Source organism: Gorilla gorilla, chromosome 7, assembly GCF_029281585.2.
Source record: "Gorilla gorilla gorilla isolate KB3781 chromosome 7, NHGRI_mGorGor1-v2.1_pri, whole genome shotgun sequence".
Classification (NCBI taxonomy): domain Eukaryota; kingdom Metazoa; phylum Chordata; class Mammalia; order Primates; family Hominidae; genus Gorilla; species Gorilla gorilla.
The window spans coordinates 46,326,730-46,387,677 of record NC_073231.2 but is presented as its reverse complement, the minus strand read 5'-3'; the positions used below and the strand labels follow the sequence as shown (position 1 = coordinate 46,387,677).

At 42.2% G+C, this 60,948-nt stretch overlaps 1 protein-coding gene and 1 non-coding gene across 4 annotated transcripts; both read left to right on the top strand.

The window, feature by feature from the left end:
* The first annotated feature begins 1,658 nt into the window (after positions 1 to 1,658).
* Positions 1,659 to 42,949, top strand: LY96 (lymphocyte antigen 96). Of its 3 annotated transcripts, XR_010134829.1 has the most exons (6): positions 1,659 to 1,844; positions 15,091 to 15,180; positions 20,291 to 20,419; positions 37,056 to 37,108; positions 39,232 to 41,032; positions 42,600 to 42,949. XR_010134829.1 is itself a non-coding variant. In NM_001279747.1 (5 exon segments), coding segments are annotated over 5 exon segments (483 nt in total).
* Positions 42,950 to 58,991: 16,042 nt separating this feature from the next.
* LOC115935657 (U6 spliceosomal RNA) lies at positions 58,992 to 59,099 on the top strand. Its single transcript, XR_004071281.1, has one exon. It is a non-coding gene; the product is annotated as a U6 spliceosomal RNA (small nuclear RNA).
* The last annotated feature ends 1,849 nt before the right edge of the window (positions 59,100 to 60,948 follow it).

Below are 60,948 nucleotides of genomic sequence, written 5' to 3'. Positions count from 1 at the left end.
GAGACTGTTTACTTCAGATCTATAGGTGCAGCTCTCTGGGCCATGATAATTTGATTTGTTGTTGTTATTGTTGTTTTTTGAGATGGAGTCTCGCTCTGTCTCCCAGGCTGGAGTGCAGTGACATCATCTTGGCTCACTGCAACCTCCACCTCCTCGGTTCAAGCAATTATCTTGCCTCAGCCTCCTGAGTAGCTGGGACTACAGGCACTTGCCACCATGCCTAGCTAATTTTTGTATTTTTAGTAGAGACAGGTTTCACTATGTCGGCCAAGCTGGTTTCAAACTCCTGACCTCAGGTGATCCGCCCACCTTAGCCTCCCAAAGTGCTGGGATTTACAGAGGTGAGCCACTGCACCTGGCCTGTTTGTTCGTTTTTGAGACCGAGTCTCACTCTGTTGCCCAGGCTGGAGTGTAGTGGCCCAATCTTGGCTCACTGCAACCTCTGCCTCCTGGGTTCAAGCGATTATCCTGCCTCAGCCTCCCGAGTAGCTGGGATTACAGGTGTGTGCCACCATGCCTGGCTAATTTTTATATTTTTAGTAGAGACGGAATTTCACCATGTTGGCCAGGCTGGTCTTGAACTCCTGACCTCAAGTGATCCACCCACCTTGGTATCCCAAAATGCTGGGATGACAGGCATGAGCCACCATGCCCAGCTGAGAATTTGTTTTATAAAGCAGGAGGCCCCATCCTCTGGGGGCTGTGGACTAGTACCAGTCCATGGCCTGTTAGGAATCTGGTTGTGGCTTGTTAGGAAGTGGGCTGCACAGCTGGAGGTTAACAGCAGGTGAGCGAGCATTACCACCTGAGCTCCAGCTCCTGTCAGACCAGCAGCAGCATTAGATTCCCATGGGAGCAGGAACCTTGTTATGAAGTATACAAGCGAGGGATCTAGGTTGCGTGCTCCCTATAAGAATCTAATGCCTGATGTTCTGAGGTGGAACAGTTTCACCCTGAAACCATCCCTCCCCATCCCCTCAGTCCGTGGAAAAATTGTCTTCCATGAAACTGATCCCTGAGGCCAAAAATGTTGGGGACTGCTGTTATACAGAGCTGTAGGAGAGAAGAACAATGCAGAGGGAAAAGGAGTGCCTGTCTGTTGAGACTTTCAGGGGGACCTAGGGACTGGTTTTGTTACAGTTGACTGGGAATTGTCTTGTTTATTTTATTTTATTTTTCATTTAAAAATTTTTTTTGAAATGGAGTCTTGCTCTGTTGCCCAGGCTGGAGAGCAGTGGTGCCATCTTGGCTCACTGCAACCTCTGCCTCCAAGATAAAGTGATTCTCCTGCCTCAGCCTCCTGAGTAGCTGGGATTACAGGCATGCACCACCACACCTGGCTAATTTTTGTATTTTTAGTAGAGATGTGTTTCATCATGTCAGCCAGGCTGATCTTGAACCCCTGACCTCAAGTGATCCACCTGCCTCGGCCTCCCAAAATACTGAGATTACAGGCATGAGCCACCGTGCCTGGCCAAAGTGTCTTGTTTTATTTTTAAGGCTTTGATCACTGTCATTTACAGTAAGTGTTTGAAGAGTACATTCTAAATCATTTTTCTCTCTTCCTTTATAGGAAGTGCTCAAATGTTAAGCACACACACACACAAAAAGAGGAAACAGTTGGATAGGAACTCAGAAATCATGTGACTGATGACTAAGTTAAATCTTTTCTGCTTACTGAAAAGGAAGAGTTGTCCTCTTTGCGTTTGTAAAGCTTTGGAGACATTGAATCATGTTACCATTTCTGTTTTTTTCCACCCTGTTTTCTTCCATATTTACTGAAGCTCAGAAGCAGTATTGGGTCTGCAACTCATCCGATGCAAGTATTTCATACACCTACTGTGGTAAGTAAAACCGCAAAACAAATAATTGTAGCATCAACTATTTTGAGGGTAAGTTTTCACGAGAACCGTACACTGTTGTGGCTGGAACACACGAAACATCAGTGTGTTCCAGCTGCTGTGGCGGACGCTGCCAGCAGGAAAAGCAATAGCTGGCAGCTGCCCCATGAGAATGTTCTCGACCACTCACAGAGCTTGTGAGTCTCTAAACTGTGTTGTGCTTGACCTCCAAGTGCTTCTGTTCCCTGCGTCATCTTTCTCTACCCTGAGCCCAGTTTTGGGTTCTGCCCATTTTTAATAAAACCATCTGCTTCTGAGCTTTCACCTCAGCCTTGACACTTAATAGTTCTTCTTCGAGATGGTAGAGCAGTCCCAGCTGCTTCCTGGAGTTGATTTCTGCTCTAAGCTGTGACTTTTGTGTGCTCTTGGAATCATCTCCGTAACTGGATGAAAGCCTGGTTCTGTCACTAGCTGTGTGACCTTAAGCAAAGTACTCCAGCCTTTTTAGCACTGAAGTGAAAGTGATTTTATAGTCTACTTGATAAGGGTGTTGCGAGGTGAAGTTTTTTAGCGTAGGGTCACATAGAGACAATACTCTTAATTTTTTTTTGGAGTCAGCCATACCCTAATACTATTCACTGGCTGTATCACTGTCCCCTGCCCCAGCTGCTCATTAGCAAGTGTCCTCGGATCTGAAGGCACAGTGTCAGGCCTGACAGCTGTTTTTGTTCGGTACTTTCCACCGTGCTGCTTACCATGGGTTGGCTGCCCTTTTCCACCTACTAGCAATATCTGGGAGGTTTAAAGTGGTGCTTCCCAAAATACCAGTTCTTTGAGATTCTTTTGGGAAAATAGGATCTATGACCTAATCATCTGGGAGAGATTTACAGATGTACTTTGGATTCTGAGAAGTTCTGCAATAAAGGCACCTGTTTAACCACATTTTCAATTTCATTTGTTGTTTGTTTGTTTGTTTGTGTTTTACTCTGGAGTGTATGTTAACTCTCTTGAGAAACATGCTCTGCCAAATGCTAATATAAAGTGACTTTCGGGAAATTGGGATAATTGCCACATGTGAGGAGGAGACTTAGGAGTGTGGCCAGTCACACACCGTGGCTCTTCTCCTGGTGGGTTGCACTGAATTCCCTCCAAACGTATCTCTAAAATCTCTCCATGCTACAAGATCCTTTTGCATTCCCCTCTTCCAGCAAGGCTCCTACTCTACTTGGCCCCCACTTCCCTCTCCTCCTTTGGCTCTTTTGTACCATGTGCGAATTATGCCACTCTTTGTGTGTGTGTGTGTGTGTGTGTGTGACAGAGTTTTGCTCTGTTGCCAGGCTGGAGTGCAGTGGTGCGATTTCGGCTCACTGCAACCTCTGCCTTGCAAGTTCAAACGATTTCCATGCCTCAGCCTCCTGAGTAGCTGGGACTACAGGTGTGCGCCACCACACCAGGCTAATTTTTTTTTTTTTTTGTATTTTAGTAGAGACAGGGTTTCATCATGTTGACCAGGATGGTCTCAATGTCCTGATCTTGTGATCTGCCCACCCCGGCCTCCCAAAGTGCTGGGATTACAGGCGTGTGCCACCTCGCCCGGCTTATGCCACTCTTTATATGGTTTTTATGGATATAACATTTTGTATTATTATTTAGCTTTCAATCTTTTCTTAACAATAACTCAAAGTCTTTTTAAAACATTTCACATTTTATCTTATTTTATCATTTATTTTTGAGACAGGGTTTTGCTCTGTTGTGCAGGCTGGAGTGAGTGGCACGATCTCCACTCACTGCAACCTCCACCTCCCTGGCTCAAGCCATCCTCCCAGCTCAGCCTTCCAAGTAGCTGGGACTACAGGCACATGCCACCACACTTGTCTAATTATTAATTAAATAATTTTTTTTTGAGTTTCACTCTTGTTGCCCAGGCTGGAGTGCAATGACATGATCTTGGCTCACTGCAACGACCACCTCCCGGGTTCAAGTGATTCTCCTGCCTCAGCCTCCCGAGTAGCTGGGATTATAGGTGCCCACCACCACACCCGGCTAATTTTTGTATTTTTAGTAGAGACAGGGTTTTGCCATGTTGACCAGGCTGGCCTCCAACTCCTGACCTCAGGTGATCTGCCCACCTTGGCCTCCCAAAGTGTTGGGATTACAGGCGTGAGCCACCGCAGCTGGCCTAATTATTAATTTTTTTGTAGAGATGGAGTCTTGCTATATTGCCCAGGCTGGTCTGGAACTCCTGGGCTCAAGTGATTCTCCCACCTTGGCCTCCCAAAGCGCTGGGATTACAGATAATGAGCCACTGCACCTGGCCTAAAATTTCACATTTTAATCATTTTTGAGTGTTTAGCTCAATTGTATTAAGTATATGCACGTTGCTGTGAAACCATCACTGTTGGTGTATCTTTTGATTTGACTTTCTAGTTTTTTTTTTTTTTTTACTTTGAGACAGTCTCATTCTGTCGTCTAGGCTGGAGTGCAGTGGTACGATCTCAGCTCACTGCAACCTCTGCCTCCTGGGTTCAAGTGATTCTTGTGCCTCAGCCTCCTAAATAGCTGAGATTACAGATGTGCACCACCATGCCTGGCTAATTTGATTTGACTTTATGAAGGAGGATCTTCCTTCCTTCTCTGTGAGAAACCCTGTGGTCCTTTCCTGCTGCCCCACTGACAAAGGGACTGTGGGCAAGCCACTGGAATACACATCTACAGCAAGATGCTGCTTGTTGCCATCCCCACTGCCATATGACTGCCTTCCCAGCCTGAGAGAATCCATCCTGCCCAGCCAAAAATGCATCACGTATGGGAAGCACTGATTCCTCTAGGTACTATTGTGAGGGTGTTGGTGACAACAACCTCTGATTCACTGTGACGATTTCCATGAAAAAGAAGAGATAGATTTCCATTTGGTCAAGCTGCTGGGCATCTAAGTGTATGTTTTTTTAAACACAGAGTCTTGCTCTGTCAGCCAGGCTGGAGTGCAATGGTGGAATCATGGCTCACTGCAGCCTCAAACTCTGAGGTTCAAGTGATTTTCCCGCTTCAGCCTCCCAAGTAGCTGGGACTACAGGCGTGCACCACCATGTCTGGCTAATTTTTAAGTTTTTTGTAGTGATGGGGTTTTGCCATGTTGTCCATGCTGGTTTTGAACTCCTGGACTCAAGCAATCTTCCTGCCTCAGCTTCCCAAAGTGCTGGGATTACAGGCCTGAGCCACTGATTCCGGGCTACAGTGTCTTAATTAGTTCAGGTGCCATAACAAAATACCACAGACTGGATGGCTCAAACAACAAAAACCTATTTTTTCACAGTTCTGGAGGCTAGAAGTCCAAGATCAAGGTGTCTGCATAATTGGGTTCTCCTGAGGCCTCTCTCCTTGGCTTACTGCTGTGTTTTGAATTTTGTGCCCTTGCAAACTCATGTTGAAATTTAATTGCCATTGTGATGGTATTAAGAGGTGGGACTTTTAAGAGGTGATTAAGCCATGAAGGCTCTTCTCTCGTGAATAAATTAACGTCATTATTGAGGGAGTGAGTTTCTCATAAAAAGACAAGTTTAGCCCCCTTATGTCTCCTGCTTTTGCCCCCTCTTGCCCTTCTGCTCTTCCACCATGGGATGAGACAGCAAGAACACCCTTGTCAGATACCAGCACCTTCACATGGAACTTACCAGCCTCCGGAACTGTGAGAAATAAATTTCTGTTCTTTATTAAGTACCCAGACACCAATAATCTGTTATAGCAGCACAAAGTGCACTAAGACACTCGCAGCTGGCTGCTTTCTCACTGTGTCCTCACATGGCCTTTCCTCTGTGTGTGCACATCCCTGGCGTTTCTTTGTGTGTCCAAATTTCCTCTTCTTATAAGGACACCAACAAGATTGGATTAGGGCCCATCCTAACAGCCTCATTTTAACTTAATTACCTCTTTAAAGGCACTGTCTCCAAATGCAGTCACATTCTGAGGTACTGGAGCCTCAACATGTGAATGGGGATGAGGGGAATGAGGACACATTTCTGTCAGTCCATAACATACAAAAATGGCACAAATTGACTGATTTATTCTCCCAGTTTTGGAAAAGGCAAAAAATGTGGGTGTGTGAGTTGGTTCCCAGGACCTTAGGCACATGCTTTCCTATGATCCTGAGTCATTGGTCTCAGTTCTAATCTTTATTTATTTTTGCTACAGATGGTTAGAAAATCCACGGAATTAATAGATTATTTAATGAAACCAATATTCTCTGAGCATTTAGCATGCACTTACTCTAGGAACTGAGGAGATAAGCGAATTAACAACAAAGACAAAAGTCCCTGCCCTTATGGATTCAGTAAAATATTCAGCATGTCAGATGGTGGTAATTGCTGTGAAAGAAAAATAAGGCTGGGGGATGCAGGGTAGAGAGTGCAAATATGCAAAAATGGAGAAGCTAGGGGGTTGCATTTTAAATCAGGATGGCCAGCCAGATGTGATGGCACTCACCAGTAGTATAGCCCAGCTACTCAGGAGGCTGAGGCAGGAGAATAGCTTGAGCCCAGGAGGTCAAGGCTGCAGTGAGCCATGTTTGTGCCACTGCACTCCAGTCTGGGCAACAGAGCAAGACTGAACCTGGCTAATTTTTAAATTTTTTGTAGGGACAGTGTCTTGCTGTGCTGCCCAGGCCAGTCCCAACCCCTGGGCTCAAGCAGTTCTCCTGCCTTGGCCTTCCAAAGTGCTGGAATTACATGCATGAGCCACCACGCTAGGCCTAAAACCTGTTTCTTTTCTTTCCTTCCTTCCTTCTTTCCTTCCTTCCTTCCTTCCTTCCTTCCTTCCTTCCTTTCTTTCTTTTTCTGAGACAGAGTCTTGCTGTGTCACTGAGGGTGGAGTGCAGCGCGATCTCAGCTCATTGCAACCTCCCAGGTTCAAGTGATTTTCGTGCCTCAGCCTCCCAAGTAGCTGGGACTACAGCCATGCATCATCATGCCTGGCTATTTTTTTCTGTTTTTAGTAGAGACGGGGTTTCACCATGTTGGCCAGGCTGGTCTTGAACTCCTGACCTCAAATGATCCACCCACCTTGGCCTCCTAAAGTGCTGGAATTACAGGCGTGAGCCACTGCGCCTGGTCCTGGCTAATTTTTGTATTTTTTTGGGGATGGGATTTATTTTTTTGAGATGGGGTCTTGCTCTGTTGCCTGGGCTGGAGTGCAGTGGCGCAATCTTGGCTCACAGCAGTCTCTGCCTCCTGGGTTGAAGTGATTCTCCTGCCTCAGCCTTCTGAGTAGCAGGGATTACAGGTGTGCGCCACCACACCCAGCTAATTTTTGTGTTTTTAGTAGAGATGGGGCTTCACCATGTTGGTCAGGCTGGTCTCGAACTTCTGACCTCAGACAGTCCACCCGCCTGGGCCTCCCAAAGTGCTGGGATTACAGGCATTAGCCACCATGCCTGATCTGTATTTTTTTAGTAGAGACCAGGCTGATCTTGAACTCCTGATTTTAGGCGATCAGCCTGCCTTGGCCTCCCAACGTGTCGGGATTACAGGCATGAGCCACCGTGTCCGGCCTTAAACCTGTTTCTGTCTAAGTCTTCTACATCTCATCATCCACCTAATTCCTTAGGCCCCAAACCAGAAGTATCCTTAAGTATCTCTTTCCCTTACCTATTACATTATTGTATTAGTCATTCCTGTTTTCATGATCTCCAGATTCTATTCTATATTCAAGTGCTTCTCACTGCTTTCTAACACTCATGCCACATTTGTCTCTCCTTGGCCTCTACAAAAACCTCTTAAATTGCCCTCCCTCTGCTTCAGTTCTTGCCACCATACAATCTATTCTTGACAGAGAGGCCAGAGAGATCTTTGCAAAATGAAAATAAGTTAGATAATGTGACCCCTCCTGCTGAAAATCCTCCAGTAGCTTTTCACTACAATTAGAGTGAAATCTCAACTTTATACCAAGACCTCCAAGACTACTCAGGATCTTGAAGCAATACTAAGACTACCTAGAGTTACAGTCAGATCCCAACCATTAGGGGGTCCTTCCCACAAGTTTTCCTCCCACATCAGATGCCATGTGCAAGCCCTAGGTTGACACCTGTTGTTCTCACTGGCTATAAATTGGAGGTTCCCCTTTCTTGGGTTTGATCATTGTTAGACTAACTCTCAGAACACAAGGAAACACTCATTTATGTTTACTGGTTTATTATAAAGGATATTATTAATACAAAGGATACAGACGAATAGCCAGATGAAAGAGATATATAAGGTAAGGTGCAGGATAAGGGGACCAGAGTGTCCATGTCCTCTCTGGGTGCACCATCCTCCTAGCATCTCCATGTGTTCATCAACCCAGAAGCTCTCCTAAACCTGTCGTTCTGAAATTTTTATGGGGTGTTCATCATGTAGGCATAATCGAATGTTAACTCTGTCTGTAGCCCCTCTCCCCTTCCTGCAGGATGGGAGGTGGGGCTAAAAGTTCCAAGCTTCTCATCATGGCTTAGTCTTTCTCGTAACTGGCCCTTATCCAGGAACCCACCAAAAGTTACCATTAGAAAAAAAGATGCTGCTATTGCCCAGGACAGTCTAAGGGACTGGAAGCTCTGGGCAAGAAATTGGGATCAAAAACCAAATGTTAGGACAAAAAATTCTCTTACTGCTCCCATTGTTCTGTAAACTACAAGGGTTTTAGGATCTCTGTGTCAGAAAGTGGGGCAGAGACAAAATATATATTTCTTATTATATCACAGTATCACAAATTCTGTATACATTTTATAGTTTTTTTTTTCTAGTTCTGTAAAAAATGTCACTGGTGCCAGGCATGGTGTCTCATGCCTATAATCCTAGTGCTTTGAGAGGCTGAAGTGAGAGGATCACTTGAGGCCAGGAGTTCAAGACCAGCCTAAGCAACATAGTGAGGCCCCATCTCTACAAAAAAATGAAAAAAAAAATTCACTGGGTGTGGTGGCATGCACCTGTAGTACTATCGACTCAGGAGACTGAGGTGGGAGGATCACTTGAGCCCAGGAGTTTGAGGTTGCCCTGAGCTATGATTGTGCCACTACACTTTATCCTGGGTGACAGAGTGAAATCCTGTCTCTTCTCTCTCTCAAAAAAAAAATGCCATTAGGATTTTGATAGAGATTGCTTCAAATCTGGATCTGTAGGACACTTTGAATGGTGTGAACATTTTAGCAACATTGTCTTCCAATCTATGAGCAAGGGATATCTTTCTGTTTCTTTTTGTCCTGTTAATGTCTTTGATCAATTTATTTTATTGTTTTTACTATACAAGTTTTTAACTTCCTTAGTGAAGTTTATTGTATTCCTCCTGGTACTATTGTAAATTTGATTGTTTTTCTAATTTCTTTTCCAGATAGCTTGTTATAATTTTTTTTTTTTGAGGCAGAGTCTTGCTCTGTTGCCCAGGCTGGAATGCAGTGGCGTGATCTCAGCTCACTGTAGCCTCCACCTCCTGGGCTCAAGCAATTCTCATGCTTCAGCCTCCTGAGTAGCTGGGATGACAGGCACCCGCCACCACACCCGGCAAATTTTTTATTTTTAGTAGAGATAGGGTTTCACCATGTTGGCCAGGCTGATCTCAAACTCCTGACCTCAGGTGATCCACCCTCCTCGGCCTCCCAAAGTGTTGGGATTACAGGTGTGAGCCACCACACCTGGCAATTTTAATTTTTTTGAAACAAGATCTCAATCTGTTGCCCAGGGTGGAGAGCAGTGGCACAATCTTGGCTCACTGCTGTCTTGACCTTCTGGGCTCAAGTGATCTTCCCGCCTCAGCCTCCTGAGTAGCTACAGGCATGTGCCATCACATCCAGTTAATTTTTGTATTTTTTGTAGAGACGGGGTTTTGCCATGTTGCCCAGGCAGGTCTTGAATTCCTGGACTCAAGCAATTCTGCTGTCTTGGCCTCCCAAAGTGCTGGGGTTACAGGTGTGAGCCACTGCACCAGGCCTGAAAGCTTGTTGACAGTATATAGTAACATTACTGATTTTTGTAGGTTCATTTTATATCCTGCAATTTTGCAGAATTCATTTATTATTTCTAACAACTTTTTTACATTTTTATTTTCTTTAAAATTTTTTAAAGTTTCTAATAGAGACAGGGTCTTGCTATGTTGCCCAGGCTAGTCTTGAACTCCTGGCCTTATGTGATCCTTCCACCTCTGCCTCCCAAGGTGCTGAGATTACAGGCGTGAGCCACCATGTCCAGCCAGCTGTAACAATTTTTAATGAAGTCTTTAGAGATTTCTATATATAAGACTATGTCATCTGCAAAAAGATAATTTTACTTCTTCCCTTCCAATTTGGATGCTTTTTTTTTTTCTTGACTAATTGCTTTGGCTAGGACTTCTAGTACTATGTTGACCAAGAGTGATGAGAATGGACATCACTGCCTTGTTCCTGATCTTAAAGTAAAACCTTTCAGTTTTTCACCATTGAGTATGATGTTGACTGTGGGTTTTTCACATATGACCTTGTCCTCAAACTCCTAGCCTATCTTAATGATCTATGAAATGCCTTTCAGGTCATTCTCCCATTGTCTTGATGTAGAAGAACACTTGGCTCCCTTCTATCCATACTAATTTCGTTATCGAATTTTACTATAAGTGGCCAAAAGAAGCCATGCAGCACCTTGAGCACTTTCCTGCTTATCTATTTCTTCTACCAGATAGTGTAGATCTTTGCTCTTAAGTTCCATTTTTCACACAGTTTTAGGGAACAGACACAAGTCCATCAAGTTCTTTGCAACTGTGTAGCAAGGATGGCCTTTACTGCAGTTTCCAATACCTTGTTTTTCATTTGTGTCTGAGGCCTCATCAGAATTGCCTTTACCTTCCACATTTCTACCAACATTCTGATTATGACCACTTAAGTAATCGCTAGGAATTTCCACACTTTCCCTACATTTCTTCCCTTCTTCTGAGCCCGCATCAGAATTGCCCTTAATGCTCTGTTCATGGCAATATGGACTTTTTTCTAGCCTGTTCCTCCAAACTCTTCCAGCCTCTGCCTATTATCCAGTTTCAAAGCTGCTTCCATATTTTTAGGTACCTGTTACAGCAACACCTCACCTCTCTGGCACCAATTTTCTATCTTCATCTGTTTTTTGCTGCTATAACAGAATACGTAAGACTGGGTAATTTATAATAAACAGAAATTTATTTGGCTTATGGTTCTGGTTGTTGAGAAATCCAACATTGAGGCATTGCATCTAGCAATGGTCTTCTTGCTGCATCATCCCATGGCAGAAGGGCAGAAGGCCGAAAGGGCACTTGTCAGGGGTGGGGAAGGAGGCTATACTCATCCTTTCATCAGGAATCCACACCCACAATAACCAATCCACTCCTGCAACAACAGCATTAATTCATTCACAAGGGCAGAGCCCTCATGAACTGATCACCTCTTGGAGGTTCCACCCCTCAACACTCTTGCACTGGGGATTAAATTTCCAATGCATGAACTTCAGGGAATGCATTCAAACCATAGCAACACCTTATAGTTATGACAGTCTGTTTTAAGCTAATGACAACTTAAATTGAATCACATATAACAACTCTACACTTTAGGATTTGGAGACCAGCCTGGGCAACAAAGAAAGCCTCTATCTCTAAAAAAAAATTTTTTTTTTTTTTTTTTTTGAGACAGTCTTGCTCTGTCATACATGCTGGAGTGCAGAGGTGTGATCTTAGCTCACTGCAACCTCCGCCTCCTGGGTTTGAGTGATTCTTGTGCCTCAGCCTCCCGAATAGCTGGGATGACAGGCACGTGCTGTGCTGACATGCCCAGATAATTTTTGTATTTTTTGCGGAGATGGGGTTTTGCTATGTTGGCCAGGCTGGTCTTGAACTCCTGACCTCAAACCATTGGTCCACCTTGGCCTCCCCAAAGTGCTGGGATTACCGGCATGAGCCAGCACACTTGGCCTCTACAAATTTTTTTTTAATTAAAAACAAAACAAAAAGCAGGCCACATGTGGTGACTTATGCCTGTAATGCCAGCACTTTGGGATGCTGAGGCAGGAAGATCACTTGAGTCCAGGAGTTCAAGACCAGCCTGGGCAACATAGTGAGACATCATCTCTACAAAAAAAAAAAAAAAAAAAAAATTAGCTGAGTGTGGTAGTATACACCTGTAGTCTCAGCTATTGGCAAGAGGATCACTTGAGCCCAGGAGTTAGAAGCTGCAATGAGCTATGATTGCGTCACTGCACTCCAGCTTGGATGACAGAGCAGACCCCCGTATTTAAAAACAAACCAACAAACAAAACTATTTCATTGGGCTTCTTGGATTTGTATTTCCATTATTTCCATTTTCTTCCCTAGATTTGGGAAGTTTTCAACCAACCTTCCTTCCTTCCTTCCTTCCTTCCTTCCTTCCTTCCTTCCTTCATTCCTTCCCTCCCTCCCTCCCTCCCTCCCTTTCTTTCTCTCTTTCTTTCTTTCTTTCTTTCTTTCTTTCTTTCTTTCTTTCTTTCTTTCTTTCTTCCTTTCTTTCTCTCTCTCTCTCTCTTTCTCTCTTTCTTTCTTTCTTTCTTTCTTTCTTTCTTTCTTTCTTTCTTTCTTTCTTTCTTTCTTTCTTTCTTTCTTTCTTTCTTTCTTTCTTTCTTTTTGAGACAGAGTCTTGCTCTTTCATCCAGGCTGGAGTGCAGTGGCGTGATCTCAGCTCACTGCAACCTCTGCTTCCCAGGCTCAACTGATTCTCATGCCTCAGCCTCCTGAGTAGCTGGGATTATAGCCATTATTTCTTTGAATAAACTTTCTGTAGTCTGTTCTTTTTTTCTTCCACTTCTGGAACTCTCATAATGCATATATGGTTCTGGTGTCTCACCATTACCTTAAGTTTTCTTCACTCTTTTAAATTATTTTTTCCTTTTGCTCCTCTGATTGAATTATTTTCCAGTGACCTCTCTCTGAGTTCACTGATCCTTTCTCTACTTGGTCTAGTCTGCTGCTGAACCCCTCCGGTGAACTTTTTAGTTCAGTTATTGTGTTCTTCAGCTCCATGATTTCTTTCTTTCTTTCTTTCTTTCTTTTTTTTTTTTTGAGACAGAGTCTTGTTCTGTCACCCAGGCTGGAGTGTAGTGGCACAATCTTGGCTCACTGCAACCTCTGCCTCCTGGATTCAAGTGATTCTCCAGCCTCAGCCTCCCAAGTAGCTAGGATTACAGGCACATGCTACCACGCCCAGCTAATTTTTGTATTTTTTTTCATAGAGATGGGGTTTCACCATGTTGGCCAGGCTGGTCTAGAACTCCTGACCTCAGGTGATCCACCCGCCTCGGCCTCCCAGAGTGCTGGGATTACAGGCATGAGTCACCATGCCCAGCCTTCAGCTCCATGATTTCTGTGTGGTCCTTTAAAATGTTTTCTTTCTTCTTGTTGAAATTCTCACTGCATTCATGTATTGTTCTCTTGACCTCAGTGAGCATCTTTATGTAGGTATTTAAAATTGTCTGTCAGGTAAATCATATAACTTCATTTCCTTAGCATAAATGAGGAAGATTTGTCTTGCTCCTTTGTTTGAAACATCTTTGCCTGATCTTTCATTTTCCTTGTCTCTCTGTTTGGCATCTACACATTACAAAGCAGACATCTTTTTCAGTCTTCACAGATTGGCCTCACAACAGGAACATACCCACACCTATTGTTGTGGGAATCAGGAGGACAAGAGAGACCTCGGGGGAAAGCAAGAGGATCTTTATTGAATGCACTCAGACCCAGCGGACTTAACATCCAAAAACTGGGCCCTGAACAAGGACAGCACTTGACTTTTATACACACTTCTAAAAGGGGGTGGGCTAGCTTGAAGCAGGCTTACAGTGGCACAAAAGCAAGGATATAGAGGCAGAACAATTAATCCAATTGTGACAGGTTCATAACTCAGGACTATACATGAACATTGCTATGCAACCCAGATGTCTGTTATCTAGGTTTTGCTCAAAAGAGCCTTGCACTGGTTTATCTCATAACCTTCACCATGGTGCCCAGACAGCTGTAGTTCAGGCCTGCTCAGGCTTCTCACGACCTTTGCTGTACTTCTTAGGTAAAACAGAATACTTGAAGTTCCTAGTTACAGAGAACAAGAATCTGTAAACTCATATCATAAAAGAAAGGAAAATTTGTTTTTCCTCTCCCTATGTTGAGGGAGTGCTGGGAGAGTCTCCAGAGCACATTTCTTTGTGTCGTATCTTCTCAGATAGTCTTTATCAAGACTTTTCCTGGGTCTAGGCCTTGCCTGCTACTGCCTTTGAGATGAGTCAGCCTAATACAGGAAAGCTTATTTCTTTCTGTTTTTAATTTTCTTTTTCTTTCTTTCTTTAATTTCCCACTTCACTATTAGCCTGGTTAGAGATTCTGGGGTCCTCTACCAACTCTTTCTCACTTCAGGGAGATGCAGGCAGCTGTGTTTTTTTGTCCACCTATTCCGTGCTGAGCCAGAGATGGGGTGGTGGAGGGAACTGTGGCATCTACCAGCCCAAGCTGCTGTCTCCATTCCCCTGCCAGGCAGCTAGACTATGCCAGACCTGTCAGAACTCTAGGACTGATGAGACAGATATAAGTTTTTTGGGGATCCCCAGAGAAATTGGGATGCTGGATGCATGGATTAACTCTTTCCCTCCCCAGGAGAAAGCTGAGAGCTAAGATTTTTCATCTTTTCACTCTGTGCTGAGCAGAGGGGAGGATTAATGATGCCTATCTGCCCAAGCCACTGCCTTTATTCTCCCCTGGGTGGTAGACTGTGCCAGACTCATCAGAGCTCCAAGACTGGCAAGACAGAAGCCAGTCCTCTGGGGAGCCCTCGTGAAAAAGCTGGGGTTCTGGACATGTGAAACGACTTCTCTCCTCCCATGGGTGGAGCTAGGAGCTGGTGTTGGGGGGTCTCTTCCTGATTGTATGACACCACACCAGGGTAATAATCTCTGATTAGAGAATGTCCCAAGTCTCCCTACTGGCTTTGTTGAATCTGGTTTTGTGTTCTCCTTGGGTGCAGGAGTCTTTCAATTAGTTTGATTTTTCATAAAGGGAATATTTCTGTAAATTGTTGTGTTAGTGGAGGCAAGAAGAGTTCAGGGCTTCTGATTCTGCCACATTGCTGATGTCATTCTTCTGGGGAGATATTTTCAATCATCATCAATTTTTCTTATTTTATAATTTTAATGCAAGATTCATCTTAAAAGGCTGATATTCAGAATACTATACTTAATGGAGATGATTTGTAGTAATTTATTGACATTATCTTTATTGCTTTTAGATAAAATGCAATACCCAATTTCAATTAATGTTAACCCCTGTATAGAATTGAAAGGATCCAAAGGATTATTGCACATTTTCTACATTCCAAGTAAGTTCAAATTTTTGCTTTTATAGACCAATCAAAGGAGTTAAGAAATATCAGTGATAAATGATTGTGTTTCAGATATACTTGTATTCATTATCTATTGCTACGTAACAAATTACCACGATCTTTGTGGCTTAACACAGCACACATTTATTATCTCATCATCTTTGTTGATCAGTGTTCTGGGCATAGCTTACCTGTGTCTGCTTCAAGGTCTCCCATAAGGCTACAATCAAGGTGTTTGCCAGGCTGGAGTCCCTTCTGAGGCTCAACTAGGAAATATATACTTCTAAGCTCACGTAGCTGTTGTCAGTATTCAGTTGTTAGTATTCAGTCCCTTGCTGGCTGTTGGCCACCCGTCAGTTCCTTACCACATGGGCATTTTCAGTATGGCTGCTTGCTTTTTCAAAGCCAGCAAGGGGGACAGTCAGCTAACTAGGCAAGTCACAATCTTACATAGCATAATCATGGAAGTAACACTCCATCATCTTTGCTGTGTTCTATTGGTTAGAAGCAAGTCACTAGGCTAGCCCATACTATTGGGAGAGGATTATACAAGAACATGTGGGTAGAAATGGGAATAACTTCAGCTGTCCAACAATCTTACAGGTATATCCTTCGTCAATCATTAGCTATAAGTAATATTGGGTTTCCATTAGTCAAAGATCTGTGTGTCAGCAAGCCAGGACTTTAATATTTTTTAAAGATGGTCTTTCTAGAGAAAAATACAGTAATAATGGGATGACAGAAGGCCATGTGTTTTGTTTTGCTTTGTGTTGTGTCTTGGTTTTCCTCTCTATGACTTTGCTTGTTATCAGCTTAGAAAAAACTAATGCAGGTGGGGTGATAGCATGGGGCTGTATCTCAGTCTCTGTGCAGACACAAAACTTTTTCCTCTCCTACCAGTTACCCAACATTGTTTATTGCCCGTAAGCTCTGGAATCCCAGAAAACTTTAGTTTTAATCTTTATCATCATCATTATCACATAATTTACATCCTAGTTTAGATTTGGAGCTTGTTTTAGATTAATACTTTACAGAGTAGTTTTACATAAATAAGCTTAAACATTTTCCCCCGATTTTAGTTCTCTGGCTTACCAGAAAAATGAAAAACAACAACAACAAAATCCCCAAAACTGAGAACCCAGGAATGATAGACAACAAACTTGTGTTTTAATTTTCATGATTCTAGTTGTTCAACCTGTTTTTTTGACACTCTGTATCTGCATTCATTTATTCACTAAAAAGATGCTTAGTAAATTGTAAGTATCATGCTAGGCACTGTGAATTCATTGATAAGATATTCTCTCTCTCTCTCTCTTTTTTTCTTTTGAGATGGAGTCTCTGTCTGTTGCCCAGGCTGGAGTACAGTGGCATGATCTCATCGGCTCACTGCAGCCTCTGCCTCCCGGGTTCAATCCATTCTCCTGCCTCAGCCTCCCGGGTAGCTGGGATTATAGGCGCCCACCACCATGCCTGGCTAATTTTTGTATTTTTAGTAGAGAAGGGGTTTCACCATGCTGACCAGGCTGGTCTTGAACTCCTAACCTCAAGTGATCCACCCGCCTAGGCCTCCCAAAGTGCTGGGATTACAGGCGCGAGCCACCGTGCCCAGCCAATAAGACATTCTCTTGATCTTCAGGAATCCATCAGTGCAATAGGAGAGACAGAACTGCAGATAGTATGGTATAAGTGAAGTGATAGCAACAGGGCTTAGTGACAGCACAGAGCAAAGGATGATTAACTCTATTTCCTCCACTTTCCTGGCCAAAGATAAAATAAATAATCTAAAGTTTTGCTTGGCTAAGGCTCTACAGTTTCTTCTTTTTTCCTAGGTTCTGTTTTCTGGTCTGTTGGCAGGTTTTACCCCTACACAATTGGCATAAAGGATGATTTACATAATGAATAATCTCACTTTCAAGTGAATCCCTTGCCCTTACTCGCAGGAAACAGGTTGTATCTTTCCAGGCCAAGATAATAAGACAGTACGAAATCATTTAGAGTTCTCTGAAAAGCAGACACTAAGAAGGAATTAGGCTAGAGATTTCTTGGAGGAAACGCTTGTGAACAGTAAAGGGGAGAGGAAGCCAGAGTAGGCTAGGAGAAAATTCAGATTGGGGTGCAGGTCTGATACCTTTGAAAAGAGAGTAGGGAGGAAGGAGAATTAAGTAGGATAATCCTCAGACCAGAATGCATCCCTGAGACACTCTTGGCATGGGCCAAATAGGAAGCCCCAGAGCAGAATGCCTGTCGTAAGAGACCCATGACAGGCGGGAGTAGCCTGGCTCTAGGGTCCTTGCAGTGCTGGATCATTATAGGAGCAGCCTAAGAGAGGGTGGCCTCTGGCTGAGTGCTGAGATAGATGTGAAGGTACGGCAGCTGCAGGCTGTCTGCCAGCTACTCTTCTCACAGCAGCTGCTTTTGAAGGGAAATTTGAGGGACATACCTCAATGGCCATCACAAGTGTTTTATAATTTCTCACTAAATATGACATTTATATAACAAATTATATTAATTCATTAACAAAATAATTATTCAGTCATATTTTTATAGCGCAATTATGTTTCCATAGAATATACTATAATGTTGGTATAAAGTGTGAGGCCACATTCATGGAAATCAACCTTATTTTTATGGCCTCATTTCTACTTGAATTCAGGAAGAGATACAAGTACAAACTTGAACCAAAAATAGGTTGCGAATGGAAATGATACCTTTTGAGATGTCATAGCCTTGCTAGTAAATTATTTGTATATTATTAACTGATTGACAAATAAAACTGGAGCATAAGCTTCCTTCAAGGTTATTTCTGGAAGTTCCTGGAATTGTCTTTGGTAAGCTAAAAAATAGTCCTCTTTTATACCACATGACAGCCACCATGTTTCTTTTCTTTTTTTGAGATGGAGTCTCACTCTGTCACCCAGGCTGGAGTGCAGTGGCGTGATCTCGGCTCACTGCAGCCTTTGCCTCCTGGGTTCCAACGATTCTCCTGCCTCAGCACCCCTGGTAGCTGGGATTACAGGCACCTGCCACTGCACCCAGCTAATTTTTGTATTTTTAGCAGAGACAGGGTTTCGCCATGTTGGCCAGGATGGTCTCGAACTCCTGACCTCAGGTGATCTGCCCGCCTCAGCCTCTCAAAGTGCTAGGATTACAGGCGTGAGCCACCGCTCCCAGCCCATGTTTCTTGTCTCTCACTCCAACACCCATATTGACATCCCCGGCCTGCTGAGCCACAAAAGTGGTGTCTCATTGTTGCCATTGTTCATGTTCTTAACGTGACCACAGTGGTGTCCAAGGACAAGGAGTTTCTCACAACTTAAACTATTGAGTTGTCAAAGCAGGACTTCCTTTCCTGGAGTTATTGAAGACTGGAATCATGCTGTATTTCACGAAGAAATGGAAGAAGGTCCTTTGCCCTGCATTGTCACTGGACACCACAGTGGTGCTGTCTTGTGCTTCTGTGTCTCCAGGAATTCCTTGTGAAAATGGTCTTTCAACTTCTACACACAGCACTGCTTTTGGAGAAGTTCAAGCCCAAGTCCATGGAGTAGGCCATGGGATCACTGTTTGAAACAGACGCCATGATATTCTTCTCCACACCCTACCCTGAAAGTTGAGAAGTGAAGACAAATTAGGAAAGTTGGTGGTGCTTCAGATTCAGAGCAATGAGGGCCTACATGAAGGCAGCGCGGTAATGGGGATGAAAAGGAGGTTAGAAAGATTTACTGGGACTGGGAATTCTAGTGCCAACTTGGTGATGAAGAGGAGGAAATCACTTTTAGATCTGTTGGGTGAGGTAACTGGGCAACATTTGAGTAGAGATATTGAATAAATACATGGGATCAATGCTCAGGAGAAAGGTTGAGACTAAAGTTGACTTGAGAATTGTCACCTTATGTGGTACTTGGCCTGAGAGAGTGTGCAGAGTGAAAACTAAGGAGAACTGAGGATAGATCCTGGAGAAATCCAGGAGTCGATGAAATAGACTGAGGAAGAGGAGTCAGAGAGATTGGAGGACACCTGGAAGGGAGTGGTTGCACCAACACCAAAGAAGGTTTAGGGAAAGGAGCAGGCAGTTCTGTTAAGCATAGCCAAGTTCAAATTAAAGTTAGAAAAGTTGTCTTTTGATTATGGTTACAATGAGTCATGGTGATCTTACTAGGAAAATATTTTCAGTGAGGTAGTGGTTGCAAAATTGTTTTCATTGTGAAAAGGATTGTGCATCTTTTTTGGCCAGGCATGGTGGCTCATGCCTGTAATCCCAGCACTTTGGGAGGCTGAGGTGGGTGGATCACGAGGTCAGGAGTTCAAGACCAGCCTGGCCAAGATGGTGAAACCCCATCTCTACTAAAAATACAAAAATTAGCTGGGCACGGTGGTAGGCGCCTGTAATCCCAGCTACTCCGGAGGCTGAGGCAGAAGAATTGCTTGAACCTGGGCAGCAGAGGTTGCAGTGAGCCAAGATTACGCCACTGCACTCCAGTCTTTCTCAAAAAAAAAAAAAAAAAAAAAAAAAAAAGAAGAAAAGAAAGAAAAGGATTGTGCATCTTTTTCATTTGGGCCAACTGAATAAGTTGGAAGAGTTGAGAAAAATGCATTGATTACTGGAATTTTTCATGGTAGCTGGAAATAGGGAGATCATGAGGAAATTAAAAAATAGGCATACATTTAATTTTTCATCAAAAGATTCTATTTTATTCTCAAGAAATCTTTCATCAGAACTCCTAGAAAGTTGACTGTCTCACTGTCCTTCCTTTCCTTTTCTTTTCTTTTGAATTTTCTAGCAGAACCATAGAACTAGACATTTTATGTCTTTATTTGATAGTTTTCTCAATGAAGTTATGAAGGCTCTTCTGTTTTTAGGCAGAGCATGCATAGTTTTACTGTGGAACATTGTATTTGATTATGATTTACTAGTTGCCCTCTCAGAACTTCAGTTTTCTCATCTGCAGAAGAAGAGTAATAATTGACATCTTGTAGATAGTTGTGATGATTAAATGAAATAATGTAAGAAAAGCACAGGGCCCCTTTTAACTATACAATAAATGTTAATTACTATGTATAAAAGAATCTACTATTTGAGGGCCTAATAGGATTTTTTCTTTTAAAGGGAGAGATTTAAAGCAATTATATTTCAATCTCTATATAACTGTCAACACCATGAATCTTCCAAAGCGCAAAGAAGTTATTTGCCGAGGATCTGATGACGATTACTCTTTTTGCAGAGCTCTGAAGGGAGGTAAGTATTCAGTTCATATTACTTTTAGAATAGGAAATAATTCTTTATGAAAATGTTATGAAAATTAAATACATTGAAAATGGGAAGTTCCTTTTCTGCTAATAATTCTTTTTCCATCCAAAGTTTTTACTTTTAGCAGCTTAAATAACATTTTATAACTATATACTTGAACTGTTAGGATGACACTTACATGATTTGTATTATTAATATTTTTCATAGTAACCCACCAGATTTTCTATACAGTTCTTGGTTTCTTCAGTGACTTCTGCCTTTATGTTCCTCCTTGGAATTATTTACAGAATAATAACATTCAGAAATTAGGACCCTTACAGAGATCTTGCACCAAGGGATAAAAAAATAAAAAATAAAAATGAATAAAAAAAAGGAATTACTACTTTAGAGCTATATTCCAGCTTTTCCATTTACCAGCAATGTGACTTTTGGCATGTTATTAATATTTAACCTTTCTTGGCCTCATTTTCCTCAGCTATAAAATGGGAAAGTAAAACACATCATACATAGTTTTAAGAATTAAATTTGAGAATGTGTGTTAAAAAAAAAAGCCTAGTACAGTGTTCAGAATAAGAATCCTTCTTTTGTTATGAATTTTCCAGTCCTGTCATCTTTATAATGAGGGAACTGATGTTTGCAGTGGCTTAGTAATGTGTCCATGGTCATTTGGAGAACTAGTAAGAGAGCAGCATCCTAACTCTAAGACATGACTCTCCTACTGTGTCATGCTTTCTCTCTGGAAAAAAAAAAATCCCTTAGCAGATTACTGTTTTTTTTAATTGTGCATTTCTTTTACACAATCTCTGTGGAATTACATTGATATTTTACCTGAATCTTCAAAGTTTCTCTTTCTTGAGACCTCAGAGGTGTCAGACTCAAACCAGCTTGTCTACTTCTTCTCTCCCTCCTCCCACTTCCTTCCATAAACATCTATTGAACCTAATTTGAGCAAATCGTGATTTACGTTCTGGTTATCTGAAGTTGAATGGTAGGATCTCCTTCCTCAGAAAGTTACTCTGGGGAAAACTGGATTGCCATATGCAGAAGAATAAAACTGGACCCCTAGCTCTCACCACATACAAAAATCAACTCAAGATGGATGAACAACTTAAGCATAAGATCTGCAATTATAAACATAGTAGAAGAAACCTAGGAAAGATTCTTCTGGACATTGGTCTAGGCAAAGAATTTATGACAAAGATCTCAAAAGCACAGGCAATAAAGACAAAAGTAGACAAATGGGATTTAATTACATCAAAAAGCTTCTGCATAGCAAAAGAAATAATCAACGGAGTGAACAGACAACCTGTAGTATATGAGAAAAAATTCGCAAACTATTCATCCAACAGGGGACTAATATTCAGAATGTACAAAGAACTCAAGCAACTCAACAGCAACAACAAAAACAAATAACCCCATTAAAAAGTGGGAAGAGTGGCTAGGCACAGTGGCTCACGCCTGTAATCCCAGCACTTTGGGATACCAAGGCAGGTGGATCACGAGGTCAGGAGTTTGAGACCAGCCTGGCCAACATAGTGAAACCCCATCTCTACTAAAACTACAAAAATTAGCCAGGTGTGGTGGCATGCGCCTGTAGTCCCAGCTACTTGAGAGGCTGAGGCAGGAGAATCGCTTGAACCCAGGGGTGGAGGTTGCAGTGAGGCGAGACCATGCCATTGCACTCCAGCCCAGGTGACAGAGTGAGACTCCATCTCAAAAAAAAAAAAAAGTGGGAAAAGGACATGAATAGACACTTATAGATACTTTTCAAAAGAACAGATAGAAATGGTCAATAGGTATATTAAAACATGCTCAACATCACTAATCATCAGAGAAATGCAAATTAAAGTTGCAATGAGATATCATCTTACCTCAGCCAGAATGGCTATTACTAAAAAGACAAAAAGTAACAGATGTTAGCAAGAATATGGAGAAAAGAGAACTCATCCACTTTTGGTGGGAATGTAAATTAGTATAGTCTCTATGGAAAGCAATATGGAGATTTATCAAAGAACTAAAAATAGAACCACCATTCCATCTAGCAATTTCACTACTAGGTATCTACTCAAAGGAAAAGAAATCAATATATCAAAAAGATACCTGCACTCATATGTTTATTGCACTAGTCACAATAGTAAAGATATGGAATTTACCTAAGTGTCCATCAACAGACGAATGGGTAAATAAAATGTGGTATATTTACACAATGGAATACTATTAAGCCATTAAAAAAATGAAATCATGTATTTTTCAGCAACATGGATGGAACTGGAGGCCATTATCTTAACTGAAACAAACCAGGCACAGAAAGTCAAATATTGCATGTTCCCACTCATAAGTGGGTGCTAAAAAATGTCTACACATGTACTACAGAGTGGAATGATAGTGAAGAGTTGGAAGGGTGAGGGGGTGGATGATGTAAAATTAGTTAATGGGTATATGTTACTCGGGTGATGGGCACCCTAAAAGCCCTGACTTGACCACTACACAACCTATGCAGGTAATGAGATTGCACACGTACCTGGTAAATCAGTATAAATAAATAAATAAAAAAGTCACTCCGTTCTGGGAAAGACAGTTATAAGAACAAAATTTATAATAAAATTACGTGTAATTTTATTGTAAATTGATTACAGGTATGAGCCATTGCCATACAATAAAATTATATTTACATATAATTTTTTTGTAAAATTATTGTAAATTTTTTGTAAATTTATTGTAAAAAGGTATATGTAAATAACATATAGTTCTATTAGCAATAGAACTATATGTTATTAGTTTTAACTGTATAGTTACTAAATAACTGTGGCAGAAAAACTGGGATAAGTTTTTTTTTGAGACAAGATCTTATCTTGTGGCTCTGTCACCCAGATTGGAGTGCAGTGGTGCAACCATAGCTTACTGCAGCCTCAAACTCCTGGGCTGAAGTCATCATCTAGTCATAGCCTCCTGAGTAGCAAGGACTACAGGCACAGATCACCATGTCCAGCTAATTCTTTTTTTGGAGTCAGAATCTCACTCTGTCACCCAGGCTGGAGTGCAATGGCACAATCTCAGCTCACTGCAACCTCCACTTCCCAGGTTCAAGTGATTCTGCCTCAGCCTCCCGAGTAGCTGGGACTACAGGCGTGTGCCACCATGCCCGGCTAATTTTTGTATTTTTAGTAGAGACAGGTTTTCATCATGTTAGCCAGGCTGGTCTCAAACTCCTGACCTCAGGCCTTCTGCCTGCCTCGGCCTCCCAAAGTGCCTCCCAAAGTGCTGAGATTACAGGTGTGAGCCACCACACCTGGCCCTAATTTTAAATTTAATTTTATTTTAATTAAAAAATAGAGATAAGGTCTCACCATCTTGCCCAGGCTGGTGTTGAACTCCTGGGCTCAAGTGATCCTCCTGCCTCAGCTTCCCAGAGTGCTGGGATTACAGGTGTGAGCCATTGCTTCTGGACATTTTTAAATTTTTTGTAGAGACAGGGTCTCACTATGTTGCCCAGGCTGGTCAGACAAGCCTTCAATAGAGTATTTTATTAGCGTCTGGGATCTGAGAACATCAGAGGGTGAGGGGGAAAAACATTCCCTGGAGAGGAAACGGCATATACAAACACATCTAGTCATGAAAGAGTATGGTTTATTTGGAGAGTAGTTTTTTTGTAGTTGGAGCAGAATGTGCTTGTGGGGAATTGCTGGAGATAAGCCTAGAAAAGGGGGCAGTGTGAGCATGTAACTCATGCGCAAAATATTGGCCAGTATCCTATAGTCAGTGGGCAGGGATGACCCACTGAGATTTCCATTTTTACAGATAACTAGCATCCATATGGCAGGAGGTGGGGGTAGGCTGAGGCAGGAAACTTGGGTGGAAGGAAGAGCATCCAGGAGGCTCTGTGAGAGACCATGAGGGCTGAACGAGACGGCGGCCAGGGAGTACCAGGGAGGAGACGAAAAAGAGATTTTTGTGAGACAGAATAGGCAGGATACACTGATTTAATGTGGCAGGCAAGGATTAGGTAAAATCAAGACCCTCTTGGGCTGGGTGCCTGTAATCCTAGCACTTTGGGAGGCTGAGGCTAGGAGTTTGGGGCCAGCCTGGGCAAGGAGGTGAAACACCATCTCTGAAAAAAAAAAAAAATTAGCTGGGTGTGGTGGTACCAGCCTTTAGTCCAGCTACTTGGGACTGAGGTGGGAGGATCACTTGCACCCAGGAGGTCTTGGCTAGCTGTGATCCACCACTGCACTCCCTGACTTAAAAAAAAAAAAAGCAAAAAAAAAGCACCACACTTGAGGGCCGGTGACTGGATGTATGGAAGTGCCATTATCTGAGATGATGTGTACAAAAGAACAGGCAGGTTTTTTTTTTTTTTTAAAGGGAAACATAATGAGTTCTGGCTTGGGCATGTTAAGCTCAAGGTAATTTTGGAATATTCAAATAAACATGGCCATCTGGCAGCTGAGTATGTGGGCCCAGAACTTAGGACTTTCTGATTTAAGAAGCATTGACGTATCAAGAGACCCTTGAAATTTGGGAGTCAAATTTGCAAGTACCATACATATCTATGTTTAAAATAATTTTCCTTTTGGTTGTTATAAAAGTTATACATCTTTATGATATGATATTTAGAAAATATGGACAAGCAATTATAAAGTAAAAGTTACCCATAATCTCACCAGTTTACACACACACACACACACACACACACATATATCTGTTTCTCTCAAAAACACATTTATGAATCAATGGATGGATATTTCAAAGCATCTTAATTTTAATAAGCCTGGGCTGGGCATGGTAGCTCATGCCTGCAATCCCAGCACTTTGTGAGGCCAAGGCAGGTGGGCTGCTTGACATCAGGAGTTTGAGAACAGCCTGGGCAACATGGTAAAATGCCGTCTCTACCAAAAATACAAAAATTAGCTGGGTCTGGTGGTGCATGCCTGTGGTCCCAGATACTTGAGAGGCTGAGGCGGAAGGATCACTGGAGCTTGGGCAGTGGAGGCTGCAGTGAGCCGTGATTGCACCACTGCACTCCAGCCTGGGCAACAGAGCAAGATAAAAAAAAATTCATAAGCCTGTAAGTTCTGTTACTGGGATTTTGCTGGGGCTGCTGTTACTAAGTACCATAAACTGAATACCTTAGAAAAACAGAAATTTATCATGTAACAGCTCTGGAGTCCAGAAGTCTGAAACCAAGATAACGAGGCCATGCTCCCTCTGTAGGAGCTAGGCGTGGATCTGTTCCAGGCCTCTCTCCTAGCTTCTGGTGGCCTAAGGCATGTCTTGCCTTGTAGATGGTCGTCTTCTTCCTGGGTCCTTTCACTGTGGTCTTCCCTCCTATGTTTGTCTATCTCAGTGTCCAAATTTCCCCTTCTTAATAAGGACACTTGCATATTGGACTAGGGCCCACCCTAATGACCTCATTTTAACTTGATTATCTGCAAAGATCCTGTTTTTAAATAAGGTCATGTTCACGGGCACTGGAGGTTAGGGCTTCAACATATCTTTTTGGGGGACACAATTCAATATACAATACCATCTGAGGCTCAGATCCTGCCCCCTGCATAGCTGCCAGGAAAACTAGACTGGACCATGAGTGAGCTGCATGGATACCTTTTGGGGAGAGGAGAGGAGAGCCTAAGAAGGGGTTCTGTTCTCCCTCGCCCTGCCTCAGTTCCCTCTTGCCTTCTTCAATGTGGGCAAAGCTTCAAGCTAACTTCCTAAGAAAAGAATGGAAGGGTCCGTTCCAAGATGGCCAAATAGGAACAGCTCCAGTCTGCAGCTCCCAGCATGATCGACACAGAAGACAGGTGTTTTCTGCATTTCCAACTGAGGTACCTGGTTCATCTCACTGGGACTAGTTGGACAGTGGGTGCAGCCCACAGAGGGCAAGCCGAAGCAGGGTGGGGCATTGCCTCACCCAGGAAGTGCAAGGGGTCAGGGGATTTCCCTTTCCTAGCCAAAGGAAGCTGTGACAGACTGTACCAGGAAAATCGGGACACTCCCACCTTAATACTGCACTTTTCCAGTGGTCTTAGCAAACAGCACACCAGGAGATTATATCCCGTGCATGGCTCAGTGGGTCCCATGCCCACAGAGCCTTGCTCACTGCTAGCACAGCAGTCCAAGATTGAACTGCAAGGCAGCAGCCTGGCTCGGGAGAGGCGTCCGCCATTGCTGAGGCTTGAGTAGGTAAACAAAGAGGCCCGAAAGCTTGAACTGGGTGGAGCCCACTGCAGCTCAACGAGGCCTGCCTGCCTCTGTAGACTCCACCTCTGGGGGCAGGGTATAGCTGAACAAAAGGCAGCAGAAACTTCTGCAGACTTAAAGGTCCCTGTCTGACAGCTCTGAAGAGAGCAGTGGTTCTCCCAGCATGGTGTTTGAGCTCTGAGATTGGACAGACTGTCTCCTCAAGTGGGTCCCTGACCCCTGTGTAGCCTAACTCGGAGACACCTCCCAGTAGGGGCTTACTGACACCTCATACAGCCAGTGCCCCTCTGAGATGAAGCTTCCAGAGGAAGGATCAGGCAGCAATATTTGCTGATCTGCAATATTTACTGTTCTGCAATATTTACTGGTCTGCAGTCTCTGCTGGTGATACCCAGGCAAACAGGGTCTGGAGTGGACCTCCAGCAAACTCCAACAGACCTGCAACTGAGGGTCCTGACTCTTAGAAGGAAAGCTAACAAACAGAAAGGAAGAGCATCGACATCAACAAAAAGGACATCCACACCAAAACCCCATCTGTAGGTCACCATCATCAAAGACCAAAGGTAGATAAAACCACAAAGATGGGGAGCAACCAGAGCAGAAAAGCTGAAAATTCTAAAAACCAGAGTGTCTCTTCTCCAAAGGATCGCAGCTCCTCGCCAGCAACGGAACAAAGCTGGATGGAGAATGACTTTGACGAGTTGACAGAAGAAGGCTTTAGAAGGTCAGTAATAACAAACTTCGCTGAGCTAAAGGAGGATGTTCGAACCCATTGCAAGGAAGCTAAAAACCTTGAAAAAGGATTAGATGAATGGCTAACTAGAATAAACAGTGTAGAGAAGACCTTAAATGACCTGATGGAGATGAAAAGCGTGGCACGAGAACTACATGACACATGCAGAAGCTTCAGTAGCCAATTCGATCAAGTGGAAGAAAGGGTATCAGTGATTGAAGATCAAATTAGTGAAATGAAGCGAGAAGAGAAGTTTAGAGAAAAAAGAGTAGTAAGAAATGAACAAAGCCTCCAAGAAACTTGATACTATGTGAAAAGACCAAATTTACATTTGATTGGTTACCTGAAAGTGATGGTGAGAATGGAACCAAGCTGGAAAACACTCTTCAGGATATTATCCAGGAGAACTTCCCCAATCTAGCAAGGCAGGCCAACATTCAAATTGAGGAAATACAGAGAACACCACAAGGTACTCCTCGAGAAGAGCAACCCCAAGACAGATAATTGTCAGATTCACCAAGGTTGAGATGAAGGAAAAAATGTTAAGGGCAGCCAGAGAGAAAGGTCAGGTTACCCACAAAGGGAAGCCCATCAGACTAACAGTGGATCTCTTGGCAGAAACTCTACAAGCCAGAAGAGAGTGGCGGCCAATATTCAACATTCTTAAAGACAAGAATTTTCAACCCAGAATTTCATATCCAGCCAAACTAAGCTTCATAAGTGAAGGAGAAATAAAATCCTTTACAGACAAGCAAATGCTGAGAGATTTTGCCACCACCAGGCCTGCCTTACAAGAGCTCCTGAAGGAAGCACTAAACATGGAAAGGAACAACCGGTACCAGCCACTGCAAAAATATGCCAAATTGTAGCAACTATTGATGCTAGGAAGAAACTGCATAAATTAATGAGCAAAATAACAAGCTAACATCATAATGACAGGATCAAATTCACACATAACAATATTGACCTTAAATATAAATGGGCTAAATGCCCCAATTAAAAGACACAGACTGGCAAATTGGATAAAGAGTCAAGATGTATCAGTGTGCTGTATTCAGGAGACCCATCTCACATGCATAGACACACATAGGCTCAAAATAAAGGGATGTAGAAAGATCTACCAAGCAAATGGAAAGCAAAAAAATAAAAAAATAAATAAATAAATAAACAGGGGTTGCAATCCTAGTCTCTGATAAAACAGACTTTAAACCAACAAAGATCAAAAGAAGCAAAGAAGACAATTACATAAAGGTAAAGGGATACATTCAACAAGAAGAGCTAACTATCCTAAATATATATGCACCCAATACAGGAGCACCCAGATTCATAAAGCAAGTCCTTAGAGACCTACAAAGAGACTTAGACTCCCACACAATAATAATGGGATACTTTAACACCCCACTGTCAATATTAGACAGATCAATGAGACAGAAGGTTAACAAAGATATCCAGGACTTGAACACAGTTCTGCACCAAGCAGACCTAATAGATATCTACAGAACTCTCCACCCCAAATCAACAGAATATACATTCTTCTCAGCACCACATTGCACTTATTCCAAAATTGACCACATAGTTGGAAGTAAAGCACTCCTCAGCAAATGTAAAAGACCAGAAATCACAACAAACTGTCTTTCAGACCACAATGCAATCAAATTAGAACTCAGGATTAAGAAACTCACTAAAAACTACACAACTACATGGAAACTGAACAACCTGCTCCTAAGTGACTACTGGGTACATAACGAAATGAAGGCAGAAATAAAGATATCCTTTGAAACCAATGAGAACAAAGACATAACGTACCAGAATCTCTGGGACACATTTAAAGCAGTGTGTAGAGGGAAATTTATAGCACTAAATGCCCACAAGAGAAAGCAGAAAAGATCTAAAATCGACACCCTAACATCACAATTAAAAGAACTAGAGAAGCAAGAGCAAACATGTTCAAAAGCTAGCAGAAGGAAAGAAATAACTAAGATCAGAGCAGAATTGAACGAGATAGAGACAAAAAAAACCCTTCAAAAAATCAATGAATCCAGGAGCTGATTTTTTGAAAAGATCTACAAAATAGATAGATTGCTAGCAAGACTAATGAAGAAAAGAGAGAAGAATCAAATAGACGCAATAAAAAATGATAAAGGGGATATCACCACCGATCCCACAGAAATACAAACTACTATCAGAGAGTACTATAAACACCTCTATGCAAATAAACTAGAAAATTTAGAAGAAATGGATAAATTCCTGGACACATACACCCTCCCAAGACTAAACCAGGAAGAAGTCGAATCCCTGAATAGACCAATAACAAGTTCTGAAATTGAGGCAATAATTAATAGCCTACCAACCAAAAAAAGTCCAGGATCAGACAGATTCACAGCCAAATTCTACCAGAGGTACAAAGAGGAGATGGTACCATTTCTTCTGAAACTATTCCAATCAATAGAAAAGGAGGGAATCCTCCCTAACTCATTTTATGAGGCCAGCATCATCCTGATACCAAAGCCTGGCAGAGACACAACAAAAAAAGAGAATTTTAGACCAATATTCCTAATGAACATCGATGAGAAAATCCTCAATAAAATGCTGGCAAACCAAATCCAGCAGCACATCAAAAAGCTTATGCACCAAGATCAAGTTGGCTTCATCCTTGGGATGCAAGGCTGGTTCAGCATACACAAATCAATATACGTAATCCATCACATAAACAAAACCAAAGACAAAAATCACACGATTATGTCACTAGATGCAGAAAAGGCCTTCGACAAAATTCAACAGCCTTTCATGCTAAAAACTCTCAATAAACTAGGTATTGATGGAACATATCTCAAAATAATAACAGCTATTTATAACAAACCCACAGCCAATATCATACTGAATGGGCAAAAACTGAAAGCATTCCCTTTGGAAACAGGCACAAGACAGGGATGCCTCTCTCACCACTCCTACTCAACATAGTGTTGGAAGTTCTGGCCAGGACAATAAGGCAAGAGAAAGAAATAAAGGGTATTCAATTAGGAAAAGAGGATGTCAAATTATCCCTGTTTTCAGATGACATGATTGTATATTTGGAAAACCCCATCATCTCAGCCCCAAATCTCCTTAAGGTGATAAGCAACTTCAGCAAAGTCTCAGGATATAAAATAATGTGCAAAAATCACAAGCATTCCTATACACCAATAACAGACAAACAGAGAGCCAAATCATGAGTGAACTCCCATTCACAATTGCTACAAAGAGAATAAAATATCTAGGAATCCAACTTACAAGGGTTGTGAAGGACCTCTTCAAGGAGAATTACAAACCACTGCCCAACGAAATAAAAGAGGACACAAACATATGGAAGAACATTCGATGCTCATGGATGGGAGGAATCAATATTGTGAAAATGGCCATACTGCCCAAGGTAATTTATAGATTCAATGCCATCCCCATCAAGCTACCAATGACTTTCTTCACAGAATTGGAAAAAACTACTTTAAAGTTCATCTGGAACCAAAAAAGAGCCTGCATTGCCAAGACAATCCTAAGCCAAAAGAACAAAGCTGGAGGCATCATGCTACCTGACTTCAAACTATACTACAAGGCTACAGTAACCAAAACAGCATGGTACTGGTACCAAAACAGAGATATAGACCAATGGAATAGAACAGAGGCCTCAGAAATAACACCACACATCTACAATCATTTGATCTTTGACAAACCTGACAAAAACAAGCAATGGGGAAAGGATTCCCTATTTAATAAATGGTGCTAGGAAAACTGGCTAGCCATATGTAGAAAGCTGAAACTGGATCCTTTCCCTAAATCTTATACAAAAATTAATTCAAGATGGATTGAAGACTTAAATGTTAGACCTAAAACCATAAAAGCCCTATAAGAAAACCTAGGCAATATGATTCAGGACATAGGCATGGGCAAGGACTTTATGACTAAAACACCAAAAGCAATGGCAACAAAAGCCAAGATAGACAAATGGGATCTAATTAAACTAAAGAGCTTCTGCACAACAAAAGAAACTCATCAGATTGAACAGGCAAACTACAGAATGGGAGAAAATTTTTACAATCTACCCGTCTGACAAAGGGCTGATATCCAGAATCTACAAAGAACTTACACAAATTTACAAGAAAAAAATCAAACAACCTCATCAAAAAGTGGGCAAAGGATATGAACAGACACTTTTCAAAAGAAGACATTTATGCAGCCAAGAGACACATGAAAAAATGCTCATCATCACTGGTCATCAGAGAAATGCAAATCAAAACCACAATGAGATACCATCTCACACCGGTTAGAAAGGCGATTGTTAAAAAGTCAAGAAACAATAGGTGCTGCAGAGGATGTGGAGAAATAGGAATGCTTTTACACTGTTGGTGGGAGTGTAAACTAGTTCAACCATTGTGGAAGACAGTGTGGCAATTCCTCAAGGATCTAGAACTAGAAATACCATTTGACCCAGCCATCCCATTACTGGGTATATACCCAAAGGGTTATAAATCATGCTACTATGAAGACACATGCACACGTATGTTTATTGCAGCACTATTCACAACAGCAAAGACTTGGAACCAACCCAAATGTCCATCAATGATAGACTGGATTAAGAAAATGTGGCACATATACACCATGGAATACTATGCAGCCATAAAAAACGATGAGTTCATGTCCTTTGTAGGGACATGGATGAAGCTGGAAACCATCATTCTGAGCAAACTATTGTAAGGACAGAAAACCAAACACCGCATATTCTCACTCATAGGTGGGAATTGAACAATGAGAACACTTGGACACAGAGCAGGGAACATCACACACCAGGGCCTGTCATGGGGTGGGGGGCTGGGGGAGGGATAGCATTAGGAGAAATACCTAATGTAAATGACTAATTAATTGGTGCAGCAAACCAACATGGCACATGTATACATATGTAAGAATTCTGCACATTGTGCACATGTACCCTAGAACTTAAAGTATAATTAAAAAAAAAAAAACCAAAGAATGGAAGGTATGAGCAAGATATGAGCTTTCTTGGCAGGCACAGTGGCTCACGCCTGTAATCCCAGCACTTTGGGAGGCCGAGGCGGGCAGATCACTTGAGGTCAGGAGTTCCAGACCAGCCTGGCCTACATGGTGAAACCCAGTCTGTACTAAAAATACAAAAGTAGATGGGTGTGGTAGCACATCTTTGTAATCCCCGCTACCACCTGGGAGCCTGAGGCAGGAGAATCACTTGAATGAAGGCAGAGGTTGCAGTGAGCCAAGATCCCGCCACTGCACTCCAGCCTGGGCTACACAGTGAGACTCCAGTCTCAAAAAAAGAAAAACCAAAAAAAAAAAGATAGCTTTCTAAGACAGACAAAACAATTGAAAAACAACAAAAAAAGGGTTCTATCCAACAGAAGAGGTTAGAACTCCCTCCACCTACCTGAACTGCTAAGTGTTAGGACAGTCTCCCTTAATAGAAATCTAGGGTTTTTTCTTTTTTTCTTTTTTCTTTTTTGAGACAGGGTCTCGCCCTGTTGCCCAGGCTGGAGTGCAATGGCACAGTCTCAGCTCACTGCAACCTCTGCCTCCCAGGTTCAAAAGATTCTCCTGCCCCAGCCTCCCCAGTAGCTGGGATTATAGGTGCACGCCACCAAGCCCAACAACTTTTTTTGTATGTTTAATAGAGATGGAGTTTCACCATGTTGGCCAGGCTGGTCTCAAACTCCTCACCTCGTGATCAGCCCACCTCGGCCTCCCAAAGTGCTGGGATTACAGGCGTGAGCCACTGTGCCTGGTCTAGTGGTTGTTCTTAATTTCTTTCTCATATCCTCAAGTCTCATCCATCTTCCTCCCCTGCCCCTTACACAAAGTTTACAGAGTTGGCTTTATGACCAGAGTCCAGGGCCCCATATACAGAAGGGCCCTGTGCTTGGGGTTTAATGCCCTGTGATCATAGTCTTGAAATTCTTAATAATTTTCTTTGAGTGTGTGTTTTGTGTAAGTGAAATCTAATGAGATGATGAGGTATGAAACCACCTTCCCTGGACCGGTTCTTGGTTCCCGCTGCCCACTTCCCTGCTGGCACCATGGGATCCCCTGCCCTCTTCTGTCCAGTGCAACCTGCTACCCTCTGCTCCTGGTGAAATCCTGGCTACAGGGAGGGTCAGGATCCGGTGTGGGTGCCCTGCAGTATCTTGGGTGGGCATGACAGTGGCTGCCCTACCTGGGCTGGCAGCACCACAGCCCTGTTCAGCAGCTGACTAGTTGGGAACACCATCCCCTGCCCCACCCCAAAACAGGTAGTGTGTGGAGGTATTGCATGGAGGTTGCAGTGCGTTGAGAGTCACTGTTGAATAGCAGGCCTGTGGGAAAGAAAGGTACTTGCTTGGACTTCCTGCCTCTCACTGGAGCATGGGGCATCTGGCAGTTTGTGGAAGGAGGACCCTGACAGGCAACTCTCAGGCCCAAGCTTGCACAGGAGCCCCCAGTCGTGGAGGAGCCCCTGGGTGTTTCTGCACTCACCTATGCTGCTTGCTGAGGGGTCATTCCCTCAGGCTGTTCCATGTCTTGGGGACCTTCTCTTTCTCCGTTCAAATTTCCTGCCTCTGGCTTGTGTTAGTTTCCTCTGGCCAGCTTGAGGCACCCTCTGGGGATGAGCAGGGAAAGACAAATTATGTAATCTCCGTGATTCCACCTTGAAGTTAAATGCTTTAATATTTGCATTTAAAACTGGCATTGTATTATAAAAAGATGAATAGTGAAATTCATACTAACAGTTTAAAAATGTTCTCTTTATTACAAATGATATTAAATTGCAATAAAAACATTATGGCAAGTCTAGAGAGAGAAACACACAGAAGAAAGGAAAAAGTTTTATGTTCTAGTAACTTTAACAGGTTTCCCCCATCTTTTGAATAAGCAGCCTCATATTGTCATTTTGTGCTGGGCCTTGAAAATTATGTATTCAGTTATGTAATGATGTATTGCATTACTTTTCATGGGAAAAACTGCAATTACTTTTACACCAACCTAATAGTTGATCCTGAAGCTGGGTACTGAGAATTAGGTGCTAGGAGTCAGATTCAAAAATATCCAAAGCAAAACCCCAGTCCTCATGGAGATTATAGACTAGTGGAGAAAACAAGATCCTAACGAAGTAATAAAATAAAGAAAAGCAGAAAAATGAAATATGATTCAATTTGTGATAAATACTCTCAAAGAAACAAACAAGTTAATGAGATAGAGCCTATTATTATTATATTATTATATAATATATACATATATGACTAATATATTAATGCATTAATATTCACAAGGTATGAATATGTTATTATTCACAAGATGCCATTGGAAGGAGGGTCTAGAAGGGAGAAGGAATAATATTAAATGTTATAAGTAACATTTAATGGTAATAATATTTAATAAGTGCTATGTCCCAGGCATTGTTCTTAGCACTTAACATGTATTAACTGGTATAGCCCTTGTAATAATCCTATGAGATACGTGTTATTGCCCCTCAGCATTTTACTGAGGCATAGAAAAATTAAGTGACTGGCCTAAAGTTACACACCAAGTAGAGGAGCTGGGATTCAAACCCAAGCCGTTCTGGCCCCAGAGCCATCACTCTTACAAAGATGTTATCTTTATCCTTACTGCATCTTTCCCATTGCATATTGTATTTGGAATGGTTTCTTCTTATCATTTTGGGGGTCTTTTTTTGGTTTTTAAAAATTTTAATTTTATTTTAATTTAATGTATTTATTTTGAGACAAGGTCTCCCTGTCACCCAGGCTGGAGTGAAGTGGCACGAACACAGCTCACTGTAGCCTCTACCTACTGGGATCAAGTGATCCTCCCACCCTAGCCTCTCGAGTAACTGGGATTATAGGCACATGCACCACACCCATCTTTCTTTTTTATATTTTGTCCAGATAAGGCTTCACCATGTTGCCCAGGCTGGTCTTGAACTTCTGGGCTCAAGGGATCTACCCTCTTTGGCCTCCCAAAGTGTTGTGATTACAGGCATGAGCCACCGCTTACAGCTGGAATGGTTTCTTAAATATCTATATCTCCAATAGACTTTAGCTCTTTGAGAGAAGGGACAGAGTTGTACTACCATTGTCTTCCCAGGCCCTGGTGGGTAGTAGGCTTTCAATAAGTAGTTGTTGAACTGTTAAATTTTGAATTGGATTGGCCTTGAATGAAAGATCATAAGATTATGAAGACATGATCACTTTACTGAGCTCAAGAAACACCTCAGGTATCAATTCCTTTAGTAAGGATACACCCGGCTAGGTGTGGTGGCTTATGTCTGTAATCCCAGCACTTTGGAAGGCCGAGGCAGGCAGATCACCTGAGGTTAGGAGTTGAATACCAGCCTGGCCAACATAGAGAAACTCTGTCTCTACTAAAAATACAAAAATTCGCCAGGCATAGTGGTGGGTGTCTGTAATCCCAGCTACTGGGGAGGCTGAGGCAGGAGAATGGCGTGAACCCAGGAGGCGGAGCTTGCAGTGAGCCAAGATTGTGCCACTGCACTCCAGCCTGGGCGACAGAGCGAGACTCCGTCTCAAAAAAAAAAAAAAAAAGATACACCCTTTATCTGCTTTAAAGAAAGAGCAAAAAGAAAAGAAAAGACAGCTGGGCGCAGTGGCTCATGCCTGTAATCCCAGCACTTTGGAAGGCCAAGGCGGGCAGATCGCCTGAAGTCGGCAGTTCGAGACCAGCCTGGTCAGCATGATGAAACCCCGTCTCTACTAAAAATACAAAAATTAATCGGGTGTGGTGGCAGGCGCCTGTAATCTCAGCTACTCAGGAAGCCAAGGCAGGAGAATCTCTTGAACCTGTGAGGCAGAGGTTGCAGTGAGCCGAGATCACGCCATTGTACTCCGGCCTGGGCAACAGAGTGAGACTCCATCTCAAAACAAAGAAACAAACAAAAACAGAAAAAGGATACATTCAGAAGTAAATAAATAAATGCTTATTTGTGAGACTAGAAGTATACATGCAGACATTATTTATTTACTTCTGAGAACAATATTATAGTTTTTGATTTAACTATTTATATTAAAAATATTTTTGGCCACTGTTTCTTTTGTTTGAGATTCAAAACATACATTTCTATCTTTACCCCACCACATTCACTACTTTGTTCTGACTGGAACAGTAGGATGTCATTTTCCTGCACTTTTGACTCTGTGCTCCACAGCTTGCGTGGGGCCAGGCCCATGGCTATGCACTTAAACAGAAGCTAACTTGAGCTTCTCAGTGGTGTAATTGGGAGGAGCTTCAGTATTCTGGCTGCCTCCAAAATATCTCATCTGTCTTTGGCAAGATTGTTCTCTATTATACCCAGCTTAATGTGCATCAATATCTCTGAAAACTAGTTTGCAATGCACATATGTAACTTGTTCTGAAGCATATTAGCACTAGCTTGTTCATCATTTATTCATTATTGAGACCAGCAGGTCTTAATAGTTTGTGTCCCCTAAGGGATAAGGTAGGGGCAGGTGTACAGAGAGGCTCTAGGGGCGGAGAAAGGAAGCCACAGGAGAATAGCAGCCAGGGTATAAAAGGATCATTATTTTTCTACAGTTTTGCTTGGGACTGCGTCTGTCAGTAGTTAAGGTATACTCCATGCTACCAAGAAAAAAATATCACCTAACCATGACCAATAACGTTTTGTATTTTATATTTTGTTTTCAGAGACTGTGAATACAACAATATCATTCTCCTTCAAGGGAATAAAATTTTCTAAGGTATTGTTCAAGATTTATTTTGTACTGTCTAACCTTTAGCAGTAATAGACATGTTAAGCATTTGAAACAAGCAATTCACAACTTCTTCCTTTTTCTTTTTTTCTTTTTTTAAATGGGATCTCAGTCTGTCACCCAGGCTGGAGTGCAGTGGCACGATCTCTGCTCACTGCAACCTCCACCCGCCAACCCCCACCCCAAGCAATCCTCCTGCCTTAGCCTCCTGACTAGCTGGGACTACATGTCCATGCCACAATGCCAGCTAATGTTTTGTACTTTTGGAAGAGACGCGGTTTCACCATGTTGCCCAGGTTGGTCTTGAACTCCTGAGCTCAAGTGATCCACTCCGCTTAGCCTCCCAAAGTGCTGGCATTACAAGTATGGGCAGTTGTGCCCAGCTGACAATTTCATGAATAGCAGTTCGAGATTAAGCTGTTCAGGGTTTTTTCTTTCACTTTTATTTAGAATTAGCTTTTTTTTGTTTGTTTTTTTTTTTTAAACTGAGTCTTGCTCTGTTGCCCAGGCTGGAGTGAAGTGTGTTCTGGACTCACTGCAACTTCCGCCTCCCAGGTTCAGGTGATTCTGTGCCTCAACCACCCGAGTAGCTGGGATTACAGGCACATGCCACTATGCCCAGCTAATTTTTTTATTTTTAGTAGAGATGGGGTTTCACCATGTTGCCCAGGCTGGTCTCAAACTCCTGGCCTCATGTGATCCACCCACCTTTGTTCCTGGACCAAACTGAGGGTTGGGCTGCCATTTCTCGCAGCCCAATAACAAGATGCAGATGAACTGGGGAGGAAGAGAGCTTTTATTTCTGTAACTGGTTACAGGGAGAAGGTCTGGAAATTATCGCCAGACCAACTCAAAATTACAAAGTTTTCAGAGCTTATATACATTCTAAGGTATATGTCTATGTGTAAGTGTGCATTCATCTGAAGACACAAGTGATTAACTTCTTTTAATCTATAATTAAGGTCTGAGTCCTGAAGACCTTCCTCTGGAGCCTCAGTAACTTTACTTAATCTAAATGGGTCTGGGTGCTGGGGTGATTACCTTTATCTTGTCTCCTGCTAAATCATGGAGGTTTGAGGAGTTCCTTCAGACCCCCAGTAAACTTGGTTGTGGAAGCCTGGGGAGTTTCTTCGGACCCACAATAAAACTCGATTGATCCTAAATGGGTCCTATTAAGAATTTCTTAGTTATTTTGTTATGCTTTAAGAAAGCCTTAAAGGAAAGGCCTGGGCAAAACTCCTGATGGGCTTTTGTTACATCCCATCCTTTGCATAAGGGCGCTGGCTTTAAATATTTAACTTAACCACTCAGTACTGAAACAGTTGTTAGTGAGACCTGGCCTTGGCCTCCCAAACTGCTGGGATTATAGGTGTGAGCCACCACACCCAGCCTTAGTATTAGGTCTTTTGGTATTTTTTCTTTCTGTAGACCATGGAAAAATTGCACAAAAGATAGCATTTTTTTCCGCTTCATTTTTTTTTCCCTCTAACATACATGGGCAAAAGTAATTTGAATGCAAGTGCTCATTACTAATCTGTTGAACAGTCTTCAGATGAAAGCACTGGATGACCACTGTGTATAAGCCAGCAAATCTCTATAACTATTCATGTAAATATAATGTGAACATTGTTTAGGAGAATAAAAATCACATAAATTACAGACTTATTTTGTTCAAGATTTTTTTGGGAACTTAGTCTGGTCATCCATGCCTTTGTAAAAATAATTGCTGCCTCAATGAATAATACCATTGTGATTTTAGATATTTGCGTGACATATCTAGTAATGAAATTTTATGCATTTTACTTTTGGTGACCATTTAAAAATAAAATTTAATAATGCATATTCTTTCATTATTTTGTTATAAACTAATATCTAATATTTCAAAACCTCTTAGGTTAGTTTTTAAAAATAACATAATCTTATAACTGGGAAATAAATGGGCTTTATGCTCATTTAATTCAAAGACATGGAAAATTTCGTCTCATTGGAAAACTAATAAAATCAATCTAATTTAAATGGCTTTCTGCTAGTAAGAGAAAGTTCTTACAAAGCCTCTGAAATAGTAGCATCTAACATTTTGTATTACTTGTATTTCTTATACTTCATTTTAGGGAAAATACAAATGTGTTGTTGAAGCTATTTCCGGGAGCCCAGAAGAAATGCTCTTTTGCTTGGAGTTTGTCATCCTACACCAACCTAATTCAAATTAGAATAAATTGAGTATTTAAAAAAAATTTTAAAGGTATTGTTCCTGTTTTAAGGGTACCCAGGATTTGTTTTAATCAGATATGGTAGGACAGGAAGACACAGAAATGACTGTCATGAAGAAAGAAGCTTATCCTCACAGATCTCTAGGAAACGGAGGCATGGTGCATCATGCAGAGCCACCTGGGGAAGCACCAGTGTCTGTGAGAGTGTGGAGGAAGGGGAAGAGAATGTGGGCAAGAGTGTTTATTATGTTTTCCACAGGAAGCAATGGGCAAGGTAGGGTAAGTAATTGATATGGTTTGGCTGTGTCCCCATTCAAATCTCATCTTGAATTGTAGTTCCCATAATCCCCACATGTCATGGGGGACCCAGTGGGAGGTAATTCAATCATGGGGGTGGTTACCTCCATGCTGTTCTCATGATAGTGAATGAGTTCTCGTGAGATCTGATGGTTTTATAAGGAGCTTTCCCCACCCACCCTTTTGCTCTGCACTTCACCTTCCTGCCACCATACGAAGAAGGACGCGTTTGCTTCCCCTTCTGCCATGATTGTTTCCTGAGGCCTCCCCAGCCCTGCAGAGCCGTGAGTCAGTTAAACCTCTTTCCTTTATTTTACTTATTGTTTTGAGATGGAGTCTCACTCTGTCACCCAGGCTGGAGTGCAGTGGCGCCATCTCGGCTCACTGCAACCTCTGCCTTCCAGGTTCAAGTGATTCTCCTGCGTCAGCCTCCCAAGTAGCTGGGATTACAGGCACCTGCCATCACACCTGGCTAATTTTTGTATTTTTAGTAGAGATGGGGTTTCACCATATTGGTCAGGCTGGTCTTGAACTCCTGACCTCAGGTGATCAGACTCCCAAAGTGCTGGGATTACAGGCATGAGCCACTGCGCCCAACCTAAACCTCTTTCCTTTAGAAATTACCCAGTCTTGGGTATTTCTTCATAGTAGCGTGAGAATGGACTAATACAGCAGTGTTGACCTAAAAGGAAGAAGCTGAGACAGAATTAGTGTAAGTAGAGAGTTTATTTGGGCCAAGCTTGAGGACTGCATCCTGGGAGCATGGCAACTTGAGTTGCCCTGAATATATACTCCATAAATTAGCAGCAGTTACAAGAGGGTTTTTAAAGGGAAAGAAGAGGGAGTTTCTGAGTTGTTTACCAAGAATTTACATTAAAAAGGCTGGGTGCAGTGGCTCACACCTGTAATCCCATCAATTTGGGAGGCTGAGGCGGGCAGATCACCTGAGGTCAGGAGTTTGAGACCAGCCTGGCCAACATGGTGAAATCCTGTCTCTTCTAAAAATACAGAAATTAGCTGGGCCTGGTGGCATGCGCCTGTAATCCCAGCTACTCGGAAGGCTGAGGCAGGAGAATCGCTTGAACCCGGGAGGTGAAGGTTGTAGTGAGCCAAGATTGTGCCACTGCACTCCAGCCTGGTGACAGAAGTGTTTTTGGTGAAGTTTATAGAAACAAAAGGATGGGGTCTTTTCTGCTTGGAGACCCCTCTCTCTATATAGAGAAAGCTGTTTCTCTTTCTCTTCTCTTCTGCCTATTAAACCTCCACTCCTAAACTCCTCGTGTGTGTTTGTGTCCTAAGTTTTCCTGGTGCAAGATGACAAACCCTGGGTTTATACTCCAGACAGCGTAGCAGCTTCATATTGGAGGTTCATCTGGGATACCAAAGTACAACGTTCATTGAAACGGTGAGCAGAGGAGCAGACTCCAACTCTGTCCTTTCATTTCAAGGCTGTCAGCCTCCATTTAAGAACCAAATCAAACCAACTACTGGGCCACCTTCAGCCATTTAAAAATGATTAGCATGGCTGCCAGCCTTATAAGACTTGGAGGATAGGCTTTCTGGAGAGAACATGGAGAATCCCCGAGTACCCATGGGTTGTTGGGCATATTGGCCCTGTTTGAACCAGCTTACTTTCAGAGAGGACTTAGCTGTTGCATGGAGCTGGAAGAGGTTTTGGAGCAACTGAGGATTTCTGGCTGGGGCTACCCCCGTGTTATCCAAAGGCTTCTGGACTGACCCCAGCTTCCGACCACCTGATAGGGTGTCAGTAATAGGATCGCCACCTTTCCTATTGTAATTTCCTCCTTTCCTGTCCACGACCACCATATCTCTCATCCTCTCTGTATAAAATCCGGAGTATATGCCGCCTGCTGGTCTTTTCCACTTGGAGACTATTTCTCTTTCTTTTCTCTTCTGCCTATTAAACCTCTCTCTGCTCCAAAAAAACAAAACACAAAAAGACATAAGGATGTGTTTTTTGCTAAAGAAAATGTAATTTTGCTGGGTGTGGTGGCTCACGCCTGTAATCCCAGCACTTTGGGAATCCAAAGCGGGCAGATCACAAGGTTAGGAGTTCGAGACCAGCCTGGCCAGTATGGTGAAACCCCGTCTCTACTGAAAATACAAAAATTAGCCGGGTGTGGTGGCGGGCACCTGTAATCCCAGCTACTTAGGAGGCTGAGGCTGAGGCAAGAGAATTGCTTGAACCCAGGAGGCGGAGGTTGCGGTGAGCCGAGATCGTGCCACTACTGCACTCCAGCCTGGGCGACAGAGTGAGACTCTGTCTCAAAAAAAAAAAAAAAGTAATTTTTTTTTAGTTAAGTGACTATTTAAGAGTTGCTTTAGAGTAAAGGAAAAATTATACAGATAAAACTAAATGGATAAAGAGAAAAACTAAGCCCAGGCAACAAAATTACCTCTGAGACCTGTGGTTACCAAGAAGACAGTCAATGTGGAGGAAGGGCAAAATTAAGCAACCATTAAAACCAGAGGGTAGCCAGGCATGGTGGCTTCTGCCTGTAATCGCACCACTTTGGGAGGCCAAGGTGGGTGGGTCACCTGAGGTCAGGAGTTCCAGACTAGCCTGGCCAAGACGGTGAAACCCTCATCTCTATTAAAAATACAAAAATTATCTGGTAGTGGTGGCGCACGCCTGTAATCCCAGCTACTTTGGATGCTGAGGAGTGAGAATCTCTTGCACCCAGGAGGCGGAGGTTGCAGTGAGCCGAAATTGTGCCACTGCACTCCAGCGTGGGTGGCAGAGCAAGATCCTGTCTCAAAAAACAAAAACAAAACAAAACAAAAAAACAACCAACCAACCAAACATAAAACCCGGAAAGCCGCAGGGGACTGTGTAAATGAATTGTTCCATTTTGTAGATTGGTATCATCATCTCCCTGAGAAACCTTTACTACAATTAAGGGAGGAGACCACCCCTCATATTGTCTTATGCCCAGTTTCTGCCTCCAAAGGAAGAAGAAGTAAAAACTAAAAGGCAGAAATGAAATCCACAGGCAGACAGCCCCGCGTGCTGCGCCCTGGGCCTGGTAAAGATCAACCCCTGACCGATTCCAGACATTGTATGGAAAAGCGTTGTGAAAATCCCTGTCCTGTTCTGTTCTGTTCTGTTCTGATTACCTGTGCATGCAGCCCCCTGTCATGTACCCCCTGCTTGCTCAACCGATCACGACCCTCTTACGCGGACCCCCTTAGAGTTGTAAGCCCTTAAAAGGGACAGGAAATGCTCACTCGGAGAGCTCGGTTTTTGGAGATGTGAGTCTGCCCGGTGCTTCCAGCTGAATAAAGCCCTTTCCTTCCACAACTTGGTGTCTGAGGGGTTCTTGTCTGCAGCTCATCCTGCTACACAATAAATTGTAAAAATAACTACTTTAAGGATAGAATCCTTAATTTTAAATGCTACAGAATGAAAGAGCTTGATTGGGTTGATGCAGGACCCACAGCTCACTATTAAACAATTGCTGGTGAATGAATGTGATCCAAATACACAGGAGGTGATTCCTGAGGGAACGACCAGCCTAGTGTTTATCCTGAGAAGGAGATTGCCCAACTCTCCCTATAAAATGCCAAGTGGAACACCCCAGATGAAGCAGTTGATATGCTTCATATGCAAGCCATGTAGGACTGGCTTTATGATGACCCAAATATTCTCCAACAAAAATTTCTATTGCCCACATCATGGTAAATTTTGGGGTTTAGGGGGCCCTTTTTACATGGGCACCCTGGGTGACATTACTCCGGCAGAATCATACGACTATTTGAGCAGCCTTATCAAGTTTGCTGTCTCTTGTGGGTTTTACAGATGCTTAATAAAATATCAGGCATAATTAACAAAAAAAAAGATGGGTAAGGAGAAAGGGGTTAAAAGAGTTCACCCCAGAAGAGTGATAGAATATTTTGGATGGTTATTAAGAAATGAAATAAATAAAATGAAAATTGAGGGAGTTAAAACAAAGGCCTTTAAAACACTATTTGCCCCTAGATTGGAAAATTTAAGAAAAATCCAAAGACAATGGTTATAATGAGAATGCTACGTTGCCTGGGGCAATACTGAGGCAAATTAAGATAAAGATTGACAAAAGGGACTGAGTCCTTTGGCCCAACCCCCTGCTGGGGGCCCATATCCTTTTGATATAGGGTCTTGCTACCTGACAAATGCAAGGAGGAGAATACTTATGAGCAGGGGGCCTCTTTTTCCCCTAGGACTGATTCTAACTATATAGGAGCTGCTAGATTCTGCAGTGCCTGATAGACAGCTCCCATCTAACCAGAGCTGTTTCACTTGTGAAGTTCGAAGGTGAACAAAGGACATCTTGTTTGGAAGACTGCTGCTGTGGTTAAAGAGGAGTCAAGCAAATCTTTCTTTTGAATTATTTATTGTTTAGAGCAACTAAGTGAAGAATGTTTTTGTGAGCAAGTTTACTTTTCTCTCTGAGCTCTCCAGAATTCAGAAACTGTTCATGGGTATTCTGATTTTATGACAAAATAGTTATTTGCATAAGTGTAGTAAGATTCGTTTCTTTCAAAACAGGACAATTGGAGACACTTTTTTTTTTTTAAAACCAGGGCTTTGACTAGAATAACATATTTTTAGGCAGATTTCCAGCAAAGCCAACTTAAAAGGAACCTATGTGGCCAATTAACTCTTGCTGCACTTTATGTGAATAATCAGGCCAAGTATAATAAGCCTAAAACTTATTTTGCACATACGTTGGTCTTACTATAATTTCTCTTTAGGCTGGGTGCAGTGGCTCACACCTGTAATCCCAGCACTTTGGGAGGCCAAGGTGGGTGGATCACTTGAGGCTAGAAGTTTGATCAGCCTAGCCAACATGGAGAAACCTCATCTCTACTAGAAAATACAAAAATTTGCCAGGTGTGGTGGTGCATGCCTGTAATCCCAGCTACTCGGGAGGCTGAGGCATGAGAATTGTTTGAGCCTGGGAGATGGAGGTTGCAGTGAGCCAAGAACATGCCACTGCACTCCAGCCTGGGCGATAAAGCGAGACTCTGTGCCTTAAAAAAAGAAAAAAATTCTTTAATAGAAAAGGAGAACCAGAGAAAGGGGTTGTTTGAAAGAAGTGTAACACTTTTTATTAGATTTCAGCCCCAACTTTTGTTTTTGAGTGCAGATTGAATCATGAATTATATAATCCTCTAAAGAGTGCCAGGTTATCATTTTTCTTCTTATTTTTAGTTGGTGCCTTAATGGAATAGTTTCCTTTTTCTGTTTTGACACATAAATACTCTTTTGATTTTCAAAAATATTGTTATTTATTTTTCCTTGTTTTACCTCCAAGGAAACCAGAATCATGGTATTCTGAAGAGTAGAGATGCGAATCTCCCTCATTTGGTATCACACTGGGTCCAATTTGTTTTTCACTGAAAATGCCCTGCTGCTAAGACTATACAAACACCCTCCTTCTAGGCCCGGGGACTGTCACAGAAGGGGTGAGCATGTGAGATTGTAAGGGCCAGTTTTGAGGGATAGAATTAAGTCAAGGTCAGATCCTCCAAATCAAGGATGGGTACAAAGATGCCTAAACAGCCAGTAAAACAAGGGACTTTGCCTACTGAGCTGTTATGTGACACATTTTCTAATTCCCGTAGAATTAAAGGAAGATAATTACTGACAGGATAAAGATACCTTGTGACAAAGCCTCCTGGGTACAAAACTCCCAGTTATGAGTTGCGAAGATATATATTTAAAAACTTTTTGTTTCAGAACAACGTTTATATTTTGTATAGCTAATTGGTAAAAGTCTGTAACTAAACCCAAGATTACTGTACTCAAGGCATAGAAGTTAAAGATAAGTCAGTTTTGTAACCTTCCCTTTGGCTTTTTGTTTATTGGCTTTTTATGTAAAAACTTTTTTTTAAGGGATAATGAATGCCTGTCCACGTCCATTCCCATCTGGCCTTTCAATTGGCTATAAGTCTTTTGACTCTAAGTCCCTTGGCTTAGAGTCCCTTTGACTAAGTCCCTTGGCCATACCAAGGGACAGGATGGACCCAGGGCAGGCAGCCACGCTGCCCTGGCAATGTTATGGGGCAAAATAAAGATTTGGTGGCCATCGATGTTGCCTCTGGCAAATCTTGGTCATAAGAGGGAGAATGTAAACCAAAAATAAAATTCTAAAGCCCCCCTCCAACCGTCTGAATGAACTCCCTCCTCTCAGCCAGGGCACTCCAAAGATAACCTGAAAAACTGGTTCAGGCAATGACAGGAAGGGGGGATCAGACATGCTTCAGTATGCCCTCTTCCCTTTTGGAATTCAGGAAATGCCAACCAACATTTAACAGCAACATAGACCTTAAGTCTGATAAAAAACATTTACAATCTATTCTCTTTGAAGCCTGCTACCTGGAGGCTTCATCTGTGTGATAAAAACTTTGGTTTCCACAACCTGTTGTCATAACCCAGACATTCCCTTCTATTGATAATAATTCTTTCAACCAATTGCCAATCAGAAAAATTTAAAATCTGCCTATGACCTGGAAGCCCCTCAACCTCTTTGGGTTGTTTTGCCCTTCTAGATCAAATCACTGTACATCTTACATGTATTGATAGATGTATTATATCTCCCTACAATGTATAAAAGCAAGCTGTATCCTGATTACCTAGGGCACATGTCATCAGGATCTCCTGAGGCTGTGTCATGGGTGCATCTTTAACCTTGGCAAAATAAACTTTCGAAATTGAGACTCGTCTCAGGGATACTTTTGGGTTCACACCTCCAAGCTGTCCTTGTTTATTCCTGGGTGTAAGCCAAGTTAACTTTGGGAGGAATTTAAGTTATAGTTTAACTTTGAAGTAAGGATGATAATAGTCCTTCCCCAAAACAAATCAACTCCCTGGTTCAGGGGCTGAAGCCACCTTTGTAAAATTAATGAAAGTCCGTCCACAAGATTAGAATTATGGGAGGTGCCTGAATTCTGCTAAGCGATAGATGTAGTTTCTGTAGTCCCTTACTACTCAGGAGTAGTGGGGTCAGAGGTCACAAGATAGGTGTAGTTCTGTAATCCTGTACCGCTAAGGAGTTACATGGCCAGAGATCACAAGGTTTGTGTCTTTCCCAATTGATCCTGTAGGTAATATCACTATTATAGAACCTAAGATGGGTTTTTTGAGATATTTTTCAGACTGACCCCACCCAGACTCATGACTCATTACTCAACTGGTCCTGTGTCCCCACCCAGAGGTAGACTCAGCTCATGAGAATTATTTTTTACACTTCTATACTTTCATCTTCAACCAATCAGCAGCACCCATTCCTTAGCCCCCAGCCCACCAAATTGTCCATAAAAACTCTAGCATCTGTGCCTTTGGGGAGACTGATTTGAGTGGTAACTCCAGTTCTCCTTCATATTAATTAAACTTTCCTTACTGCAGTGCCATGGTCTCAGTGAATTGCAGTAGGCAAGAAGAACCCATCAGGCAATTGATTACACATTAAGCCCTCTGAGTAGCTCTGTGGAGTACCCCTTCACTTAGCTTTGAGGTAGAGCAGGTTTTTACCCAACCCTGTTTCATTCCTTATGGGGAGGGGTTTGGAAACAGGACTCACAGCATAGCTTTCTCTCAAAATATCCTCCGCAAATCCTCTCTCTTAGATTTTCTCTTGGATTAAAAGATTCTTTGATCTTCTTGTATGCTTGATGTTAGGACAGGGTTCAGAGCTGTGGAATGGGTTATCAGACATGTCCTGTTTCCTGCTCTTGTTCTGATGTACAACACATTTCTACTCTAGGGTGGATCTTGATTTGCTAGGTCAGCCATGTGAAGTATTCCCAGGGTATGGTTATTGGTCTGGTTTGTCACATGACTGAGGTTGGCTCAATCAGAAGGGATGGATTCAAATTCCTTGGTTGTCTCACTAGATGTAAATGAGGAATGTTGCCCACATTTCTGTGGACAATCATCTGATGACCATAAAAGGGAATTAGCCTCTGGATGAAGATGATACTGTGAAGAGAAGAATGGTGAGTCTAAAAAAATAAGAGCCTGGCATGGTGGGTCACGCCTGTAAACCCAGCACTTTGGGAGGCTGAGGTGGGAGAATTGCTTGAGCCCAAGAATTCAAGACCAGCCTGGGCAACACTGTGAGACCCTGTCTGTACAAAAAATAAAATAAAAATTAGCCAAGCTTGGCAGCACCTGCCTGTAGTCCCAGCTACTCAGGAGGCTGAGGTGAGATGATAGCTTGAGCCCAGAAGTTTGAAGCTTCAGTGAAGCTAAGATTGTGCCACTGCACTCCAGCTGGGGCAACAGAGTGAGACTCTGTTTCAAAAATAAAATTTAAAATAATTTTTAAAAATTAAAAAAATAATAGCTCAAATTGCAGATACTGTGGAGTCACTGAATCACCCAAGCCTGGGTCTTGCCATACTTCTGGACTTTCTGGTTATTGCTTTAGTGAGTTGGAGTCAGAATTGTATTACTTGCACCTGAGAGCATTCTAGTTGATTCACAGCTAAATTGTCTGCTTCATCTCATAAGTTAGGCTAATTTCAGATTCTAGCCCTCCCACCATTCCCTTCTGAGTTTTCCCATTGCTTTCAGCCCTTCTCTTGCTAATGGTTGCAGGGTTAACTTATCCATTAGGTAGAGTAAGCACAGTGCCTAGGGTCCTCAAAAATGTTTTGTTTTAAAAAAAATTTTAATTTTTAATTCTTATGGGTACATAGTAGGTATATATATTTATGGTTTACATGAGAAAATTTTTTTAAATCAAAATAGACTTCCAAGAATGCATAAGGTATTTTGATATAGATATGCAATGTGTAAAATGACATCAGGGTAAATGGGGTATCCATCACCTCAATCATTTATCCTTTTTGTTACAAACAATTGAATTATACTCTTTTTGTCATTTTAAAATATACAATTAAATTATTTTTGATTATAGTCACTCTGCTGTGCTACCAAATATTAGGTATTACTCATCTTTTAAACTATTTTTTTGGTACCCATTAACCAACCCCACTCCTCTGTGCCACCCCCCGTTCCCAGCCTCTGGTAACCATCCTTCTACTCTCTATCTCCATGAGTTCAGTTGTTTTAATTTTAGCTCTTATAAATAAGTGAGAACATGTGAAGTTTGTCTTTCTGTGCCTGGATTATTTCAATTAGCATAATGACCTCCGGTTCCATTCATGTTGTTGCAAATAATAGGATCTTATTCTTGCTCTTGTTTTTTTATTTTTAATTTAATTTTATTTTTACACAGAGATGGGGTCTTACTATATTGACCAGGCTGGTCTTGAACTCTTGGCCTCAAGGGAGGCCTACCGTCTCGGCTTCCCAAAGTGCTGGGATTATAGGCAGGAGCCAGTGCACCCAGACTCTCATTCTTTTTTGTGGCTAAATAGTATTCTATTGTGTAAAAGTACCATATTTTCTTTATCCATTCATCTGTTGATGGACATTTATGTTGCTTTCAAATCTTGGCTATTGTGAATAGTGCTGCAATAAACATGGGCGTGCAGATATCTTTCTGATATACTGATTTCCTTTCTTTTGGGTAATCCAGTGGGATTGCTGGATTGTACAGTAGCTCTATTTTTAGTTTTTGGAGGAACTTCAAAACTGTTCTCCATAGTGGTTATACTAATTTACATTCATACCAACTAATTTACATTCACACCAACAGTGTATGAAGGTTCCCTTTTCTCTACATCCTTGCCAGCATTTGTTATTGCCTGACATTTAGATAAAAGCCATTTAACTGGGGTGAGATGATATCTCATTGTAGTTTTGATTTGCATTTCTCTGATGATCAATGATGTTGAACACCTTTTCATATAGCCTGTTTAACATCTGTATGTCTTCTTTTGAGAAATGTTTATTAAAGTCTTTTGTTCATTTAAAAATTAAATTATTAGATTGTTTTCCTGTAGAGTTATTTGAGCTCCTTATATATTCTGGTTAGATGGGTAGTTTGCAAATATTTTCTTTCATTCTGTGGATTGTCTCTTCATTTTGTTGATTGTTTCCTTTGCTGTGCAAATCTTTTTAACTTGATGTGATCCTATGTAGGGTCCAGCCCTAGGGGGGTTAATGGGTGTTCTCCCCGTGTGTGGAGATGAGAGACTGTAATAAATAAAGACACAAAACAAAGAGATAAAGAGAAAACAGCTGGGCCCGGGGGACCACTACCATCAAGACGCGGAGACTGGTAGTGGCTCTGAATGGCTGGGCGTGCTGATATTTATTGCATACAAGACAAGCGGGGCAGGGTAAGGAGGGTGGATCTTCTAAGTGATTGATAAGGTGAAGCAAGTCACGTGATCATAGGACAGGGGGCCCTTCCCTTTTAGGTAGCCGAAGCAGAGATAGAAGGCAGCATACGTCAGCGTTTTCTTCTATGCACTTATAAGAAAGATCAAAGACTTTTAAGACTTTCACTATTTCTTCTACCGCTATCTACTGTGAACTTCAAAGAGGAACCAGGAGTACGGGAGGAACATGAAAGTGGACAAGCAGCGTGACTATTGAAGCACAGCACCACAGGGAGGGGTTTAGGCCTCTGGATGACTGCGGGCAGGCCTGGATAATATCCAGCCTCCCACAAGAAGCTGGTGGAGCAGAGTGTTCCCTGACTCCTCCAAGGAAAGGAGACTCCCTTTTGCAGTCTGCTAAGTAATGGGTGTCTTCCCAGGCACTGGCATTACCGCTTGACCAAGGAGCCCTCAAGTGGCCCTTATGCGGGCGTGACAGAAGGCTCACCTCTTGCCTTCTAGGTCACTTCTCACAATGTCCCTTCAGTACCCGACCCTATACCCGCCAGTTATTCCTAGGTTATATTAGTAATGCAACGAAGAGTAATATTAAAAGCTAATGATTAATAATGATTATACTAATGATTGATAATGTCCATGATCATCTCTATATCTAATTTGTGTTATAACTATTCTTATTCTAACTATTTTCTTTATTATACTGAAACAGTTTGTGCCTTCAGTCTCTTGCCTTGGCACCTAGGCAATCTTTCACCTACAATCCTATTAGTCCATTTTTGGTTTGGTTGCTTGTGCTTGTGGGGTATTACTCAAGAAATCTTTGCCTAGACCAGTGTCCTAGAGAGTTTCTTCAATGTTTTCTTGTAGTAGTTTCATAGTTTGAGGTCTTAGATTTGTCTTTAATCTATTTTGATTTGATTTGTGTACATAATGAGAGATAGAGGTCTAGCTTCATTTTTCTGCTTATGGATATCCAGTTTTCCCAGCACCATTTATTAAAGAGACTGTTCTATCCCCATGTATGCTCTTGGTAGCCTTGTCAAAAATCAGTTCACTGTAGATGTATGAATTTATTTCTGGGTTCTCTATTCTTTTCCATTACTCTATGTGTCTGGTTTTTTTTTTTTTGAGATGCAATCTCACTCTGTCGCCTGGGCTGGAGTGCAGTGGCGCGATCTCAGCTCACTGCAACGTCTACCTCCCGGGTTCAAGCGATTCTCCTGCCTCAGCCTCCCACGTAGCTGGGACTACAGGCACGTGCCACCACACCTGGCTAATTTTTTTGTATTTTTAGTACAGATGGGGTTTCACCACGTTAGCCAGGATGGTCTTGATCTCCTGACCTCGTGATCCACCCACCTTCTTGCAACTTTTCTATAAATTTGAAACTATTATGAATCTGAAATTATTTAAATATTTACTTAAAATTAGTGTTGCGGGAAGTCAGGGACCCCAAACGGAGGGACTGGCTGGAGCCGCGGCAGAGGAACATAAATAGTGAAGATTTCATTTTAATATGGACATATATCAGTTCCCAAATAATACTTTTATAATTTCTTATGCCTGTCTTTATTTCAATCTCTGAACATAAATTGTGAAGATTTCATTTTAATATGGACATTTATCAGTTCCCCAAATTAATACTTTTATAATTTCTTATGCCTGTCTTTAATCTCTTAATCCTGTTATCATCATAAGCTGAGAATGTACATCACCTCAGGACAACTATTGTGTTAACTGTACAAATTGATTGTAAAACATGTGTGTTTAAACAATATGAAATCAGTGCACCTTGAAAAAGAACAGAATAACCGCAATTTTCAGAGAACAAGGGAAGACAACCATAAGGTCTGACTGCCTGTGGGGTTGGGCAGAATAGAGCCATATTTTTCTTCTTGGAGAGAGCCTATAAATGGACGTGCAAGTAGGGAAGATATCGCTAAATTCTTTTCCTAGCAAGGAATATTAATAATTAAGACCATGGGAAAGGAATGCATTCCTTGGGGGAAGTCTATAAATGGCCACTCTGGGAGTGTCTGTCTTATGAGGTTGAGGTGAGGACTGAAATACACACTGATCTCCTGCAGTATCCTCAGGCTTATTAGGGTGGGGAAAAACCCCCCCACTAGTAAATTTGAGGTCAGACAGTTTCTCTGCTCTTGAACCCTGTTTTCTGTTGTTTAAGATGTTTATCAAGACAATACATACACAGCTGAACATAGACCCTTATCAGTAGTTCTGTTTTGCCTTTTGTCCTGTTTCCTCAGAAGCATGTGATCTTCGTTCTTCTTTTTGCCCTTTGAAGCATGTGATCTTGTGACCTACTCCCTGTTCTTGCACCCCCTTCCCTTTTGAAATCCTTAATAAAACTTGCTGGTTTTGCAGCTCAGGTGGGCATCATGGTCCTCCTGATATGTGATGTCACCCCTGTAGGCCTAGCTGTAAAATTCCTCTCTTTATACTCTTTCTCTTTATTTCTCAGCCAGCCGACACTTACAGAAAATAGAAAGAACCTACACTGAAATATTGGTGGCAGGTTCCACCAATAAATTAGCTAAAAATAAACATTTTTAAGTTAATTAAAAATAACAAAGGCATGCATGCATTACTGTGTACCTTTCTAGTCAAACTAACAGAATTCGAGACTGGGGCTGGGCACAGAGGCTCATGCCTGTAATCCCAGCACTTTGGGTGGCTGACGCGGGTGGATCTCCTGAGGTCAGGAGTTCAAGACTGGCCTGGCCAACGTGGTGAAACCCCATCTCTACTAAAAATACAAAAAATTAGTCAGACGTAGTGGCAGGTGCCTGTAGTCTCAGCTACTTGGGAGGCTGAGGCAGGAGAATTGCTTGAACCCGGGAGGTGGAGGTTGCAGTGAGCCGAGATCGTTCACTCCAGCCTGGGTGACAAGAGCGAAACTCCATCTCAAAAAAAAAAAATTTGGGATTGGACTCACTCAAAATTCTGCTTTTTTACACAAGAGCATAACTCTTCCAACACGAGCATAGCACTGAGGTAAGAGGTTATGTTAAGAATGAATGAGTGCTGGAATCTCATAGAGGCAGTTTCTTAATTTTAGACAAACCAAACAAAACCTGTTTGTACAGAGGTCTAGGTTCTAGTCTTTAGTAGTCCTTAAAAGTTTGTTAAGATTTAGCATTTAGGATCTGGAGAATTTTTGTTTTGTTACCTTTTTTTTTTTTTTCGAGATGGAATATTGCTCTCTTGCCAGGCTGGAGTGCAGTGGTGTGATCTCAGCTCACTGCAACCTCCACTTCCCGCGTTCAAGAGATTCTCCTGCCTCAGCCTCCGGAGTAGCTGGGACTACAGGCGTGTGCCACCACACCCTGCTAATTTTTTGTATTTTTAGTAGAGACGGGGTTCCCCATGTTGGCCAGGATGGTCTCAATCTCTTGACCTCATGATCCACCCGCTTCAGCCTCCCAAAGTGCTGGGATTACAGGCATGAGCCACCACACCTGGCCGGTTTGTTACCTTTTGAAGAAGAAAAGGCCCACAGGAGGGTTGATACAGCAACCACAACCCTGTCATTCACCAATGCTTAATGTCTGGCACATAGCAGGTGCCAGTAAATATTGAATGATTAGGATCAGTAACTCAAAATAAGTCTACAGGGCAATACAGGAACAGGGGTAGGGAGGTGTGGGCCAGTGAGATATGCTAGCTGAAGTGATTCTCAGTGAATGAAGAGGTTGTCAATTGGGACTAATTCTGAAGTCCTGTGTGTCACAGATGTGTGAAGATTGTGTTCTGGCTGTCAGAATTCTGTAGGGCTTTATTCAGGGCTTTTGAGAGGTAAGATGCGAGCTTAGACCCAAAAGCAATGAACTGGAATACTCAGCCAGGGACTGCAGTTGGGATAGACCATGCAGCAGCGGTGGGGGCACTGCCATTGCCAGTGGTCTTTTTCCAGGTTGAGGTTGACTGGAATTTGCTCATATTAGTTGCCAAGGAGGTTGACACATGTGTATTTGTCATTTTTTAATTGGCCTTATCTGCTTCAGTTGGCATATCTACTTATTGTTGGATACGTGGATTACATACACTGGTTGAAAATATAAACAATACTATGAAGATCTTAATATAAAGTAACTGAAAAAATTAATGATAAAAATTAACTCTTTCATCATTTAATTGAGATGATAAAAGTTGATGAATGCCTAATTAATTAAAGGAGGATACTTAGGCCTGTAAAATTAAAAATGAAAGTTTTAGCATTCTAATATTGTTTTATTTTTATCTTTGAAACATGGTCTGGCTGTTACCCAGGCTGAAATGAGATGGTGCCATCATGGCTCACTGCAGCCTCGACCTCACAGGCTCAAGCGATCTTCCCGTCTCAGCCCTCCAAGTAGTTGGGAGGTTGCCCAGGCTGATCTCAAACTCATGGGCTAAAGGGAACCTCCTGCTTCAGCCTTAAAGTGCTGGGATTACAAGCGTAAGCCACCAAGCCAGACCAGCATTGTAAAGTTTAAAACAATGGCCAGTGCCAGAGCAAACATGAGAAAGGTAAACAACACTTAGTAAGCAAGGTGGAAACATGTATGTTATTTTTTTTGTACATTAAAAAAAATTTTTATTTCTTTTTCTTTTTTTTTAGGGTCTCACTGTCGCCCAGGCTGAAGTGCAGTGGCACAATTATATCTCACTGTAACCTCCAACTCCTAGGCTCAAGCGATTCTTCTGCCTCAGCCTCCTCAGTAGCTGAGTGAGACTACAGGCATGCACCACCATGCACAGCTAATTAAAAAAAAATTTATTTTGTAGAAATGGGGTCTTGATAAGTTGCCCAGGCTGGTCTCGAATTCCTGAGCTCAGGCAATCCTTCTGCCTTGGCCTCTTAAAGCTGGGATTATAGCTGTGAGCCACTGCACCCATCCCAATGTATGTAATATGTTCTTACAGCTTAGCCAGAGAGGCTGTAAAATGTGAGTCAAAAATTAGATAAAATCAAGATGTTGGCAGGGTAAAAAAAAAAAAATTAGAGCTGATCAGAGCATGGAAAGAGGGCAAAGCAAATGGAGACGGTGGTGAGGGACCTTCGGAAGCTGAGGGGCTCACAGACTCACATTACCTTTTCATTCTTTTCTCCTTCAAAAATTCAAAGATGAACAATTTTTTTTCTCTGAGCAAATTATCCCATTTAAACATTCATGAATTAACCACATTAACCTACTTTCAATGCAAAGAAGAAAAATGGTTTCTGTCTCATACATTTCAGCTGTCTTGTCAGTGGGTTGTCAAGTTGAAGGATTTCTTTTACATTCCTGTGAATCCCTTATTCTCTATGAAAGAAACTTTACTTCGAAATGGAAAGTAGGTTTGGGTTCATTTCTGATTTTTGACTCACATTATACAACCTCTGTGGTTAAGCTGTGAGAATGTATAAAATTCCTGTCAGCCATTGCTGGGGCTTCAGAGCATGACTGGGTAGTGCCCAGGTGGGCAGAGCACTGTCTGATAATCTTTGCTCCCTAATAACTGAAATCCAGAATAGATGATATTCTCCATTCATTCAAAATGTCTGTCCTGTGCTTCATGCAGAGGATACAAACAGAAGAACACTTGGTCCCTGTCTTCAGGGCATTCACAGGCTTGTCAGTCTGGGCATTAGAGAGGATAAAAAATGAACCAAGCAATAATCAATGGGAAAAAGCTGTTTCATGCCTTAACATGACATAAATATAAAAACCATACAGGGAACAACAGATGAAAATAAAAACACAAAGGCTACAATAAATGCCAGTGACAAAAACAAAGGCACTGTTCAGTTCTACTTAACAGCAGACAGATTTAGGAATCAAACCCTGACACATTTTAAGGTTCTAGGTCTACTGTTTAAAAAATCCAAAATATGTTATCCAAGTCTGAATACATTAACGAGACACTGTAAAAGCTTTTAGCTGTAAGGTATTATTACTGTGTCAGTCAGAGTCCTTGAAGAAAACAGAAGACACATTTAAACTGGGATTACTTAAGGAGAGTTTAATAAAGGGAATGTTTACAGAGGTGTGGACCAGGTGTAGGAAACCATGATTAGTGCAGTCCCCCTGGGCTAGTAGCAGTGGGGCCCCATTATTGCTCTAAGTCTAAAGGGTCAAGGGTGGGGGAACCAGGAGACAGAGGGGCCTGTCTGACGGAAGCGAAAAGCGAAGACCGCCCCCCCGACCTCCTTTATGTAACTAGACCAGCTGGAAGTAACCCTACAGGGAGGGATCACACTGCTACACCCTCAGATCTCCTGCTGGGCTCCCCATTGCTGGACCCACTGTAACCAGAAGACAAGGGAGCCAGCTGACCTAGTCTATAGTGGTCAGCTTCCCAGAGCACAGAGGACAGTGGAGAAGGGTAGAGAGCATCTGGAGGGATGAATGGAAGATGTCCAGAACTAGGCTGGGCACGGTGGCTTGTGCCTGAAATCCCAGCACTTTCAGAGGTCAGGGCGGGTGGATCACCTGAGGTCAGGAGTTCGAGACAAGGCTGGATAACACAGTGAAACCCTGTCTCTACTAAAAATACAAAAATTAGCTGGGTGGGGTGGCGTGCACCTGTAGTCCCAGCTACTTGGGAGGCTGAGGCACAAGAATCACTTAAACCCGGGAGGCAGAGGCTGCAGTGAACTGAGATTGTGCCACTGCACTCAGGCCTGGGTGACAGAGTGAGACTCCTCAAAAAAATAAGACGCCCAGAATAACTAAGTGACCAAGAATCTGACAGTCAAGTGTTCGCAAAGACCTTTGCAACAACTTCGCAGTCAATATTTGACAACTCTTAGAACTGGTAATTTAATGGTTACTGAATGTGGATAGCAAAACCTTAACAGCACACCCACCAAAAATCTTGCTATTTATTAGGAACACATTTTTCAAGTTAGTAAGGCAGTGTAAGTTTAAGAAGAAAATTCTGCATACCAAAAGGTACTCTTCTGTGTTTTTTCAAAACAGAATATAAATATGCACACCCCCCACACAAAAAAACCCCAGACAGGATATATGAATATTTTCTGATATTAACAATAAACAGAAAGCCATCCTGAACTTGTTTTTTGGTGGCATATGATCAATAACAAAGACTGAGAAGGCTATACTAAGAAACAAAGGCTGTTCTTAAATAATGCACCCTCTGCTAATTGTGAAGGGTAAACTATGAATTTATCTTCATAATCCTTCACCTTCTCTTCCAGCAATCCCCCTTCTCTTTCCTACACGAATGTTTTTCTAAATTAGAACTTATCTCTTACGGCTTTTTGGGGGAGGTGAACATTTTTCCTGACCCACCCATTCTCATTCTCATTCTTTTTTTTTTTTTTTTTGAGACTGAGTCTCGCTCTGTCGCCTAGGCTGGAGTGCAGATGCATGATCTTGGCTCATTGCAACCTCCATTTCCTGGGTTCAAGCCATTATCCTGCCTCAGCCTCCTGAGTAGCTGGGATTACAGGCACACGCCACCACACCCAGGTAATTTTTGTATTTTTAGTTGAGACGGGGTTTCACCATGTTGGCCAGGCTGGTCTCAAGTGATCTGCCCGCCTCAGCCTCCCAAAGTCCTGGGATTACATGCGTGAGCCACAGCGCCCGGCCCTGACCCACTCATTCTACATGGATTTTCTATATAAAAAGATTAGGTCCTGAATTCGTGGAAGAGCCCGTTTTCTGCACTAGAGGGACTATTTCTTCCTTAATATGCTTTCTGGCACAGTAGCACAGACTCCAACATCATCTGACTTCTTTGCACAGCCAAGAAGGTGTGGTGGAGTCTGTTTCTCACACTGTGCTTCTGTCCCCACAACTTATGGGTAGACGTGGAGGCAGAGGGTTCAGGAGCATTTCTTCACCAGAATCAGGGTACAGGAGGAAGAATATCTTAGCAGATAAAGTTGGCTGTCTACTTTGAAAGTTGGGTAAAGCATCGTGCCCAGTAATATAATCCTTGTGCACAAGATACAAGAGAAAAACTATTCTGCTACCCCAGTGCAATGCCAGGGGACTGGTAAATAAGTTATGGCAATGCTGGTAGAACACTCTCTGACCTGGCTTTGCGTCCTGGCTCAGCCACTAATTGTGTGCCTAGAGCCAGAGTTTTCACGTCTCTAAAATACAGTTAATAATAATACTTACCACCTCAGGTAGTTGTGAATTTCTTTCTAGACTGCTGTAGTATTATCCAAACCACAATCCTAACCCTAATCCCAACTAGAGCAAAGTATCTGAAACACAAATCTGATAATATCATTACCCTGCTTAAAATATTTTAACCATTTCCCACTGTTTATTTTATTTTATTTTATTTTATTTTTTAATGAGACTGGGTCTCATTCTGTCTCCCCAGGCTGGAGTGCAGTGGCAGAATCACAGCTTACAGCTCACTGCAGCTTTGACTTCCTTGGCTCAAAAAATCTTCCCATCTCAGCCTCCTGAGTGTGTGGGACCACAGGTACACACCACCACACAGCTAACTTTTCTTTTGGGTGAGGGTCTGCCTATGTTGCTCAGGCTGGTCTTGAACTCCTTGGGCTCAAGTCCCCCTGGTCTTAGAATGAAGACTCACATCTCTGATATGGCCTTCAAGTCCTCAAAGCCTGGCATCAGCTCCCACCATTATTTTAATACATTCTTACTCTAGGCTCTAAGCCACAGTGGCCTTCGTTTAGTTCTATTTTTTTTTTTTTGAGACAGAGTTTTGTTCTTGTCGCCTAGGCAGGAGTACAGTGGTGCAATCTTGGCTCACTGCAACCTCCACCTCCCAGGTTCAAGCAATTTTCCTGCCTCAGCCTTCTGAGTAGCTGGGATTACAGGCATCTGCCACCATGCCCAGGTAATTTTTGTGCCCAGGTAATTTTTTTAAATCCGGGTGGGCCTAAGCAGCCCAGGACTTGTCTGGAGGCTCCGATGTTGGGAACCCAGGACACTTCTGCCTTGCTGGGCTCCCTAGCATGCTTTGGGAGAATGCTCTGCCACATCCACATTCCAGCCAGTGGAAGGAAGGAAGAGAAAAGGGAGGAAACAGCTGCTGCTTATAAGAGCATGACCCAGGAATTGCACTCATTACATTTACTCAACTTTTACTGATCAGAACTTGGTCACGTGCTCGCTTCTGTAGCACATATACTAAAATTGGAACCATACAGAGAAACTTAGCTACAGCCCCAGCGCAAGGGTGACATGCAAATTTGTGATGTGGTCCATATGAAGGAAGGAAGGAAGGAAGGAGAAAAAGAAAGAAAGAAAGAAAGAAAGAGAGAGAGAGAAAGAAATAAGGAAAGAAGAAAAGGAGAAAGAAAGAAAAGGAGAAAGAAAAGGAGAAAGAAAGAATGAAAGAAAAAGAATGAACGAATGAATGAACTTGGTTATGTGGCTACACTCAGCCGTAAGGGAGGCTCAGAAAAGTAGCCTTTATTTTAGCTGCCTTGTGTGTAAATGTGTACCTGGAGCTCTGTTATTGTAGATAGAGTGAGTGGATATGAGGACACCTAGTGGTCCCTGGAGCAGAATGCCCAGCTTAGATTAATTAGTGTGATTATTGATTAATAGATATCTACCCCACTAGACTATATCTCCACAAGAGCAGGAACCATATGTGTTTTTGCCCACCATTGTATCCTTACCACCTATCCTGTGCCTGGTACACAGTAGGATCTTAATAAATATTTGTTGAATACATGAGTGAATGGATCAGGTCCCTCCCTCTTGCTATCCCTGTCATGCTTGACACTCCAGCCCGACCATACCACTTGTGATTGCCTAGCAATGTATTCATTATCAATTAAAAAGAAATCACTGCTAATCCGGTAAACAAACATAGTAATCTCACTGTTGCTTACATTTCTTTGGTGAGTTTTCAGGTGATACACATTTTCACATCTTTATTTGTACTTCTCATTTTGAGATTTGACATAATAGCATGTCAATTCTGATAACATCACCTGAGGTACATGAAGAGGTTGATGCGGCTGATTTCAGTCAAAAAATAAGGGCAAAAGGAAAAAAGTGCAAAAAGAAAAAAGCAAACAAACAAAAAAGGCCAAGTTAGGCAGCACACCCAGGGACTTGCTTGCTGAGGAGTGAAATAGATACTTGAATTAGGGCATTCATGCAATTCTACGTGAGTGCTGTTTTTCAAACCTCAGCCTTCCATGAGAGTTGGGAAGCAAAGAGTTAAATGTTATAATCTCTGTTTAGAATCTGGAAGGATGGCATTTTAAGTTGCTAATTAATGGAGTATCCATGAGTTGTAGCTGTCAATAGAGATTAATATTGTATTGATCAATTAATAAGTTTAATTTAGACTTGGTGGAGCCTGGCATCATGGTGTGCATCTGTAGTCCCAGCTACTCTGCTGGCTGAGGCAGGAGGGTGGCTTGAGCCCAGGAATTTGAGACTGCAGTGAGCTGTGATTGCACCACTGAACTCCAGCCTGGGCAACAGAGCAAGACTCCATCTTTTAAATAAATAAATAAATAAATGCAATTAAATAAATTAAGTATGACCGAGCATGGTGGTTCACGCCTGTAATGCCAGCATTTTGGGAAGCTGAGGCAGATGGATCACCTGAGGTCAGGAGCTGGAGACCAGCCTGGCCAACATGGTGAAACCCCATCTCTACTAAAAATACAAAAATTAGGTGGGTATGGTGATGGGCACCTGTAATCCCGGCTACTCAGGAGGCTGAGGCATGGGAATTGCTTGAACAGGAGAGGCAGAGTTTGCAGTGAGCTGAGATAGCACCACTGCACTTCAGCCTGGGTAACAGAGCGAGACGCTATCTCGATTAAAAAAAAAAGTTAAAATAAATTAAGTATGAATTAAAATATTTAAAAAAAAGACTTGGTGTGAATGCTGGCCACCTCACCCATAACACATACCCACCCGCCCAGTCCACCATCCGTCACCAGGTACAGATGTTTTGCTTATCATTATCATATTGTAATAATAACAATATAAAATAATATATTTAATATGGACACTCTTAATGAAGCCATATGAAAAATGGAAATAGTATGTGAAAGTGGTGGGTTTTCAATTTTATTATTGTTATTTTAAC

Excerpts from the sequence above, each read along its gene's own strand:
- LY96 (XM_019031845.4), top strand. The coding sequence starts at position 1,733 with ATGTTACCATTTCTGTTTTTTTCCACCCTGTTTTCTTCCATATTTACT. Across the intron at positions 1,845-20,290 it reads TATTTCATACACCTACTGTG|GGAGAGATTTAAAGCAATTA; the intron begins GTAAGTAAAACC and ends TTTCTTTTAAAG. Across the intron at positions 37,109-39,231 it reads AGGGAATAAAATTTTCTAAG|GGAAAATACAAATGTGTTGT; the intron begins GTATTGTTCAAG and ends ACTTCATTTTAG.